This window comes from Sarcophilus harrisii, chromosome 1 (assembly GCF_902635505.1).
Source record: "Sarcophilus harrisii chromosome 1, mSarHar1.11, whole genome shotgun sequence".
NCBI classification, from domain to species: Eukaryota; Metazoa; Chordata; class Mammalia; order Dasyuromorphia; family Dasyuridae; genus Sarcophilus; species Sarcophilus harrisii.
In genome coordinates this window covers 593,100,269-593,172,357 of record NC_045426.1, presented here as the reverse complement: position 1 = coordinate 593,172,357, position 72,089 = coordinate 593,100,269, and the positions used below count along the sequence as shown (strand labels likewise).

Sequence of the window (72,089 nt, the reverse complement as noted above, 5' to 3'; positions counted from 1 at the left end):
AATAGAGGTAAAAGAGTTCCTGCCCTTAAGGAGCTAACAGTCTATGGAGAGAAAAAGCATGCAAACAAATAATTGATAAGACACTAGAGTTAAGAATGCTTGGAAAAGACTTAATAAGATAGCATTTTAGTTGGGATTTAAAGGATTGGAGTAACACTGGAGGGAGGGAGGAAAGGAGGGAGGAAAGAAGAGAGAGAGAGAGAGAGAGGGTGAGGGAAGAAGAAAGAGAAGAGGGAGTTAATTTTGGAATAGCTTACTTTTGTTTTCCATCAATACTTATTTCTGAGTTGGTATTGGGCTGACATTTAGGAGAAATATTGATAATTTCATAAAGGTAGTATAATGACTTTCTCTTGAGGAAGCATTTATGCAATATACATACCACAAATAATGTTATTATGAAGAAAAAAGAAAACTAGATATAGACCAAAATTCCAATTATAAAAAAAAAATGTTGTATTGCTTTGTTTTTCTCAGTTACATGATAAACAAATGGTTTATATGAAGGTTCCAAAGGCAAGAAGAGTCTTGTAAGTTATTTATCACAAAAGAGAAGAAAAAAGCTATTGTTTTATTCCAAAAAGATACTGTATTATGTATGTCAGTTTTTAGATCATATTATAATAGATTGAGAAATTCAAAGGAACTTTGAGTCTATCCATCTAATAGAAACCTCATTTTACAGTTGAGAAAACTGAGGCTCAGAGCTCATGAGCGATTTACCTTGTTACACAGGTAATGCATGTCAGAAGTAAAATTTGTACCCATATCTTTTGATTCCAAATTCAATAAGTCCCATTGCAACATCTTGTCTGTACTGAATTTTGATTTTCAAAAGATTTAAACTTTAAAAGTAAGCAATTTATTCTTGATGCAAGAAAAAATTTCATAAGAAATCATAAGAAATAGTGCTATCCAAAATTAGATTAAGTTGTCTTCAGAAATACTGGGTTCTTTTCAATAGAATTTTTAAGAAAGTGATTACTTTTGGAAAATGTTATAGATGAGATTCTTTTTTAGGTATGCGATTTTTCTAGGTGGCACTAGGTAACATAAAGGGTGAGGTCCCTTTCAACTCTGAAATTCTGTGATTTAATAATTTGTTTCATGTTATCATTACCTCTTAAGTTATCCAAAAAAAACAAAAATAATTATGATAAAGTATTCTTCCATAAATACACTCTTCAGTTCATTGAAATGTATTGCCAGGTCAACAAGACATGGCATTGCCTATTTTATACCACTTTTTAAAGCCTTAACACAGCTGCTTTTAAAAATGTAAACCTAATAACATCCTTTCTGAATGAGAAGAGGTTTTCTGTATTTGGTTGTAATTTGAAAAGAAACAACTGAAATTACACATTGCAGAATAATGCAGGAAATAAGCACCCATTCATTATTTGTTGCAAAATTCTATTTTTATACTATATATTAATGCTTTCTTTTCTCTCCAAAATTTCTAGGATTGACAATTCCTTTATGTCTTTAGAAAAATGGTGCCTTTGTGATCTTGGGATGATAGGTATTATACAAATTTTAAATGTTATATAATTATCTTTGTATGTAGAGCTCAACTCATTGACAAGTTGAAGCATGAACTATTTTTAAATTGCCTTATAACAATAAATAACACCAAAAAACATTTGAATGCATATTTTAGCCCCTGAATTTCTCTTAGAATTCAATAATCAAGACTAAGACTTAAAAGAGGAAGGGATATATTTAAAATTAAGGCTTTCTTTATAGAAACTAGTTTGTTGGTTTACCATTGGACAGAAATAGATCTAGTAGTTACATCATATGAACTAGAGTCAGGAAGGCCTGAATTTAACTTCTGACTCAGTAACTCTGTTACTCTGGATAAATGGTAACCTTCATCAATTTAATGCCTCAATTTCCTTATCTGCAAAATGAGGACAATAACATACCTTCCTTACAGTAAGTTTTGAGGTTCAGATAAGTTAGCATGTGTAAAGAATTTTGCAAACTTTATAGTGCTGTGTGTTAGACAATATTCTTTTATGAAGTCAATATTTTGCAAAGGCAAATTACAAGAAGTAATTGTATTTATCAGTGCATAAATACTTGATCTTTCTTCTAGCTAAATATAATTTTCTATCCTCTGTTCATATTCATCCTACCATGGAATCTAACAAACTCAACTTGATGAATAGTATTTTATTAGAATAATCTGTTCTCTGAGCCATGAAATCCAGTTTTTGATTGCAAGGACTTGCTAATTTTTTTATTTGTTATTTAATATTTTTCACCTTGGGTTAAGATGTAAGTGGTGGGAAACCTATCATTGAAAAATACTTAAGTATCTCCATCATATTCTATTTCAAAATCCAATAGCCATGTAATTAGCCAAGACATTAGCCTTGACATGCAAGGTCAAATTTCCCACCTTTTACTTGAATTAATATGCCAATATATCAAGGATGTCTGATTGATTTTTTCAATGTGAGAATTCCCTCTACTTATATTTGAGTACAACTTATTTGTAATGCAATAGATAAGTCTCAGGAAATTTGTAAGACTAAGAAATTAGCTTTCCGATAATTGCATAGCCAGTAAGTGTCAGAGCCATAATCTGAACTGTTATTTCTGATTCCAATTTCAGCCTTCTATTCATACCATTCAGTCTCTATTCTTGATAATAATGGAGGAAAAGGGCATAGAAAGAAAGGGGCTGGAGAGTAGTAGAATTGGGAATTGGCTGGATTGAGAGAAGAATATGGAAAGAGGTAGGAAAGAAGCTTTTTTTGTAGCTTCTGCTATAAAAGAAAGTAAGTATTTATTATTGGCCCAAGAGGAGTAGGGAATTATAAGTTGCTAACCAGTAGTACTAGTTGGTTAGAGTTTTCAGTTCCATCAATATCATACCCCACAAACCCCACCTCCACCTCTTGGATGATGATAATAAAGAACACCAGGATCACAAAGGTTAATTTCACAGCACAGCTTCCCTTTATTCTTGCAGTAAAATAGAGGAGGCTTCATAAAAGTAGCAAAGAGAAAAAAAACTGTCTTTGACTTGTACTCATGCTTCTTCTTCCCTGTATGTCCTAAATAAAGTCTACCTACAGCTGGGTCGAAATCAATGCATCAAGATAAACTCAAAATGAGTCAGGTTTGATCTTTCTCATGACAGTCCCAGCTAGAGTTGTAGTAGAATAGGAATTAATTCAAATTTCTCTAGTTCTATTGGCATACAAAATCAAGGATGTATGAGTAGTGAGTTCCTAAGGCCATATTTGAAATCTCTTTTTCCTGACTTCAACTCCAGTCTTCTTATTCTAAGTATCATGCAGGGGACCATAGGGTAGAAGTTATAAGAAGGCAGATTTTAATTCTATAAGCAAGAACTTCTTGAAATTCAGAGCTGTCCCATGTTGGGACAGAATGGAATTAAGCTGCTTTGTGAGGTTCTGAGTTCCTCTTTACAAAAAGAACCCAGAAATAGGCACTTGTCAGAAAATATGGGATGGGGTAGAAGTAGTTCATACTTACCTCAGGCAAAAAAAAAAAAAAAAGAATTAGGCACCTAAAATTAAATTCTAAAAGCCCTGGCAGTGTGTGGTATAGTGAATAGTGTTGAATTTAGAAGCAGGAAGACAAGGATACAAATGGTGCCTTAGACTCTGGATAGCAACATGACTCTAAGCAAGTTACTTAACCTCTTGGCTTCTATTTTCTTCCCTGCAAAATTGAAATAATAATAAAATGCCTAACTCGGTGTTATTGGGAGGATCAAATGAGATGATTTATGTAATGTGCTATATAAATGCCAGCTGATATTATTATTATGTTTCTATAACTAGACCAAATAAGTATAATCTTTGTAAATCTGTTGCTAGAAGGAAACTAGGAAGATTTTTTTTTCTTTTTTGTGTTTATAGAGCATTATTAACACAAAGCATGTGTTTATTTGCAAAGGTTAAATTATATTTAATGTATTCAAGTAAAACTCAAAAGAATATTAGTCACAAATATTATTCACTGAAAATAGCTATCTGAAATGCAGATAAAAATTTCTCCACAGACAACCAGAAATCATCATAATAAATCCAACTATATTATCTTAATTTACTAAAGTTTTGAGATACATTCATTCATATAACATTACTTTGAGCTTATTCCAATAAGATAAAATACCATTTTAAAAAACATTTTAAAATTGTGAATTCCTTGAGGGCAGAGGCTTTTTTTTTTTTTGCCTTTCTTTGAATCCCCTTAGGCTTAATATCATTCTTGGAACATAGTAGATACTTGATAATGCCTATTGACTTGATTTGACCATTAATTGGGAAATCTTTCTTTGTATCAAACCTAAATCGACCTCACCACAATATCCAGATACTGTTCCTACTTCTTCCCTCTAGTAAGTACAGAACAACCTCAGTCCCTCTCATTGTTTCCACTAAGCCTTCTCATTTCCAGGCTAAACAGACTCAATGTCTTCAACTAATTCTCCTAAGGTGGTTTTCCAGACTTTTTGCCAGACTACCTGCCTAATCTGGATGTGATCCAGATTGTCTAAATCTGTCCTACAGTGTGGTGCTCCGACCTAATTATGGTACTACAGTTATAAAATTGACATCCACAGCATATTTATCACCTCTCACATCCTGGGCACTATGCCCAATTTAATGCACTCTAACAGCATTAAAGCATTAGCTTCTATTGGTTGCTATGACAGAAGTAACAACGGAACACCTGAAATAATGTAATAAATGAAAATATATATTAAACCATTCTGAGTAGCCATTTTTTAATTTTTAATTTTTCTTATTGAAGATAAGGAGAAATCTATATGAATGGCCAAAATGGCCATCTATAGGTTATTATACATTGAGACTCTAAAAATTAGGTGATGGGGGGAATGGCAGAAGGAGTAATAGGGCGAGACCCCTACCACCACTTTTTCCAATAAGTCTTATTGGCAAAAAGAAATCTCACAAATTCCTTCTACCAATTGAGATCAGCAATTCCTCTGTAATTTATATTATTGAAGGGTAATCTGGGGACAACAAGGGATTGTAATCAACCAAAAATCAGATAGCTAGTATGCAAAAGAGGCATGGCTTTGACACAGGTCTTCCTGATTCTATGATTATATATACTACTATTTGAAAATAGAATCTTAAATGATAATATTTATGTTGATGAGCTGGAAAGGTGTGAATACTCACACACACACACACACACACACACACATATACAGATCTTATCCTTTGTCAAAAAAAAAAAATTTAAGCAATTATCTAGATCGTTCTGTGAGGCTAGGATTTACTTATCTTATTGTCTTAAACAAGTGCATGAGTTGACAAAATTTAGACGTCTTTAATTATATGTAGGCATTTAAATCAATGTCATTTTATTTAACAGGATTTAAGCTGTATTTAATTTTTCCTAAGCAATGAAATTGTTCTTTATCTAAGACCATATAAGAAATCCTATGGTCAGTTTTATACATTTTGAGAAGCCAATTTGAAAAGCATGGAATACTCTTGAAAATAATTGCTGTCTTTGCTTTCAGAAATACTGATAGGAAATAAGTTTAGCTAAATGGAGCCAAGAAAGTACAATATTGCTTTTTAAAAATTTAGGAGAAGAAGAAAAAAAACAGTTTTTCATCTACTAAAATCTGCTGAACATGCTGGACAACATTTAAAATATCTTTGTCTCCTTGTATCATCCAAATAAATGTGGCACTCAATATGTGAAAAAGAATAAAAAGAAGAAAGAATAAGAAATAAGGAAAATAAATTGAAGAAGAATGACAAGCTCATTAAAATGTACAGAAGGACTCCCCATCTCCCTGGAGGAAGCTGTTATCATGAAATAATCACAGTGATGAACATGGAAAACAGCAGACTGTGGAAGGCGCCTCATGTGGCCCCCAAGTAGTGGGCGATTATATCCTGGAAACCTGACCCTGTTAATGCATTGCTGCTTTGTTGCTTAATGGAGTTCACAGAAAATTCACATCTCTCAAATGAGTTTCCTCCCCTATTAAATGTTCAGACTGGCAGTCTTTGACAGGGTATGCACAGGGCCATTTCTCCTAATCAAGGAGGGCTGCTGAACCCCTGGGGGGAGAAGCTGTAAGCAATCAAGCAAATCCACAACCAAGGAGATCTATTTATTCTCTTCCTCATTTTTGTCGTTTAGTCAGGGAGGCAGGATGGTGGAAATAAGGAGAATTTGGTAGTAATAAGAGATAAGAAGCAAGACAGGCTCATTTTTCTCAATAATTATTCCATTTGGATCACTGAGGCCAAGAGGAAAACTGGATTATTACCTAGGGAGTCCACCAATTAAAAATCTAGGTAATGTGGGATCTTTTAAATAGCATATCTTCTCTGGGCTCAATTCTGACATTTTGGTTCAACTGGTTTTAATATGTATCATTCATTCTGAGGAAATATATACATAAGATAAGATTCTGGGATGATCAGAAAAGTGATTTAGAGTTAAGATCTCAGAGGCCCACTAGTTCGACTACCTCATTTTACAAATGAGGAAACTGAAATCTAGAGGATTTAAATGATTAACCCAAAGTAATACAGGTAGCAAGTGGCATTACTGTATTTCAAGTCTTCCTCATCCTGACTCCAAAGGGAATCTTTCTACAGGACATAGCTATTTCAGTCTGCTCAAACTAGGACCCCACGAGCCCATTTTAAAGATAAGAAAACTATAAGTAATTTAAGTGTAAACCTATAAACCCTAACTACAAATACATTGCTTTCTCCATTGTGCTACATCATGTGTTAATATTCCCAAAACATGTCTTTGTTGTATATTTCTACTTTATACAACAAGTAGGAAATTAATGGGCAGGAGACAGAGAATGATTTGGAATAAAGTAAGAGAAGTAGACATAATATCATCTCTGAGAGTGACTTCTGGAAATCACCCAGAGCAGAATTCCATGAGAATGTCACAATCTCAGCACTTTTTAGAGCTAGAGATTGCTGGAGTCAAATTGATGCAAAACAAGTTATTAAACACCTAATGTATACAGAGCATACTTAATTAGATACTGAGATAGGTAAAAACATTTAAATAACATGTAGTCTGCCCCTTAATTAAATTAATTAATTAACATATAGTTCAATGGAAGTTAGATGCTATTATCATTTTCAATTTGCAAATAAAGAAACTGAGGAAAGCAGAGATTATGTGATTTGTTCAGGATCAAATAGTTGGTAGGTGTCTGAGTCCAGAATTGAACCCAGACTTTCCTGACTAATATTCTATTCACTGATCCTCTTAGCTGCACTTGTAAGGTATTGTTTTATGTATTATTTATCACTAGACCATCAACCATTGCAAAGTACAATCTTCATAAAAAGGGCAAAATCCAAATGGAAAAATATGTTGGATTTAGAATCAAGAAACCTGACTTCCAATCCTAACTCTCACTCTTATCAACCCTGTGACAATGTAATCACTATCTCAGACTTTAGTTCCTTTGATCTTTAAAATTTAGTAATAGTTCTACCTGATAGAATTTTTTGGGAGGAAAGAATTTATTTGATTGTAAGATCATAGATTTAAAAGTGAAAGGGACTTCATAGACATCCTAGTTCAATAGCACCGTTTAAAAATTCAAATTATTGAGACTGGATAAGATTAAATAACTTGTACATGGTCACACAAGTAATGAGTGTCAACATCAGGTTTTGAATCCAATTCCTCTGATAAGAGCCTAGGTTGACCTGGGTTCTTAACTTTATGTCCATGCTTTTTTTAAAAAGTTGATAACTACACTTCAATATAATTTGTTTCTTCTGTAATCCTTTGTAATTTATTCATTTAAAAACATTTTTCTGACATGTCCATAAGCTTCATTTAGTTGACAAAGGGGTTCATGAACTTCTATTCTAGTAAAGGGATACATAAGGGTAAATTATTAATCCCACTGTGAAATGAAGGAGATAATTTGGATCTTAAAATGTCATACTCACACTGTTTATTTCCAACCAAAATGTGGTGCTTGCTCCCTTTTGTGTAAATCTGTCTTGGGAATTAAATGCTTGACAAATAAATTCAGAAAAAATGACTCATATTTATATAAAAGTGTATTAGATCTTTATAAATAGAACCACAATTTATTTCCAGGCATTTCCTGGAAACTTAAGGAAAGCTCACCTTTTATTCTTTGGGTTAGCCACCCAACCAAATCTCTCATGACACTTTCAAACCTGTATGTTCTAACATACTTAAGAGTCAGGAAATATTTTTGACTGTACTTTTCCCAAGCAGTCTGGAGAAAAGAATCCTCTTCTTCAGCAAGCACAAAAATATGTGATTTATCACACATTTCTATTTGTTAAAAATAGGTCTGCTTCCTTCTTCCTTTGCTGCAGAGAGAGTGTATGTACACAGATGAGTTTGGCAGAATAAGGTCAGTGATGCTGGAGAGAGTAGCAAACGTCAGAAGATCTTTACATCAAAGTCCCATGCCTCTAGATCATTTCTTTTAGTTTTTTGACCAGTTTAGGCCAGACAGGCTCATTCCAACCTACCTGAAGAATCTTGGCATGAATTGCAAATGCACCACAGTGTCTAAAATGCTTTCATCTACCATTATACTAATCCAATATCTGACAATTATAAACTATCGTCCCATTTTGCATGCTTGGATCTTCACACTTAAAGACAGTAATTACTCAAAAGAACACATTGTAGAAACCTGTTTCTCAACCCATTTGGATGACAGGACACCCCATTGGCTCTGAGGCAGTCATCAGACAAAGCTTTTTATACTTCATGTTGAACAAATTATCTTTCTTAAGTGGCAGATTGAGAACTCTCCCTGTCAATCGTTACCACTCCAAAGCTCTATTTCCATTTCATTTCATAGAACATCTTGAATGCCACAAGAGAGGTTGTATGTCCTACAAATCAGAAAAAAAGATAAATCCAAAAGGAAATAAGTGACTACTAAGTGAATTTCATACAGTTCAGTATTATTATTTTTTCCCAAATTTCCTAAACTAATGTGTCCCCTGAAGCAATGAACAGTATTTTGGTCTTCATACCTGGAAAGCATGGGTGAAAGAGGAGCTTTCTTTTTTGTGTATGAGATAACCAGGATCAATATTTCAAGAGACACTCACTCATACCCACCTCAAAGTAACCATTGAGTTTATTAATAGCATGCAAACTACTGATTAGACTATCTTACAAAATGGATAACAGATGTTCATGCCCTATCCTCTCACCCTGTCACCACTACTATTCCCACCTCATTTCCATTCCAAGTCTCTACTTTAAGAAAATCCACTCTGGGTTTGGGAAAGTGAAATTGTATGTATGAAACATGTAGCTAAAGAGCAGGTAACCACCCAGCCCAAGGCAACTAAATAGTTCTTAGTTGCATTCAGCTAGAGAAGAATCACACTAAAGTAAAGAGAATTAGATAATCTGATCCAAAGTGAGCAAATTCTTAGTTATCTCTGAATGTTCTAACTCTTGCATAAGTAAGATAAAGTTTTTGCTTAGATGATAGAATTATTTGAAGTCAATGGCATTCATGAGTCATTTTAACTGTCTCTGTCTACAAGTTCCACCCCCTCTGGGTGAACCCACTTAGTCAAACTGGCTTGAATTGATGTAGGATGGAGAAATTACACTGTTTTGCTAATACAAGTCCAGATAATAAGGGTTCCCAGAAATTAGAATTCAAAGTAATTTTATAATTTGTCTAATCTTCATTTTACAAATCAAAAAACTGAGTTGCAGAGAGAGTTACTTGCCTAAGGTCATCTGTATTTTGCCCCTCACATTTCCTATATTCAAGAAGAATCTATATGTAATATAGAAGACTTTATAGGGACAATTCAGCATGACCTTACTCACATCACAGGAATCTCTTCTATAACATCTATTACCAAATTCTCCTTTCAGCTTGAATAATTTTAGTGACTAAGAATTCATACTTATTTGAAAATTTTCCCTAATATTGACTCAAAAATCTCCTTTTTGTAATTTCTATGCATTAAGCTTTATTTTATCTTCTGAAATAACACAGAGCTGGGCACTTCTACATGAAAGCCTTCAAAATATTTAAAGACAGTTATCATGTTCCTTTTAAACTTTTCTTTTGTGAAAAACTTGAAAATATCTTTGTTTATTCAATCTAAGAAAGTTTGCTAATTCCTGAAATAATACATTTTGTTAACGCTCATCCTGGAGAATAGTCACAGATTCTAGTAGTCAAGTCTAAGTATCTTTGACTGTGCCTCAAATTCTTATGTTTGGGCTATATCTATAAATTGGGTGATGACTATAAAAGACTAGAAGAACTCAAAAATTATATGCATAGCCCACAAAGTAATTTTTAATGTGTTTCTGATTTGATTTTTTACTGATCCTCTGACAGATTTTTTTAAAAATTGGATATTGTGTGTGTGTGTGTGTGTGTGTGTGTGTGTGTGTACTTATTTGGTTGCTTGCATAGCACATACCATTTTAATATGTTCTGATGATTATAGTTTTCATTTATACTAAAACTAGAGAATAATAGCATGGTTTATTTTTAAATAAGTTTTTATTGATGTCTTCTATTTTTTCATCCTCATAGTTTTCCCTAGTATCCCTCCCAGAGAGTCATCTCAGACAACAAATATACTTTTCAAAGACAAGAAAAGAAAAGAAAATCAGTATAACCAATCAATCTATAGAAAGGATCCGACATGATTCAATGAAAAGACCATTGGCCTAGTCAGAATACTCAGTTAGAATGCCATCATCAATAATGCTAACAGATGATTATGGGAAAGTCACTCAACCCAACCTGAGAATTTACAGTTGGACTTAACAGTTTCCCTGACTTCCACTTCAGATAGTAATGAAGATAATTTACAAATGTTTAATCTGGGAATAAGGCAATGTGGGCTATAATAGCTGTCTTCAAATACTTGAAGGATTCTTGAGAGGAGAAGATTTGAGACTTTTTCTATTTGGCACTTGTGGGCAGAGCTAGTATCAAAGGGTAGAAGTTGAAAAGAGATTTTCTATAAAAACAAAATTTCCTTAAAATGGTGCAATTGAAAAGTGTAGTATGATGTTTTGGTAGATAGTTGTTTTCTCTTTATTGGAATTTTCAAGAAAATCTGGATGATCAGTTTTATGGAATGTCTGAAGGAAGGAAATAAGTATTTATTTAGTGACCACTATATAAGAAATGTTTTACAAATATAATCTCATTTGATTCTCACAATGACCTTTGGGGATAGGTATTATTATTGTATCCATTTTACAGTTGATGAAACTTAGGCAAAAAGGTAAAATGACTTACCTAGAGTCACACAACTAATAGTTCCAGAACTCTCTACACTATACCACCTGTTTGTTATGAAGGGCATTCCTATTAAAAGAAATAAAATTAAATAATCTCTGGGATCTCTTTTAACTCTTAAATTCTGTGGAATATGGCAGATTTTTGGTGGTATATGAGTTCCATTCTAATAGGGCACATCTACACTAACTATCCACAATCGCTGAGATTAACAATATAAATACTGCCATCCAGAGACGTGGAGATCAAAAGTAAAAGTTCTCATCACTCAAGTCTACCTACCATTTGCTACAGGAGAATTTTTCAAATGTTCAGATCCAATTCTTTCTCTCTCTCTCTCTCTCTCTCTCTCTCAACTCCCCATCCTCTCCAAATTCAAATATAAAATCTTCTATGTGGCATTCAAAACCCTTCATAATTCATCCATTTCTGCCTTTCCAGTCTTCTTATATCTTGCATCCCCTATATGACATTGTCCTGTGATTCTGACCTCCTTGCTTTTCCTTGAACCAGATACTCAATTTCCCAATTCTGGATAATTTCACTAACTCTCCCTGATATTTGAATGCTCTCCCTTCTCATCTCTGCCTCTTGAATTCCCTGGCTTCTTTCAAGTCTCTTGCTAGTCTCATCTTCTATAGAAAGCTTTTGCTGAATTCTCTTCATTCAAGGATCTTCTCTTTTTTGTTTATTTCCTACTTAATCTATAAATGGCTTCTTTGTGTGCAGTTGTTTGCACATTGATTCTCCCCATTAAACTGTGAGGTCCTTTAAGCTAGGTGCTATTTTTTTTTTTGGTACCCTCAGCATTTACACAGAGACTAGTGCATAGCAGGGATATAATAAATGACTAAACAAATTTGGGTGACCTCATCTAAACTCCTTTATCCTTTCACTCACTACTGAAAAATTCAAAATCACACTGAAAATCTAGGGATGAGTTATATTTGGCTTTCTTAATTTTCGTTTACCAATGAACTGCATTTCTTTGTTGTTCTCCATCATACACTGAGCATCTCCCACACACACCACTCACACTTTTCACTTTCATTTTGTATGTTATCTTCTCCTATTAGATTGTAAATTCTTTCCTGGAATGCTGAGACTATCTTTTTTTTGTATTGGTATACTCTGTGTTCAGCACACTGTCTAGCACATAAATGATGCTTAATATATGTTTGTTGAATTGATGGTTATCTGCAAATCTATTGATTTTTCAAAGTTCCATGAGTAGGCATGTTAATGTTACATTTCTCTCTGAAGATAATGGGACAGAATAGAAAATCAGGGAATAAATGTATTGGGAATGATGAGCTTCTCAAAGAAATACAGAATATAAGACTGTAAAGAAATGTATCTAGTTTGTTTTCCTCTTCATAGCTTGCTAACTATTTCCCTTATAGAAGAATGGGAGTTGTATAAGTTCCCTTATAGAAGAAGGGAAAGTTGCTTAAGGGAGGACATCTAAAGAAGGAAAGGTAATTTTGAACAATGGTACAGGCTAGGAAAATGAGACAAGTATTAATAGGTACCTCATATAGTGAGAGACCAAAAGCTATGAGGGGAAAAGAGACTTGATGGAGAAATTTTATGATTTTATACAGTAGGGCAAAAAGAAAACAATTGAAAATCATTCTTCTGAGAATTTACTAGCTATAGTGTGCTTTCTAGAACCCACACACTGGGTTGCCAAAATACACAGTCCGGACTAGCTCTCTGAAGGATCTCAGGACCAGCCCAAGTCCTTGGTCTTAGTGGAGGAGTGAAGAAAGCAGGAGACCCACAAGGATGGTCAAAGATGGAGTCCATTTATTTCAGGTCCTTTCAGCCCTTAAATACCTTAGTATGATTACATCACTACAGTACACTGAGCATGCACCAACTATAGAACCATTACATCACCACATCACCACAGCACATTGCACAAGTGTTAACTATAAGAACCCTGCTATTGATATGTAAATTCCTCTCACTGTAAATATCCCTTGCTTCAAGTAGAACACAGGTGGTCACGCCCTCCCTGACTTGTCAGGAAGGGTGAGAGGCACCAAAGGGAGATGAGGAGCCAAACCAGACATTGTCAGCAGGTTCCTTCTAGGCTGAAGGGTCTTAATACCTTACCCAGAGTTCCCCCACTATCTGTGTCCTCTACAACTAGCCACTTAATATGGGACAAAAATTGGCCTTCCAATTTTACTTTAAATAGTCAAGGTGGCAGAGTAACAATAGCAAGTGAAAGACCTAAACTAAAAGAAATAACTTTCAGCAAATGAAAGGGATAAGAGCTATTTTTTATTTGCATTTTCCATGACAAATTGTCATAATGGTTTCATTACTTGTAAGTGGGAATAGGTACAAAATAAAAACCAGATATAGTCAAATCAACATTTCAGAAAAGTTAACTGACTAGCTCAGGGTTGCATAGATAATAAGTGGTAGAATTATGATCTAAAGGTAATACCTTTGACTCCCAATCCAACACACTATCCTCTGTATGAAGCAGCCTTTCCTAGGAACTTGTTGCAATGGGAAAAAAATGATTGCTGGGCAATAGTCAGAGCCCATTTGAAGTTCTGCACAATAAATTTGTAATGGATAAAATTGGCTTGATTTAATTACTTTCAGCAGGGATGCTGGAAAGCCCAGAAGCAGATGGGAGAAAGACTAGAAAGTCAGGTGTGGCAGAAGGTTAGGAGAACTAGGGATCCTGTTATTATAGAGAGTAAATTATCAAAAAGACAGCAGATATGTGCAAAATGAAAAACATTTTATGAGATCTGACACTGCAAGTCATCACCAATAAGAAAGGCTTGTCAGGAAAGGCTTCATGGAGTGAAGGGCATCTGAATTGATTTCTAAAAAAGGGATCTTTAATTGCGTCAGTCTCAGTCTGATTTTTTTAATGAATAAAATAAAATGCATAAGACTACATGAGTAACAAATTATTTTGTAATGGAATTCTGGCAAATCCCTGAGATGAGAGTCATTCCATGTGAAAAAGTAGGAAGGTCCTTCCAGGAAAATGATAATGGCTGGAGAATATATGGTCACTCTGCTTTGACCTATCACATGATTGGGAGGAGCCTTTTTCCATTGATGGTGAAGATAGAAATCTAGTTGTCTTCAGAATGACGTAACAACACTGACCCATAGCTTTGCTTCATTCATGTCTAAGGGATGAAGGTGATTTCCTTCTGCCTAGGTCACATAGCCCCTGAGAAATAGACTTTGATCTTTGACTTTTTCATTTGATCTTTTTGGTCTTAGGTTCAAGGAATGAAGTCTGGGATATAAGATGGAACCTAAGAAATCTGTGCAAAAATCTAGTCCAGATTCTTAGCCAGACTGGAGTTTTAGCCCAGCAGAAGTCAGAAGTGACACTGGCTTTGAACTGGAACTTTATGGCACCAATACTAAATAGGATATTGAGCAAAATTGTAAATCTAATGCTTCCCCCAACTCTAAAGACTGAGGTAATAAGGGATTATGTCTGAAGGTATTGGGGAAAATATTTGTGTGTTTGTTACGTCTATGAAGTAATTATTTATTTTATAAATTATCTGACATAAAGCATTTACATAAAACTGGGTAGGGAAAAGGGGACATTGAACATAAGAAGAGAAAAGACAAAACTCCAAAATCCCTCGATGACTGTGATCACTAAGGATGAGAGACAAAGCCTTCCCGGCTTTGACTGAATGGAGTAAGATTAAACATGTTACATACGTAAATAGAGTTATCAAAATAGTTTAAAAATAAACAAGTCCACAGATACTAGATTTAGCTTCTGCAAGTGGCTAAGAGAGAACATTCCAGGCATGGACAATAACATAAGCAAACTGTTGTTAAGGGTGATAATGTATCTTACTCCATCAAAGATTTCTTATTCTAACAAATTGGGACTTCCTTAATCATCCCTTTTCAAAGATTTTAGTTTGCTGAGGAATCTGGGATATAGGTGGTATGGAAGATAGAATATAAGCACTTAAATCAGGAAAACTCATCTTCCTGAGCTCAAACCCAGCCTTCATACCTTACTACCTGTGTGAGCCTGGGCAAATCCCTTAACCCTATCTTTCCTCAGTTCCATGTCTGTAAAATAAGCTGGAGAAGGCAATGGCAAATGACTACATCATCTTTATCAAAAAAAAATTGTTATTTTTATTTTTCCAGAAAGTCATTTAATTCTCTGGTCTTCAATTTCTTCATCTGCAAAATCTGCTGGTTGGACTAAATAATCTCCAACATCCCTTTAACTTCAGATGTATGCTCCTGTGATCCAAGTGCTTTGCTGTACCTACATAGGTCTTGCTAAATCTACAAAAAATGAGATTTTTGTACATGCACATATACACGTGGATCAGTTTGCTTGGGGGATTTCCTCCAAATAGGTCAGATAGACTGATGTTTCTGAGGATAGACATGAATAGCTGAAAGAACTTTTATATCCTGTAATTGAGATTTTTAAAAAAGGAAAGTTAAATGACATGATTAAGATCTATCTCATGGCCCAAAGGCAGAGGTGCTGCTTTTTTTTTGAAGCTGTCTCTCATAGGTTCATGAGAGCTGATTATTAATTTTTCATTATGAACATTAAAATCTCAGAAATTAGCAAATGATACAAATCAGGACTCAGTTACTATTTTGTTAGCTTATAGAGTTATAAAAGTGATGGAGAATAAATTAAAATAATAATGACCTAAAATAGTCAGTAGCATCTTATTTAAAACCATCAGCAAGCATCATATGTAATGGGGATAAACTAGAAGCAAAATACAACAGCAAGAGATACAAAAAGAAATTCCATTAAAATAATTGTCCACAGGATAAAATATATGGGAATCTATCTGCTAAAGGAAAGTCAGGAACTATATAAGCAAAACTACAAAACATTTTCCACGCAAATAAAGTCAAATCTAAGCAATTGGAAAAATATTAAGTACCCTTGGATAGATGGAGCGAATATAATAAAGATGACAATAATATCTAAACTAATCTATTTAGTGCTATACCAATCAAACTACCAAGAAACTATTTTACTGACTAGAAAAATAACAAAATTTATCTGGAAGAACAAAAGGTCAAGAATTTCAAGGGAATTAATGAAAAGAAAAGCAAATGAAGGTGACCTAGCTATACCAGATCTAAAACTATATTATAAAACTGAGGTCATCAAAATGATTTGGTACTGGCTAAGAAATAAAGCAGTTGACCAGTGGAATAGCTTAAGTTCACAGGATAAAATAGTCAATGACTATAGCAATCTAGTATTTGAAAACCCAAAGAGCCCAGATTTTGGAATAAGAATTCATTATTTGACAAAAACTTCTGGGAAAATTGGAAATTAGTATGGCAGAAACTAGGCATTGACCCACACCCAATACCATATACCAAGATAAGGTTGAAATGGGTTCATGATCTAGACATAAAGAATATTATAATAAACAAACTAGAACATATGATAGTTTACATCTCTGATCTGTGGAGGAGGAAGGAATTTGTGAACCAAGAAAACTAGAGATCATTATTGATCACAAAATAGATAACTTTCATTATATTAAATTAAAAAGGTTTTGTATAAACAAAACTAATGCAGACAAGATCAGAAGGGAAGCAATAAACTGGGAAAACATTTTTTTTCAAAGGTTCTGATAAAGACCTCATTTCTAGAATATAGAGAATAGACTCAAATTCATAATAATTCAAGCCACTGTCCAATTGATAAATGATCAAAGGAAATGAACAGACATCTAATTTTCAGATGAAGAAATTGAAATTATTTCTACTCATATGAAAAAGTGCTCCAAATCACTATTGATCAGAGAAATGCAGATTAAGACAACTCTGAGATACCACTACACACTGGTTAGATTGGCTAAGATGACAGGAAAAGATAATGACAAATGTTGGAGGGAATGTGGGAAAACTGGGACACTGATGCACTGTTGGTGGAACAGTGAACCGATCCAACCATTCTGGAGAGCAATTTGGAACTATGCTTAAAAGTTGAGAAACTGTGCATACTGGGCTTATATCCTAAAGAGATATTAAACCAGGGAAAGGGACCCACATGTGCAATAATGTTTCTTGTAGCCCTTTTTGTAGTGGTTAGAAACTAGAAACTAAGGGGATGCCCATCAATTGGAGAATGACAGAATAAATTATGGTATATGAATGTTATGGAATATTATTGTTCTATAAGAAACGATCAGCAGAATGATTTCAGAGAGGCCTGGAGAGACTTAGATGAACTGGTGCTAAGTGAAATAAGCAGATCCAGGAGATCATTTTATACATGACAACAACAAGACTATACAATGATCAATTCTGATGGACATGGCTCTCTTCAACCATAAGATGATTCAAACTAGTGCCACTTGTTCAGTGATGAAGATAGCCGTCTACACCCAGAGAGAGGACCATGGGAACTGAATGAGAAATATAACATAGCATTCTTACTCTCTCTGTTATTTGCTTGAATTTTGTTTTCTTTCTCAGTTCTTTTTTCTTTCTTCTTGATTTGATTTTTCTTATGCAGCAAGATAATTATATATATATATATATATATATATACATATATTGGATTTAACATATATTTTAATATATTTAACATTTAGTGGATTACCTCCCAGCTAGGGGAGGGGGTGGGAGGATGGAGGGGAAATTTTGGACAAAAGGTTTTGCAAGGATCAATGTTGAAAAATTACCCATGCATATGTTTTATACATAAAAAGCTTTAATAAAAAAGAGCTAGGGCTGGGGAAAGTATATCAAACAATAAACTCAAATCTCAGGAAGGCACAAAGGAGAGACCTGCACAAAGTTAACTGTGAAAACAACACTAAAAAAATTCAAGTTCCAAAATAAGAAAATCTCCTAAGATAAAAAAATAAAAATTAAAAATTAAAAAAGCCCAAAGAAAAGAGTTTAGTCTTGGATTGTAAGAGAGAATATCAGAGAGAATGATTGAATTCAACATTTAAGTATCCACTATAGGAAAAATAAGTACTCTCCTACATGCTGATGTTATAAATATGAAAAATGACACTGTAATTGCCTTTGAATAACTTAGATGTATTCAAATAAGCACAGCACCAGATAGAATAAAGAAATCACTTTTAGCAAGAAAGATTAAGATATGAGTTATGGGGAAAGGGATATATAAACTGAAAGCTTGGAAGGAAGATTAGTCCAGGTATGTGGGGATAGGAGAGTGGGCAGGGTTGTAAACCTGTACAAATGAATAAAGTAAGAAGGTATGAAGGAAGATGGCAGGAGATAAAATTGTAGGTCAGTTAAGAGTCCAATGTGGGTAGAGTTGAGGAAGGGAAGAGGATGGAAGGAAACTAGTAGAAAAGGAGGCAGGAGAATTAGGCTAGAACCAAATCAAGGAGGACCTTAAATACTAAACAAAGGAGTCTAGTCTGTAAAAGCAATGGGAGCAGAAACAGTAATAGGTAAAAAGCTACACATAATTTGTGTGACCTTAGACAAGTTACCTTATTCATATCTGTTCCTAGGTAGGTCTTTAAGTCTATAAATTACAGAAATGCCAATTTGTATCAGGAGAGAAAATTTTCTAACCACCATGAGTTCTCTACATTAACAGAGTCACAGGTTCACAAGACAGAAAAAAAAAAAAAGCAGTGGGAGGCTATTGAAGCTATAGAAGCAAATGGACCAAACTGGCTTCTAACCTGTCAATGGCCAAAGGGAACAGACCAAGCTAGAGATAAAAGTCGGGAATCAAACAGAAGTATGCTTGCAAACAGAGTCAAATAGTATACTGTATCAACATTAGGGAAGCACAATAGCATAAGTGAGCCACAGCAGCAAAAATGAGGTAAGGTTGTCTAGTGATAAAAAAGCTTGTTCATTGTAGGGCTTACCTGAGTTGAGGGACCATCAGTTCTCTGATGTAATTGCAGCAGTGTAAATCTATAGGGTAGGTGCCAAGTTCAAAAGACAGCTCACTTGCTAGATCTTACCTTTGGAAAAGAAGGTATCTCCTAATAGCATCTTGACAAAGGTTTTTGGGTAGAGAAGGGACTATTAGACTTATGCACTACAATAATTGTTTTGGCACCTTTGAAAAGAAGACACAAGGAGAATGGTAGAAAAAGCACTGGCTCTAGAATAAGAGGACCTGGATTCAAATCCATGCTTACTATGTTGTATAACCTCAGGCAAATCATCTCTATTCTTACTGGCCCTTGATTGCTTCTTATATAAAATGAGAAAATTAGACTAGATAGTTTGATCCAATAAGCATTGCCTAAAAAGGAGAGTTGGGAGGCAAAAAGACAAACCAAGAGGTTATTTAAAATAGTCTAGGGAGGGAAGATAACAACATAAAATTAGTGTCAGTACAAGCAGAATGGAGGAAAATGTAAGCTATATCTTGGAGGCAAAATCAACAGGACTTAATATAAAACCCTTTCTGAAATACTTTTATAATTTTCACTTAATAGTATGGATTGGATGGTTTGAGTTCCAAAAAATTAAGAACTTTGATTCTAAGGATAGCCTGTGGATCTAAACTCTACCCTAGTGGTGTGTCTCATAAACAGTCAGGGGATGAGATAGACTCAAAGCAAAAAACATTTATTAAGATGACATAGTAAGAAGCTACAAAATATTCTTCCATAAACTTGGGATATACTCAAACTTTTTGTAGCCACATAAAAAGGTGTTCCAAATCACTATTTATCAGAGAAATGCAAATTTAGACAACTCTGACATACCAATATACACCTCTCAGAATGGCTAAGATGATGGGAAAAGATAATGATAATGATGAATGTTGTAGGGGATGTGAGAAAACTGAGACACTGATACATTGTTGGTGGAATTGTAAATGGATCCAACCATTCTGAAGAGCACTTTGGAACTATGCTCAAAAAATTATCAAACTATGCATTGTGATGACCACGTATTTTAAAATAAGCCTGAGTCAGGAATTCAGGTTAAGGGAAAATCTTCAATCTTTATTCTTTGTGGAGGTGAAGGGGGATGGCAATAGCAATGTGAGCAGCCGCGACACAAACCCGCCAACCATCTCTCTCTGCCTCTCTTCCTGCCCCTCTGCCTCCACCCATGAAAATCGTCCCCACGTCATTTCCTATACAACACATCAGGACTTGCACAAAGAGTAGGCAGGGCCATTCTTTCTCCAAACATATATATTAATAGAGTATGGTCCAATTACTATTTAGCCTCACGTGCTTGGGACCTCAGTGCATCAACTCGAGTTTCAGCCCATTACAATGCATACCCTTTGATCTAGCATTGTTTCTACTGGGCTTATATCCCAAAAAGATATTAAAGGAGGGAAAGGGCTCCACATGTGCAAAATGTTTGTGACAGCCCTTTTTGTAGTAGTTAGAAACTGGAAACCAAGGGGATGCCCATCAATTGGAGAATGACTGAATAAATTATGGCATATGAATGCTATGGAAGACAATTATTCTATAAGAAATGACCAGCAGAATGATTTCAAAGAGTCTTGGAAAGACCTACATGACCTGATGCTAAGTGAAATGAGTGGAACTGATCATTATACACAGCAACAACAAGACTTGTACAATGGTCAGCTCTGATGGATGAGGCTCTCTTCAACAATGAGATGATTCAAACCAGTTCAAATCATCTACACTTAGAGAGGGGACTGTGGAAACTGGATGTGGAACACAACATAACATTCTCACTCTTTCTGTTGATATTTGCTTGCATTATATTTTTTCCCAGTTTTTCTTTTTCTTCCTTCTGGATCTAATTTTTCTTGTGCAACAAGATAACTGTATAAATATGTATACATATATATTGGATCTAACATGTATTTCAACATATTTAACATGTATGGGACTACTTGCCAAGTAGGGGAGGGGGTGGGAGGAAGGAGGGGAAAATTTGGAACAAAAGGTTTTGCAAGGGTTAATGTTGGAAAAATTACCCATGCATATGCTTTGTAAATAAAAAGCTTTAATAAAAAAAGAAAGAAAATGTACTCACCAAATATATTTTCAAAAAAAAACAGTCCTTTGAATGTGGAAATTTTATATTCATTAGAGGAAGTGAAATGCAACTTGAAAGTAATAAGAATTAACAAGGTGGAGGCTTCAGAAGAAAACATCTTTCCAGATAGAAGTAATGATGTATAGCAGGAAAATGTAGATTTGGTTCAGGGTAAAGAAAGTCATTTGGTGTAAAGGGAGCATAGGGAACATGAAAGAGAGAAATATTGAAATTTATTCTGTAGACAAGAAGAAACTTCAAAGTTTTTAAACAGGGAGAATATATTATCAAAATTATGCATTAGGAAGATGGATCTATCAAGAGTGTTTAGTATAGTTTGGAAGACTGGAGCCAGAGAGCTTAGTTAAGAAAGGTTTTTCAGTAGCCTAAGAAAAAATGGTAATGAGAGCCCTAATTCATTGTCATGAGTAATAATAATAATATCTTATGAATATATAAATAAGCTGTCCAGCTTTCAAAAAGCTTTCATATACTTTATCTAATTCAACACTCACAATATCCACATTTAAAAAGAACAGGACATTTATTAATGTCATTTCACAGTTGAGGAAAAGGAAGCTCATGTGAGCAAATGTTATTTTTTTTTTTCCTGAGGATACATAACATACAAATAACCTGGATTTTTATCTTATTCTTCCTATTTCTAAACTTGAACAAAGCACTTAATCTCTGTCTCCTAAACAATTAAATAAGAGAACTAAAATCTAAGAATCCCTTAAGGTTCTTTCCAACTCTAAGTCTTATGATCTTATGATACAAAGTCCGGTGCTATACCCATTACACCTTAATGGATGGTATTGGAAATGCTAAGTATGGCATGGGTTCAAGAAATATTGAAGAAGTAGAATCAACAAGATCTGAAAAACAGTCTGTGAAATATGAGAAAGATGTAGTAATTAAACACATTTTGAGCTTGAATGATGGAAATCAGTTCTGGAACTTAAGAACCTCTGGAAACAGGAGTGGGTTATGTTGAGGTTGTAGTGGTAGTGGAATAACTAGGGAATTTAGTGTTCATAAAATAATTGTAAATTATGACTTGTATTTTGGAAAAGAGGTTTGAACCTGGTGACCAGAATAATGGTAAAATTGAAATCACAGGAGTGACTGGGGTACAGAAAGAGAAAGGAGTCAAGGAAAAAAAAACTGGAATATTTAAACATTTAAAAAGCAATCAGAAAAAAGAAAGCTTGCAAAGGATACAGAGTAGAATACAGAGAAGTGGGGGTGGGGATGGGGAGGGACCAAGGTAGTATTCATATTTTGAAAATCAGTACATGAGAAAATTGCAAGGAAGAGTTAATCTCCAATATAAACAGTAGAAAGGCCAAGGAGAATTCATGGTTGGTTAAATGTCCCTGAGATAGCATAATGTCCTTAGATTCTGTGGATTGTCTATCAAGATATATAAATCAAAATGAAATTTAAATTTCTATACAAAATAATTCTTACTGATTTGTGTTTAGCTTTATTAATATTTCTGGAAAGCAGTGAATAAGTGATTGGAACTTTGACTTATAGAGTTTGTTTTTTTAAAACAAAATAAAGTCAATAAATGAAGTGTATTCTTTTATTTTTTCATTAACATTGTTTACTTATAATGTATATAACTCAATTCTATCCCAGCGTGGCCCAATAATGATGATTCTTCTGCCACTGACATAATAATAGATTACTGTCTTAATATATCTGTTCCAATTCTTATTTTTTTTACTTTCTCCTCTATTACCTTTTGTCCTTTTGTGAAGAAATATTGCTCATAATCCTCAATTTTTATCATTATTCTATTATGTTTTTCAAATTAAGCTGTAGTCTAAATCAGTAGTTAAAATACTCCCATTATGTCTGAATATGCAGCATAAAGTCAATGATATTTTTACTCTTATTTCTAAAATAACATGCTAAAGATATACTTTAACTCAAGCCTTTCAGGAGAAATATGAGATGTAATGATTGAACTTGGACACCTGGATTCAAGACTTTCCTTTTGCCACAAATAAGCTGTGCAACTATAGCTAAGTCATTTAACTTTTCAGTGCCTCCAGGCAACGAAAATTGTATTCTATAAATGTGTATCCTTTCTACATGAGTGCTTGCCATTCACCTTTGTCGCAGGTCCGAAAAAAAAAGTCTTATTTCACCTCTTCACCTTAGAAATTAATTTGTCTAGGCAATATGTTTATTAAAAGGAAAAGGGAAGTAGCTGTCATGTGACAATCACAGAGAGGTTTCTTTATCTCTCTATCTTTCTCCTCTCTTTCTGTCTCTCTGTCTCCTTCCCTCTCTCTCCCTCTCCTTTTCTCTCTCTCTCTCTCTCTGTCTCTCTCTCTCTCTTTCGCTCTCTTTCTCTCTTTCTCTTTGAGTGTATCTCTGTCTCTTTCTCTCTGTCTCTGTCTCTCTGTGTGGATGTCTCTCTCTCTCTCTGTTTCTGTCTCTCTCTCTCAGTTATTGCTTGCAACATTCTAACCTGAGTCCTCCTTAATAGGCTGATCTCTCACCTGGTCATCTTCACAAAAGCTATTGTGGCCACAGAAAAGACTAAGTTATGATCAATAAGGACTTTGTCACCCTAAAACTTCAGGAAAAATGCCAGGAGCAGAACATAGGTCTATACACAATATTTGTAAATCTGACCAAATCCTTTAATACTGTTAGTCATAAGAGCTTGTGGAAGATAATGGCAAAATTGAGTTGCCCAGGGAAGTTCATGAGTTATATGTCAGTTTCTTGACAACGTGCTTGCACAGCTTCTGGACACTGGATAATGCTCTAGTGTTGTACCAGTCACCAATGGAGTAAAGCAGAGCTGTGTGCTTGCTCCCATGCTTTTTAACCGTGATATTGTCAGATGCCTTTAATGCGGACAGAAATGGCATCAAGGTCAGTTACTGCACTGATGGTAAATTGTACCAGACACTGAGATCTTTCTGAATTGTCAAGCATTCATACTTACTGTAGAGAGCACAATTCAGTCATGATGTCCACATTGTTCAAATGACCAACAGATTTGTCCGAAAGACTTTTTTATGGAGAGCTCATACAAGACTAGTACTCCTTTGGAGGTCAGAAGAAGTGATATAAAGACATCCTCATGATCTCTCTGAAGAACTTCGGCAGTGAATAGAGACATGGTAGATACTAGCGCAGGACTGCCTAGCATGGTGTGCCTGAATCAGAAAAAAGATTTTGTTCTATGAAGAAAGCAGAATTGTAGTAATTCAAAAGAAATGTGAGATGCATAAATTTAGAAACATCTCTACTCCAGATGTTCAAATGGATTATTTGTGCCCAACTTTGTATTAGCTTAATCAGTCACAGTTAGACACACTGTACCTTGTCCTCAACATAATAATTTTATTTTGTTCTCAAGATAGTAATTTTATTTTGTCTTCTTTGAGTACAAAGGGCAACAATCAATAACTATTTTATCAAGATAGCAAATAAAAATGTATTTTATTTACTATATTTGTTTATCTCAGTCACTTCGTGAAGTATTCACTCACCTTTAATGTGTGTCTAAAGAAAATAATTAGATATCTGAGTGTGCAAAAAAGAATGGGGAAAGAAAGGGAAGATAATTACACACACATACATACATACATATATACATACATACATATAAAAAAACAAAATCTTGGGTAATATTAGACAGAATATACATTTAGTAGACAAATGCATATTTCTAAATCCTCAGAAGAAAGGTTACTAGACCTGAAGCAGCAGATACTAGAACATTGACATCACTCTATTATCAATCTAGTACCCATGAATATTTTTTCCCTAAGGCATGGCTGAAGCTCTTTGTTGCATAAATGAAGAATGAGATAGAAAGAAAAATTAACCACCTTCCTTCTTCCTCAATTTATTCTGTATATAAGGAATCTCAATTTATAATTTCATCAATTTCACACCATTAAGAGCACCAATTTAACTTTAAAAGGTGTAAAGTGATAGTCTAAGTATGAATCTTTAAACTAAATGGCAGTTAAATGCCTTTATCACAGTGACAAATGTCTTTAAAGGGCCATTATGTTGTTTTTCTATAAGATAGTGTGTTTTATAATATAAACTTTGATACCATCTGGTTCGACATTCCTTGGTGCTTATTTGTCTTTATGAAGTATAAAATTTTAAAGTAGAGTTTCAAACCACAGGGAAAGTTATTAAGTTCTTAATAATTTCATACTATTTATATTATTAAATAGAAGCAGTATATTATAGTAAGAAGAGCATTGGGTATGAAATTCAAAAACCTAAGTTTGATTCCTGGATTTGATATTTATTACACATGACACCTTATACAAGTCCTTTCACCTCTGTAAGCCTCAATTTCCTCATTTGTAAAATTGGGCAATAAATTAGATCATTCTAAGGTCTCTTCTACATTGAAGCTATGATGCTAAAATGTGTGTGCTGCTTTTCACATCCATATTTATAAACAAATATTTATTGAACATCATGTGCATAAGCTTTGCAAAATAGGAAAAAAAAGAAAGAGCTCAGAATTGGAAAGGAAGCCATTTAAATTAATTCATATTCAAACAAGAGTTCTCTTTGCAATATATATAACAAATTATCACCCAGTTTTTGCTTGATGACCTCCAGTGTGTGGAAAACGGGTGGGAGAGTGAAGAAAAGCACTTCCTTAGCAAAAAATAACAAAACCTCATTCTATTCCCAGATAGTGATAAATGTTAGGCATTTTCCTCCAACAAACCAAATTTGATTCCTACCAAATGTGATGCATTGCTCATAGTTCTATCCTCCAGATTTAAGCAGAAATACTCTAATTGCTCCCCCAAATTATACTTATCTTCAAATATTTGAAGACAGGTATGCTCCTATGGTTGATTTCTTTTCTAGGCTAAATATTCTCAGTTCTTTTTACTAATCCTCCTATTAAGTAATCTCAAATATTATACCATCCTCCTTACCCTAATATGGATATTTTCCAGTTTGTCAATGTCCTTTCCAGTGTCCAGAATTTAGCATATCATTCCAGATGTTTTTTTAATCAGGGCACTGATGGCAATATGGAACCATTACCTCCCAAATACTGAACCCAATGCCTCTCTTCCTATAGCCTAATAGATTCTGAAGTGTTTTGGCTGCCCTTTCACACAGTTGAATTAATGATATAGTCTTCAAAAACCCCAAGACCCTCCTTAGACTGATATCTAGCCATACTTCCTCTATCATATACTTGTGGAATGGATATTTCTACCTGATTGTAAGCTTTTTCATCTTATCATATTCAGTTCTATAGGAGGTATAAAGAAATGCAGGGATTATCCATGACAACAAGAATCTTAAAACCTAATAGAAAAGATGAGAAATATGAAGATGAAATGTTAATAGCTTTATAATAACCAGCATTTACTCTAATACCTTAAATTTTTCAAAGTGCTTTAAAAGTATTACCTCATTTGATCTTCACAATAACCCTGGAAGGTACATATAAACATCATCCTCATTTTACAGATGAGGTAACTGAGGCAAACATACATTATGTGGCTTGCTAAGGAATCACATAGCTAATAAGTGTCTGAAGCTAATTTTGAACTTAAGTATTCCTGATTCTAAATTCAGTGCTTTATTCACCCGTCTCTACAAAGTAAAATATAAATGTTGTAGGCATTGTGAGAAGTCACAAGGATAAAAAAAAAAAAAAACAGATAAAGCTTCATGGAAGAGATAATATTAGAGTTGGTCCTATATAGGCAAATAAAATTGAGATAAGTGGAGAGGAAGAAAGAAGGATTTATGTGGGGAAGAATTGTATTTTATTTATATTTTTACTTTTCCCTGGAAGTAATACAGTATGTTGTGCTTACAGTATGTGTTATCTTTTTTGTTGAATTATGAACGATTTCCCATAGAACATTCAAAGGACAGTGAATAGACTTCCCTTCCTTCAAATCATGGGAGTATAGATTTAGAGTATAGAGAAGCCTTCTTTCTATCCATACTTATAACTTCCTGCAGATAATATTTAGATTTAAAGGTCTAAGCCAATTATATCCCAAAGAGATCTTTAAAAAGGGAAGGGGATCTGTATGTGCAAAAAGTTTGTGGCAGCCCCCTTTGTAGTGGCCAGAAACTGGAAACTGAGTAGATGCCCATCAATTGAAGAATGGCTGAATAAATTGTGGTATATGAATATTATGGAATATTATTGTTTGGTAAGAAATGACCAACAGGATGATTTCAGAAAGGCCTGGAGAAACTTACACAAACTGATGCTGAGTGAAATGAGCAGGACCAGGAGATCATTATATACTTCAACAACAGTACTATATGATGATCAATTCTGATGGACCTGGCCATCCTCAGCAATGAGATCAACCAAATCAGTTCCAATGGAGCAGTAATGAACTGAACCAGCTACACCCAGTGAAAGAACATTGGAAGATGACTAAGAACCATTACATTGAATCCCCAATCCCTATATTTTTGCCTGCCTGCATTTTTGATTTCCTTCATAGGCTAATTGTACAATATTTCAGAGTCCTATTCTTTTTGTACAGCAAAATAATGGTTTGGTCATGTATACTTATTTTGTATTTAATTTATACTTTAATATATTTAACATGTATTGGTCATCCTGCCATCTAGGGGAGGGGGTGGGGGGAAGGAGGAGAAAAATTGGAACAAAAGGTTTGGCAATTGTCAATGCTGTAAAATTACCCATGCATATAACTTTTAAATAAATAAACAAATAAGTCTAAGCCAAAACTAATTGTCATTCATATTTCCATATTAAAACTTTTAATTGACAAAGTTTAAAGATAACAAAATAGTAAATTGTGGGAATTGAAACATAATTTTTAAAACAAATTGGAGCAAAAAAAGTTTTTTTAAGTTTAAAAGTTCAAAGACAGTTTAATTTTAGCAGGAAGATGAACTAGTTTCTTGATTATGTTTTATTTAATTTATTTTTATGTTAATTGATAATATCATTTGTAGAGTTTAGAACTGATAAATATGGTTATTTGTAACCAATTCTTGAACCTGAAATTCATCAAAAAGAAATGCCATAGAATAATAAATGCTGTTAAAAATTTGGTTAGAAATAAGAGAATCTAACCCCAGAATTCGGAAAATAATTGACAGAATTTTGAAACCCTTGAACCAATTCTTTTTTCATGTGTTTATATGCCATTATATAGGGATAAGCTGAATATGTACATGATGAATACTGAGTATTATTGATTTTGTTCACTATTGAATAAGCAGAGCTATAACTAATCTTCAGAAGTTTGTTCATGAAATAAGTGTGCTCTTCCTTGAGATTTAAAAGAAGAATACTTGGCAGTTAGATAGATGGTGCAGTAGATGGAAAACCAGCCCTGGAGTCAAAAGGACCTGAGTTCAAATCCAGTTTGAGACACTTAATACTTCCTAGCTGTGTAATCCTGAGCAAGTCACTTAATCCCACTAGCCTTGCCAAAAACAAAACAAAACAAAACAAAACAAAACAAAAAACAAAAACTTGATTCCCCCATATGTTAAAAGACATGAAAACAAGCACTTATGGAGATAAATAGATTATATTTGATAATGTATCTGATGATTCATCTCTCTTTACTACATTTTTGTGCTATGTCTTATTCAATTCCATATCACTTTCTGATTTGACTCCATCATAAAGTTAATCTTTGACCTCACAGAACTTACATTTTAGGAGAGGAGATATCTCTGCTTACATTTGTATTAGAGAATCAAAGCCCATATTTATGAAAAGAATTAAAAGAAGAAATCATGTGAAAAATAAGGATGTTGCAATACTTTTTGAAAATTATCATTTAAATCAGATCTAGAACAATAACTACTTTAGCAATGGAATTCAACATTAAACACAAGATCTTTATGTACTTTCCTTTCCATACTGATTTTAATATTTTCTTTTTTTTGAAAATAAAATGTTGCATTTATTATGCATTAATAAAATAAATCATATGTAATAAACATTAATATTTTCATTTGTAATTATATTTTAATTGAAAAGTTCCACTTTTTATTGAAATGTTTTTCTTTTTTGCATTTATAAAAGAAAGATTTCAAAAAGCAAGTGAATAAAAGTCATCAGCCATGGAAAATAATATATGATTTTTTAATCCACTATTTTTTGATTTGGGGTACATTTTAATCTTGCAAATTTGCTTTTTTTTTAGGTTAAACATGTGCAATTCTTTTTTTAATAATAGCTTTTTATATTCAAAATATATGCAAAGATCATTTTCAACATTCAACATTCAACATTGCAAAACCTTGTTTCCAAATTTTTCTCCCTCCATTCTCCCTATCCTCCTCCCCTAGACAGCAAGTAATCCAAAATAGATTAAACGTGCAATTCTAAACTATTTCCACATTATTATGCTGCACAACTATAATCAGATCAAAAAGGAAAAAATAAGGGAAAAAAAGCAAGCAAACAACAACAAAGGTGAAAATACTATGTTGTGATTCACATTTAGTCCCCATAATCCTCTTTCTGGATGCAGATGGCTCTCTTCATCACAAGTCTATTGAATTGGCCTGAATCACCTCATTGTTCAAAAGAGCCAGGTCTATCAGAGTATATCCCATAATCTTGTTGTTACTGTGTGCAATGTTTTCTTGGTTCTACTTACTTCACTTAGCATCAGTTCATGTAAGTTTCTCCAGACTTTTCTGAAATTATCCTACTAATTGTTTCTTATAGAACAATAATATTCCATTACATTCATATACCATAACTTATTCAGCTATTCCCCAATTGATGGTCATCCACTCATTTTCCAAATCCTTGCCACTACAAAAAGGCTGCTACAAACATTTTTGAACATGTGGGTCCTTTTTCCCTTTTTTATGATCTCTTTGGGATAGAGATCCAGTAGAAACACTGCTGAGTTAAAAGGTATGTGTGGTTTGATAACCCGTTGGGCATAGTTCTAAATTGCTCCCCAGAATGGTTGGCTCAGTTCACAACTCCACCAACAATTCATTAGTGTCCCAGTTTTCCCACATCCCCTCCAACATTTATCATTATCTTTTCCTATTATCTTAGCCAATCTGAGAGATGTGTAGTGGTATCTCAGAGTTTCTTAATTTGTATTTCTTTAATCAATAGTGATTTGGAACATTTCTGATTTTAACATTTTTTCTTGAAAACGTAAGATTTCTTGGTTACTTTCCTTTCCATCTTGGTTTTAATATTATTTTTCTGAAGTACCATTCCTTAGAAGGCACAATCTTTATTTCTGTTTTCCTTTTCCAAAAGGAAAAGGAAACATATATTAAGTTTCTACTGTATACAAAATACTGTGAATTAATTTAGATGAGTATATGCAAAGAAGGATTTTCTTGAGAGCAAAAATTTTATTTATGTTTATATTTCTCCTAGGGGAAATGAACTAATTTGACTAGGAAATTTTGCAAAATACAGAAATAGACACAAATTAATAAAAATTCATATTAGAAGAATTCTTAATGATCATTTGGTTCAATATTTTCCACAAATGTAATTTTCTTTATAACATTTCCTATAAGCCTGAACTTCTCCAGTGACAGAGAACTCATTGCATCATAAGGCCTTTCAATTTGATTTTTAGATGGTGTTAGATGTTATAAAGTTTCTACAAGTAGCAAAATAATATAAGCATGATACTACAAAAACAAGCACTTTTGATTAATGAACTTAAACACCTATTATGTGCAAGGAACTATTACCAAAAACTCACTCTCTCTCTCTCTCCATATATATATATATATATATATATATATATATATATACACACACACATATTGCTACAAATGGATTTTGTATTTTAACTATATTGCTCTATGTATGTTAATAAATTGTGAAAGATTCTTAGAAGTAAATAAGTTGCATTTCTGTTTAAGGTTTATGAAAAGCTTTCATGTTATGCTATTTGGTCTTGACAAATATACTGTGAAGTGGACAGTTCAAGGAGTGATCCCATTTTACAGATGAAAAATCTGAGATTTACAATGCCTAAGTGGATTGCTAAAGTTAATGCTATAATAATTGGAAAAGCCAGGTCTTCTGTAGCAAAGATCTTTGATTATGTTAAAGTACTTTTTTCTCACAACACCATGGTTTATTAAACTGTAGCAGTCCCTGAAGAAATAAACCAAAGAATTCATAAATTATTTTCTTCATAAATGTATGGGGCAGGTAATGTTAATATAACCTCCGTTTTAAAGATAAGGAAGTTGAGGTTTATAAAGGTGAAAAAAATTTTAAAAAATTTATTGCCTCAAATCATATAATTGAAGTACATGGTAGTCCAAATTTAAACTCCAGTTTCTTTTGCCTCCAAGTCAGGTATTTTTCATTATACTGAGTTGATCCTTACCCCAGTTTCTTCTATTAGAAAATGGATAACAACCTTTCCAACAAGATGAAAAAAATGAAAGAAATAAAGAAATGTCATGTATAAAAATTATAATAAATAGTAGAGGTATTTACAATCCCTAATTCTGTAACCCTGTACAGAAACTTGGAAAACCCTATTAAAAAGAATCTATATGCTGTTATACTTAGGTGGCTTCTTCTACAGCTTCAAAAGTTAATCTATTGAGCTTTTTCCTGCTCGTGGACTTTGTTTTTTTTATATATATAATTTCAGTCAGTTATACTTAGATCTCCCTATCTTTCACTGACCTAAAGAGCTTCTTTTCCATCTGAATCATTAAAGGTTTTATATAGCGGCAAAATTTTCTTGCCATCAAGAAATAACAATTGAAATGGACAAATAAACACCCCTGACCTAGGAAAGGGAGGAGGGAGAATCACTTTATGTTTTCCTGGTACTCTAATGCATTTTTCAAATGAGGTCAGATAACATTAACATGACCACAGCTTTCCATCCCTCAGATTCACACATCTGGTCTGGCTCATTTTTGTGGTAGATTTATATGAGGGGCACAGATGCAATATTGTGGTTTCTCCTCCTCTTGGATAGTCAGATAGTCAGGCTACAAGCTGTGTGTCAGACTGCATCAGTGTTCACTGAGCAAGCAGGAGCAAACTACAATTTTACCATTAGCATTGTGCTTAGAACAAAGGGGCAGCTCCAGCAGCAGAGGAGTCAATGCAGATTTTGATAATCTCACATCAGAGAACAACTGCATCACTTTTACCTTGAGATCCATTTAAACTTACTGCTCAGTTCCTAAGCTCTAGGACTCAAGGAGTTTTCCTTGGATTGTCTTTTGCCTGGACCAGTATTTTCTTGTTATTTCTCCTTTATAATAGGTAAGTTTCTTTTTTGATGGTAAGAGGAGTTTGTTTTTTTGATGTGAAAGTGTGTGGGAATGGGGTTATTGAGAACAGGAAATTGACTATAGAAAGGGTGAGAAAGATGTAAGATTTCTTTTTGTAGATATTGAACTAATTTGCTGGATAATTCAAGGGTAGGAGCTGCAACTATTAAGTTCCCAGATCAATTGCTTGGTTTATGGCAAATGCAGAAAAAATAAGAAATCATCTGTTGCCAAAAAAAAAATAACTTGTAAGTTATAATATTGGGGAAGAGAAAGGAAATGAAAGGGAAAGAGAAGGGAAGAGAAAAGTAAGGGAAAAGGAAAGTAAGAAGAAGGGGAACGGAAAAGAAATGGAAAGAAAGGGAAGGGGAAGGGAAAGGAAAGGAAAAGAAAATAAGATAAAGGGAAGGGAAGAGAACAAAAAGGAAAGGAGACAGAAAGGAAGGGAAAAGGAAAGGGAAATGAAGAAGGGAAGGAAAAAGGAAGGTAAAAGGAAAGGAAGAGAAAGGGGAAAAGAAAAGGAATATAAAGGAAGGGGAACGTGCATATTCATATAGACGCATTTTGCAATAGATGATTTCATTTTAAGTTATAAAAGTTAGAAAGACTTGTAACTTGAGAGATTTTAAGTGCTATTCTAATTGGGTAAACCACACTAAGATTTAAATGTCCAATTGGAAGGAAAGAAAAATTCAAAAACATTGTTGAATCATCTAATATGTTCATTTTTCAAAACTAAATGCTATTTACATTAATTAAGATATATTGAAAACAGAATAGTAGACTTTGTCCCTTGACTTCTTTCTTGGGAGACATCCTGAGGCAGTCTTCTTTTTAGTCAAGCTATGCCAGTGCTCACACAAGTACAGGCCCCTGAGAACTTTGTTGATTGTTGTCTCAGATGTATGGCACGTAGAACTGCAATAACTGTGATGTAAATGATTCTTCCATGTTCCACTTTTACCATATTTCAAATTATATTGTAGTCGAGATCATGTACATCTTCGTTGTTAGCACAGAGAAGCTCTCTGCCTGTTTAAGAGAGAAAGTGAGGCTACAATGACAATCATCATCATTAGGTCACTAAATGTGCTGCTGAAAAACTCATTCCCTGTAATATATTTAGTGTGCAGTGTTCTACCTACTTTTAAAATTAAATTTATTTTGAATTAAACTACCATTTATTATCTCTCTCACCATATATTTTGGAAGCAAGAGGGATGCTCTATAAAAATCCATATAATCCTGATATGTTCATATATATACATATATACTATATGTTCATATACATATATATTATATGTTCATATGCATATATATATATGTATATAGTTCTGAAAGGACAGAGTCTATGGGGAGAAAGTTAGAGATTTAGCATTAGAGAAATGGAGTTCAAATTCTGGGTCTGCCATTTTTAATATGTGTGACCTTGAATAAGTCATATAATCTTAGTCTAATTTTCCAACTGTCCATCCCTCCTTTGAAAGTCCAAAGATTATTCTCTTCAAAGTTCTCTGGGAAAAGCCTATGTTTGGAGGGGTCAAACCAGACTGTGGTGTTGGGATGGGTAGACTGTGGTAGTTTGGAGGTTTTAGTTCCTGTCTCAGTTAAGGATGGTGGCAAATGCTGTGCTAATACACTTTCTTTTTTGTTTCCCTTTTTGTGTTCCTTTTGATATCTTCATTTAAGCTATGTGACTATCTTTAAATGTGTCAAATAAAAGACAGGATGCTGCATTAACTAGCTTGTTTGGTTCTTCTGAAAAGCTCCTTTCAATCCTACCATCAATGGTATATCTCTCCAATACGATATAAAGATCAGAGATTGTTTTGTATCTCAAATGCCTAGTCATTACCTTCATGTAGAAGCCACTTAAATACCAGTAGAACTGAACTGAATTGAAGGAGTTAGACTAGATTGTCTCTAAGGATCCATGCATCTCTGAGTTTATAATCCACTATCCTTAACTGAGACATCAACTAAAACCTCCAAACTAGAGCAGTCTACCCATCCCAACACCCCAGTCTGGATTGTTCCCTCCAAATATGGGCTTTTCCCCGAGAGCTTTGGATAGAATAGTCTTTGAACTTTCCAAAAAGGGAAAAAAAAGTTGAAAAATTAGATTGAGAGAAATCATATGACTTATCCAAGGTCACACAAGTTGAAAATTTATGATGACTTGTATAGGATAAGTTCTAAATAAACAGAGAGAAGGGAAAAAAGCAAAAGAAGTAATTTACTGTGCTAGTGTTAGGATCAGAGAACCCTCTTCTGCCTGTGAAATGTACTATAATCACTCATCTCCAAATCAAAGTGGCATCAAATAGGTTTCTTTGCATCTTTAAAGAGTTGTTATTTTTTTCCTCTTACTAATTTGAACATTATTAAGGTTACAAGGCTGCTCAGTAGATAAGAATGCTCTTTCTGAAATCAGAAACATCTGAGTTCAAAAACAATCTCACATACTGCTTGTGTGATCTTGTACAAGTTACTTGACAAATCTGCCTCAGTTTCCTCATCAGTAAAGTGATCATAATGATAACACATATCTCCTATAGCTGTTGTGAGGACAAAATGATATAATATTTTTAATTGTTTTGCAAAACTTTAAATGCTATATAAATAAAAATACTAGCTCATGTGATTATTGCAGTAATAGAAATAGCAGTTAAGTCTACAGTCAACTTTAAAGCAGTAGTAAAGGAAGAATTAGCATTCCCTGGATTATTTTGATTCATTTTGGGTTTCGTTTTGAGTGAATTCAATCAAGTTTTGCCTATGCCTCAGAAACATTTTTCTTTATATAAAAATTTTGTAAAACAATAAAGTTATGGAAATAGAAAGTAACTATAGAATTCTACCTACAACATAATTCATAGTGTAAGGAATTTCATCCAAAATAGTTAAAATAAGGCAAAAGTGGTTAAAATATGTCCTTTGATTAATATTGGTCAAATATGTCATTATAGAAACCATCATAAAATAAATGATCCTATGTTTTCTTACTTTCAAGACTCAAAGCAAAGAAGGCTTTGCAATTCATTTAAGGGAGTTATAAGAAAAATTGTTTTAGCAGACTATATTTTGGTACTTTAATCATTTAATTTTGGTGATTTTTATAGTGATTGCTGTCAATAGTTAAGTGATAATTGCAGATTGCCCCTTCTAGAACATTTAGGATTTTCTTGAGATGTACATTTGCTTGATCACTTTAGTCCAATAAATGTATATTTATCAGATCTCTCTTTCCCAGATATTTTAAATTTGATATCCCAATGGCTAAACCAATGACTAGCCTAAGTCTAAACATTCAAAGTATAATCCAGATACCTACTTCTGTGATCCCTGAGATCCTTACAAGGAGTCTACATGATCAAAATTATTTTCATAATAATGCTAAACTATATTTATTTCTATTCCCCTGTATATTGATGGATATAATACATATAAACTAAATTAATTTTAAAGAAGTCCTGAGACCAAAATGTTTGAGAACCAATAGCCTAAGCTATTTAAGCACTAGTAACAATCCACAATCTACTGAACTGACATATTTTACTATCTTTTGAATATGAGGATAAATTTCATTACTTAATGGGTTATGTTTCTACAGTATCATTTATTAAGTGTAGAATAAGTACTGGATCAGTAATTTCATTGTTGTAGGTAATCCCCAATTAGGAAACTCTTTTCCCAATTGATGGAAGGTTGAGACCTTCTCTACAACTTAGATCTTAAAAAGTTGTTTAGACTGAGTACTGAGAGATCTATTGACCTGTGTAGGAGCACACATAGGATGTATCAGAAGTAGGAACTGAACCCTAGCTTTCTTGACTTCAAGGCCAACTCTATGCCACTGTGCCCTGCTGTTTATTAATAAGAATATATTATAAGATAGTCATTTAATCATGATTCCCAGACATTATGACATCACAACACAGAAATTAATTATACGTCAATCTAGCTATACCTAAGTACCTAATGTGGTACAGAGGGAAAGACCACTGAATTGGGATTCAAAGCACTTGGCTTCAAGTCTGAGCTCTGTAACTTTCTACCTAGACAACTGGAGATAAATCACATAATCTCTATGGGCCTCAGTTTCAACCTCTGTAACATGAAAAGGTTGTTTCACCTGACCTCAGAAATGTCTTTCTACCCTTAATATAGAATTCTCAGTTTATGATTCTGTTTTTATTTCAATGACTTTAATTTGAGAAACTTTTGATTGATGTGTGGTGAAAATAACTTAAATCCAGTTTTAAAATATGACTGACATTTTACCATTTATTTGGAAATAATAGATCCCAGATCCATCCATCAGTGACTTCTAATTAAAGGCATTGCAAACTTTAAATTAACTTCTATTAGTATATTCATAGTGCAGATGAATATATTTCCCTTGGATATTGTGAAACTCCAATTTTGAATGTGCTCCAGGAAAATAAAAAATAGAGAGGTGATAACTTTTTGGACAACTTTAATCTGCAACAGTTTTGTTTCTTAAAAAAATTTTTTTAAGAACAAAGTGATTGAACAGATTGGATTGTTCAGAGGAATTACTGTTGGAGGTGGGTAGAGACAGGCTTTTCATTCAAAATTCTTTGTGTTCTCCACATAGGCCAGATTTTCCAGTTAATTGGTTGGTTTTTTAATTCACTTTGCCTGAATATTTATTTCTGAAGTTGAAATATAGTTAAACAGGTTATTAACTGAAATGAAAGTAAGACACATGTTGCTGTCCTATTATTTAATTTTAATCAAGTCCCAACACTAAGAAAGTTCTTTTTTACATCTACAATGAATGAATAAACATGATGTGGATTGAATTTCAGAAAACAAACCTGATTGAAAAATAATTTTCATTTTCTATTTTAGAGAAAAATATGGCTAAACTACAAAGATCAAGAATGAGTTCAGTTTTTTTTCAATAAGTATTTTTTTGTCCAAAATGCTAGGGATGAACTGATAAAACCCAGAACTGAATTTCAGTAGAATTAGGAGCCCATAGGAATATTATTGATTGTAAAAAAAATCTGGTGGAGCGCATTTGCCAACTTCATCAGCTTCCCTCTTTGCCCCTGCTGCAAAAGACCCTCTGAGGCTTAGTCTGAGTGCACTTCTCAGAGGATACATCTAAGAGAATGCTATATATTCCCTCAAACTCTAATGATATGAATAATTAATGAAAGGCTTATGAAATATGCACTTAGGAAGCTCTGGGTTGTTTTTTAAATCTATTTTTTTTCCTTTCTTTGCTTTAATACTATTCTGATAGAACCACACCGAAGATGAGGAAAAGACAAAAGAAAAATGGAATCTAAATGAAGGCAAATTTAATGTAACTGATGGTTTTCTGAAAGCTGATTGATAGTAACTTTCATTTAAGTATGAAGAGAACCCAAAATGCATAACTTTTCATTTTAATTAATTTGTCATTTCCCCCCCAAAAAAAAAATTATGGTGCTAAAATTGTGTAAATAAAATAGCTAAATCTTGTCTAATGGGCATTCAGATAACTCAGGATAAATGAGTTGATGAAAGAGGTCATCACTTTAGAGGAACTGACAAACAATCCCTTCAGAAAAACCTATACTTTTTTTTAAATTTATTTTCCAAAGTACCTGGGCATAGCAGGCTTTCTTTTTTCTTTTTAAATCTGTAAGCAGCAAAATTAACTGGTTTTAATTATTTTCATTTCATGTTTTTGGAGTGGTTTGGGAGTTTGTTTTTTGTTGTTTTATTTTTAATGTGTATATGTATATATATATATATATATATAAATATATACATATGTATATACATATATACATATACAAAGGAATTACTGTTGGCAGTGAGGGGTGATAGGCTTTTCATTCAAAATAATCTACATTGTTCAAATTTTCCAGTTAATTAGTTGGCTTTCCAAATCACTTTGAATATTTATTTTTGAAATTTAAAAATAGTCAATATATACACATATATATGCATATACATATATACATAAACATACATGTATACATAATTTCAGGAAAATAAATACAAGATAAATACAAGAGATTGTCAATCTTTCTTTATGTTATGGGCCCTTTGGTAGTCTGGTGAGTACAGAGTCAGATCTCTTTTCAGAATAATATTTTATTTTGTTTTGTTTAGACTATGATTGAAAGATATGCTAGATTACAGTTGCTTAGTGAAAGTAAAGTTGTTGCTGTTGTTTGTTGTTATTTTTATATCAAGTTCATGGATACCTTGAAATCTATTCATGGAGCTCTTGGCACTCTATCTCCAGTTAAGAAGCCCTGCTTTGTAAGGAAAAAGAAAAGATAAAATATGGGCAGTGTACCAAAACGCTAACAGTTTGTATTGCTAATAGACATAGAAAAAGTGACTTTCGTAAATTGTGTTTTTATTAAATTCCTTATTATACTCAATTAAAAGGGAAGCCACATCAGGAGTTTTATATCCTAATGAAACTCCAAATCAAGACATTAAACAATCATTGTTATAGGATGAGGAATATTCACATTCAAAGGTGAATGAGTTTCAATTTCTCTGCATTTTCTCTTAATTTACTAAAACTCTATGGAAATGTTTGGAAGCACTGGCAATTTGAAATAAGTTTTATTATAAAATCAAAACAATCTTCTTATACAGAGTTGATTTTTGTTTTGGGTTTTTTTAGATTATCTCAGGTATGGGAATGGGTGAGGCATTTGCATTTTGTCCTATTTAAAATCAATCCTATTCATATTGATAGACTGAAAAAAATTGTGTTTGGTAATGATTCAGAACAGCACTGGACTGAAAGAACAATCATGGAATGTTAGAGTTAAAGGAAACATGAAAACCCTCTAGTACAACTTTCTCAAGAGAGGCTACAAGTTACAGTTTTGTATTTTGTCAAGATGAACAGCTTTTTAAAATTCGCTTTTAGGAAAAAAAATTGTCTTTTCAATGCAGTTGTGCACACATGTGCATATATACAAGCTCATACCATCCTTTTGAAAATATAAACCAAGATTACTCGTATTGGAAATCTTTTTAAAGTACATTGAAGATCATTCTTTAAGGAAAGGGTGTTTATCTTCAACTGGCCACCAGAGGGTGATGGAAAACAAATCTGTAGTAAAATAATTACATGAACCAAATCAAGCTTTGTTAAAAATTGTTACTTTCCATTTATTGTTCCCAGTTATGGGCTGACCTGATCTGTTGTTTTCAGTGAAGCTTGAGAAAATAGGTATGCTATTGTTTTTATTAACTAGTCATTCCATTTTCAAGTGTTTCTATCTAAGAAAGAAGATGCTGGTTTTAGATGTGAATTTTAGTATTTTTTCTCCAATTCTGTTAAAAGATTTTCTGATAACAATAGAACTTGTGATGGACAATTTCTAACACATCTCAGAACTAGTTATAATACTCTTTGGGAAGTGTTATCCCCAAGGAGACTAACAGTGTCTTTAATGTAGGTACTTAGTTTCTTGGATTGAATATGGTATGTGATACATATTGATGATCTGAAAATATTTGTTGTTTGCTGTTCAATCATTCAGTTGTGTCGAACTTTTCATGATCTCATGGATCATATTTTCCATGGGGGATTTTTTAAAGCAAAAATACTGTAATAGTTTGTCAATACCTTCTCCAGTGAATTAAAGCAAAGGTTAAGTTACCGTGTCAGACTGAAATTCAGATCTTGCTGATTCTAGGCTCAACACACTATCCATTGAGTCACCTAGCTGCCTAGCTTGAAAATACTATTGCCAAGTATAATTGTGTGATGTGACTCCTTTGATCAGATTGTATGCTGAAATGTGACAGCTGAGTCTGATAGGTTGAGAAGATTTTCAGTCAGCAATAGTTGACATATGTTTTGCTTTAAGTTTTACAAAGCATTTTATATTCATCATCTCCTATGATTGCTTCAAAGACTTAAGATAGTTATCAAAGAGTTTGATATGGATTTGCATATTTATAGGGAATTGGTATGACATCCTTTATTATTAAGATGAATAACTGAAAAAATGTATACTCTTAAATGCTGGGTGAAGGGATTAAGTGACCTAGTCTTATAAACATAGTTAGTATGCAGCAGAAGCAGATCTATAATCCAGATTTTCTGATTTCAAAGCCGTCCTTCAATCTTCTATACCTTTGCCTCTCACTAATATAATGCTACAGATACCATTATACTCATTTTGCTGATGAGGAAATAGTCTCTGAGAGGATAAGTGACCATCATGGGGACATGATCACCTACTACCAAATATCAGAGACTAAATTTGAGGTCTCTTGTTCTAGCCAGTCCATCCTGTTACTTTTCATTCAGGGAGTAATTAAAGTTTTTCTTTCTTATTACAAATATAAATCATCAGCAAATATAAAGATATCAATATGTGAAGAATACAAATGAGTGTACAAGTAAATGAAATTCTGTTTAAATAGTTTTTCAAGCATATATTACATGTGACATGTGACTAAGATGCTAGAAACTAAAGCTCCCTCTTCAGAACTTATTTTTGTTTTCTGTATATTTTTAAAATATTTTCTTTAATGCTCTTTTCTTTTATGTCATTATTCATTAAATAAGACACATACCCATCCACTGAAACCTTCCTTTGTAACAAAAATCAATAAATTGGCCAATTCTGAAATGGCATATATAGTCCATTATTTGTCAGCTCATAAGTAGGTAATGTGCTTTATCTTCAGTATTCTGGACACAGTTTGTCACTATTTTGATCAAAGATCTGAAGTCTTTCAGAGATATTTTGCATTACTGTTGTCATCATATTCTCCTGATGCTACTCATTTCACTCTGGATCAGTTCATAAATAATTTTTTAACTATGAACCTTTTATAACCATCATTTTTCATGATGCAAATAATTTTCCATTGCCTTTGTTTAACCATTTTCCTAATTGATGGGCACCCCATTTTCCCTCCTAGTCTTTGTTCTTTGCTACAACAAAAGAACTGCTATAATTACTCTTGGGATAAGTTATAACCAGTTGCGAAGTGAGAGTGAGGAATTTAAGGGGAAGAATCAATACTTCTCAGTGGAGGTATGCTCCACTAAGTTAAGACATTCCACTCCAAATTTGTTATACAACTTCAAAGAAATTGAAGACATTCATCAAATATACTTTATTACTTTGGGTTCATGTTCATATTGGTCAAACAAATACCTATTCCAAAGCACAGCAGTTTCCTTGGCTCATATCATCGGTGTATCAGCCTGCAGACTTGCTTCAGTTGACATTTAATGTACCTGATTGAGTATTGAAAGTCTCAAAGAAGCACAGTGAAATTTTAGCAAAATGTGCTTGTTTACAGGCTCTCAAAGTTTATAGATATAAAAATGAGGAACAGCAGGTTTTTTGTTTTTAAAGAATCTGTCAGTAAATTCTAAAAATAGGAAACAAAAAAACTTGAATTTTATATTAGTGATTTAAGAAGTATTTATATAAAGCCTTCAGGATATGAAAGAGTTTCTGTTATATGACTGTTATGATAGAAAACTTGATGAAATGTGATGATAGAAGAATAACAGATGCAGGAATAACTTAGAATTTTTTAATCAGATTTTTGTTTCTGTGAAGACAAATATACAATTACAAATAAACTGGTATATCTACTATGCCTTCATTAAATTGTTAGAAACTCATTGAACTTCCTGAATTTATAAATAACTAGAGAAAGATGTAAGGTTCACTAATTAACTGACATAGTAAAAAATGCAATTTTTTGATATTCATCTTTAATTACATCTAATCTTTTTAGTTTAAATTCAATAATATACATTTGACAAAACACATGGGTTTTACCTTTTTAATACTGAAGAATTTTAATGATTTTCATATATAATTATTTATGAATACCTAATCAAATTATCCTTAGTATTATCTTTTTCTAATAGTATTCATATTTGTAAACTCTTTTATTTCAGTCATTTTAATGATTAAAGTAGCAGTTTGTAATCATAAAACTACTTAAATAATTCTGAAAAATACATAGTTGGTAAATATTGTAACATACACTAAATCTTAACCATGTAATTTTCCTGTTTCCAAAATCTCCAGTGGTTGCTCATTGTAATGAACAAAATCCAAACTTCTTAGTCTGATCTTCAAGGCTTTCTGTACTCTGGAATTTTTCATCTTTTCTTTTACTATTCCTTCACATTTGTGCATTAAAAGCAGATCTACTCATTATTTCCAAAATATACCTTCTATTTTTCTACTTCTATGTTTTTACTTTTACCATATCTATATATGAATTTTCAATTTGGAAAATCCTTCCATGATCTCTATAATGGAGATAAGCAACTTTTGTGTAACTTTCAGTCTTAAGAGAGTTGTATAGATGTGGAGATTTAAATGACTTCCCTCTAATCAAACAGCTAATATATGTCTGAGGCAGAATTTGACCTCACTCCAAGTTGCATCATCAATAATTTCTAGTAGAGGTATCAAACTCAGATAGGAATGGGACCTCTGTTGGCTGCTTATTTACTTAGAAAACCACAAATTCATATTACCGATGTTGTAATATATTTTATTTATTTTATTTTGTTAAGCTTTTCTCAATTGCTTTTTAATCTGGTTTGGAATGTAGTATGGAATTTACAAGATAGATAGATATATATATATAGATAGATATATATATAGATATATAGATATATCTATATATCTATATATATATATATACTCTATAGTGTGGGTGTTTGATACCTCTGCAAATCCCTATCTATTCTTGAAGACTCAGCTCAAAATTCATCACCTTACTGCCTTACCTATCAGATTGGCTAAGATGACAGGAAAAGATAATGATGAATGTTGGAGGGGATGTGGAAAAACTGGGACACTAAAACATCATTGGTGGAATTGTGGACTGATCCAATGATGGATCTGATGGGGAGCAATTGAAACCATGCCAAAAGGATTATAAAACTATGCATACCTTTTGATCTAGTAATGTCTCTACTGGATCTGTATCCTAAAGAGATCATTAAAAAGGGGAAAGAATCCACATGTGCAAATATGTTTTTGGCAGCCCTTTTTATAGTGGGAAGGTACTGGAAACTGAGTGGATGATCATCAGTTGGGGAAATGACTGAACAAGTTATGATATATGAATATAATGGAATATCATTATTCTATAAGAAATGATGAACAAACTGATTTCAGAAAAGCCTGGAAAGATTTACATGAACTGATGCTAAATAAAGTAAGTAGAACTAAGAGAACATTGTATACAACAATAACAAGATTGTGATAATCAACTGAGATAGACTTAACTCTTTTCAACAATGAGGTGATTCAAAACAACTCCAATAGACTTGTGATGGAAAAAGCCATCTGCATCCAGAGGGAGAACTATGGGGATCAAATGTAGATCATATCATAGTATTTTCACCTTTGTTGTGGGGGTGATGGTGGTTTTCTTGCTTGTTTTTTTCCTCATGTTTTTTCCCCTTTTGATCTGATTTTTTCTTGCACAAACAAATGTGGAAATATATTTAGAATTGCACACATTTAACCTATATTGAATTACTTCCTGTCTAAGGGAATGGGGAAAAGAGGGAGAAAGAAAAATTTAGATTATGGAGTTTTTTAAGGATGAATGGTAAAAAATTACCTTTGTATGTATTTTGAAAAATAAAAAGCTTTTATAAAAAAAAAAATTCATTCCCTCTAAAACTGTTCCTTGTTGCCTCAGCCTGAAATGATCTTCTCCAGTTTCCTACAGAACTCCATTTTTGATTAACACTACTATACTATATCATATTATATACCATACTATCACACTTCCCATATAACTCATTTGGCAATGAATTGCTATTACATTATGATATTTTGTAATGAAAAGAATGCTAGATTTTGAACCTGAAGATCTATACTTTAATCCTACTTTGCCACATATTTGCTACCCATACGCTCCTAGAAGTCATGTCTCTACCAGGGGTCCTCAAACTATGGCCCATGGGCCAGATGAGGCCGCTGAGGATGTTCATCCCCTCACCCAGGGCTATGAAGTTTCTTTATTTAAAGACCCACAAAAAAATTTTTTTGTTTTTACTATAGTCCGGCCCTCCAATAGTCTGAGGGACAGTGAACTGGCCCCTTATTTAAGAAGTTTGAGGACCCCTGCTAGGTTTTCAGTGTCTTCATCCACAAAATAAGAAGTAAAGATAGATTACCTTCCCTTATCCAGATCCCTTCCCAGGTCTAAATCAATGATTCCATATCTTCTCCAATATTTATACAAGCTATTTAGATTTGTGAAGTATATTACATATGTTATCACTGCAACCAAATAGATTTTAAGCTCCTAGAAAAAGGGACTATGTTTTATGCCTCTTTGGATTTTTCATATTACTTACCATAATGCTTTGTTCAAGGTAGGCTTTTAATGAATGTTTGCTGATTTGATATATGAAATGAAAACACCTGTGTTCCCCCTGTTAACGACAGTAGCAATAATCATTAGTATGCATAGCCGAACTCTTGGCCTTTCCTACACATAATACCTCCCCTTCAAACTAATTAACTGCATTGGGAGAGGGGTCAACAACCTCCTCTACATTGAAAAACAACAACCAAGAAATGTCAATTAGAATCACAGGTTGCCAATCTTGGAAGGTGAAGAAGGAACTTAGGATAAGAAAATAGACTGTGGAAAAGTACAGTGGAAAGAGAACTAGCTTTTGATTTGCAGAAGCTAGATCAAAATTCATTTCTTGAAAGTCACTCTCTGTGTGACAGGAAGCAAATCACTTTCTCTCATTTCAGTTTCCTCATCGGTAAAATGAAGTCATTTCCACTTCTAAATACATGATCTTATGAACCAAAAATTAAGCATAAGAAACAAGACAAAAAGATAAGTGTGTATAACACAAGAGAATTGAAGCTGCCATTGTTTCAGATAGCACTGAATGGCACAAATAAATAAATAGGTACTTATTAAGCTTTTAGAATGTGGAAAGCTCTGTGTAAGGTCAGGGATATAAATACAAAAGCAAAGATAGCCTTGTCTTCAAAGGGCTTACCTTTTAATGGGAAACACAACACACATAGGGGATTGATGGTCAGGAAGGGATACTTTGGTCTGGAACATTACAGGTATTATAAGATCAGAGAGAAGTATTGATAAAATCCACACCAGAAAAATGGCAGAATTTGATTATAATATATGGTTTCAGACTGAGAAGAAAATGAGAGTAAAAGTGAATGCTCATGGTAAGAAAGTTGTAGACATGTGGACTAAAAAGCTAAGTGCAAAATAAGATACAGCAAAGGCTTTTTTGAAAGGGAAGTCTAGGAGAGACTTCAATATGTTGAAAGTAATACAAACTGAAACCAAGGGAAATATTTAAATACAAAAAACCAATTAGGTATATGAGAGAGTTGGGTCACCAAAATACTTCATTGGGACATCTAGGAGACTCCAATATACCAGAGATGATGTAAACAGAAACCAAAGGAAACATTTAAATATGAAAAATAAACAGGTATGTAAGAGTACATTAGGCTACCAATCAGGCGAGTGAAACCTCAGGGCAAAAATTCCCCTAAAGTGGAGGTGTCATATTCACAATCTGTAACACTCCCAAGTGCAGCTTGAACTGCATTAAAATGTAATTGGGAAATATTTTAAAAAATAAATCAAAATATAACAAAATATAGATGATGTTGTTATATGTTTTCCTAAGTCAATATGTGGCTCTTAGGGATCCTTCTATATGGTTTTGTGGCCTTTTTCTTATATAAGCTTGATAGCACTGCTGTAAAGCATGGTCTCTAATGTGGGTAGCAATGTAAGAAAATGGCTATGGAGGACATATAATTGGGGAATTATATGCTGACAAGAAAGAATGACATTGAACAAAAATAGATTTTGACTAGTAATATTCACTCCCTTTACAACATCATTAAATAATATAATATAAATAACTCAGAGTAAGTACTTTGCCCTGTTTGCCTCAGTTTTCTCATCTATAAAACGAGTTGGAGAGAGTTTGAATCCCATTTCAGGCACTTATTAGCTATGTGACACTGGACACATGTCCTCCTTTATGTCTCAATTTCTTTATCTATAAAATAAAGAAGGTAAACTTGATGGCCTGTAAGTATATGACCCAGCTCTAAATTTTAGATTCTAGAAGAATGATCTTCAAAATTAGCAATTATTTCTAATTATCAAATCTGATGACCCTTTCATAATTTTTTTTGATCCTTCTACAGTAATTGATAGTGTTGATCCCCATCTTCATCTGTACTTTTTTTTTCCTCTGAACTTTCATGGCATTGCTCTTTCTTGTTTCTTCTGCTACCTGTGTAATCCCTCTCATTCTCTTTTTCTGGTTCTTCATTCTATGTCTCCATTTTGAAGCTCATTGGTCTAGACTAGGGGTCAGCAAATTATTGCTCAGTTGGACAGTTGCCAGTTTTCATATGGCCCTTGATATGGGAATGCTTTTTTTATATATTTTTAAATTATATTTTAAAATATTAAATCATTTTTAGCTCATACAAAAACAAGCTGTGGGTAGATTTGGCCTTCCCTTGCTTATTCAATTGTAAGAGCCCTTTAATTAGTTTTCATGCTTTATGTCTCTTCCTACTGCATTACATCATTCACAGAGCTGCTAAAGTAATTTTTTGGATTTTTTTGCTGAGGCAATTGAGTCTAAGTGACTTGCCCAGGGTCACACAGCTAGGAAGTGTTAAGTGTCTGAGGTCACATTTGAACTCTATCCACTGTGCCAACTAGCTGCCCCTAAAGTTAGTTTTTAAAAGTTCAGCCCTAACCATGGCACTCTCCTTCTAAATAAATACAATGGATTCCTTATTATTTGTAGAATAAAATACAAATTAGTCAATTAGTATTATTAAGTTCCTGCTGTGTGCCAGACACTGTGTTAAATGATAAGGATATGATAGAAGGCCAAAAAAAATTAAATAAATAACCCATAAAAACTATTCTCTTCTCTCAAGAGATTCATAATCATAAGATTATTCTATTTTTCTCTTAAAGCCCTTCCTCTAATCTATCTTTCCAGCTTTATTATACAGTAATCCCTTAATACACCCTATATTCCAGTCTAACCAGTTTTCTTATAGTTCTCCACCCACAACAATCCATCTCCCATTTCTATGACTTTGCACTGGATATCCACCATACCTATCTTACTCTACTTCCTTATTTCCACCTCTAAAATATCCCCTCATTCCTTCAAAGTTCATGAAGCAGCCCCATCTTATACATGAAGGCTTTCATGATACCTCCAACAATTGCTGCCTACTTTCTCAAAATTAATTTGTGTTTCTTTTGTCTGTATTTTGTGTATACTTCTTTCTGTATAGGTTGTCTCCTTTGAACTCCTTGAGGGTACGGACTCTTTTAATTTTCTCTTTGAATCTCCAGTATCTAGCATAGCATCTGACACATAGTAAATGTTTAATCAGTGATTATTGATTATTTGGTTGATGTGGAACAGTAGAATTCAAGCCTGTCTTAGAGAGGTTGAATTTGAAGTGCAAATATCCTGTTCAAGAGACCATATCTAATAGGGATTTAGAAATGGTAGGTTGGAGTAAAGATAAAAAGTATGACTCAAGGTTTATAGAGATAATGGTTGAAATATTGTAAGAAGATGAGGTCTCTAAGAGGGAGCATGTAGACAGAGAAGAAAAGAGTATTGAGAAACATAATCATGGGGAATATCTATCATTCGGGAACAGAAAAAGGGAAATGGAACCAGCAAAAGAAACAAAGACAAAATTAGAGAGGTTCTAGACATTTTATTTAATGTACTAGAGGACAAGGGGAAAGAGAGTATTAAAAAGTTTGTAGCCATCAGGAAAAATGAAAATTTGAACTACGTAATTCAGACAGTAAGAGGATGATTTTTAACTCTCAAGAAAGCAGTTTCAATAGAATGATGCTAGTAGAAGTGAAAATCATTGTTAAGTATTAAACAATGAATAGATAAGGAGGATGTGAAGCCAGCAAAGAAATTTGTTCAAGAAAGGTAAAAGGTTGAATTGAAACTTGATGGAATAACAAGATAAAAGAAAGGTTGTTTTGCTTTGTTCTATTTTTCTTGGAATGGTAAACTTGATATGGTAGATCACATTTCCAGGCAAAGAAAAAAAGTCAGTGAACAAATTAAGACAGAAAGGGCAAGATATGGGGGATAATCTATATTGCACAATGTGGAATGAGGCAGAAAGGGATAGAATCAAGAGACAAGTATACATAATGTTGGACTTGGAGTCAGGAGAATCTGTGTTTAAATCCTTCCTCTGGCATTTATTAGCTGTGTGAGCATGGGCAAATCAAAGTATATATGATCATAAGAGAATACTTAGTCTGCAGGGGGGGAAATGTAGTACAATTCTTTCATCCTTGATCTATTTGTAAGTCAAGTGAAGCATACAAGGAAGCATTGAGCTATGTAACATACATTCTAATGTGTTGAAATTTTCTCATTAGACTGATCAGATGAATCATTTGATATGCACTCTTTACTAAGGCCATATCTAAAGCACTTATTCTTTCAATAACCATTTATTAAATACCTTCTAGATACAATTTGAAGTATAAGGTATTCTTTTCCAACTTCATTTTAACATACGATTTTCATGGTACTGGTTAAGATTAAGATATAATGCATTTTCTGCCATTATTATTACATCATTTTATCAAGGAGAAACTATTCTCCAGACCATCCTCTTTTGGATCAATCTTCACTTCTACAGTCAGGATATGTAAAAATGAGAACTTGAAAAGAATTATGCTTTTCAAAAAAACACATTAAAATACAATGAGATTAAAAATAGCATCATATTAAAGAGTTCTTTGGTCATTCATTTTTATTGATTTCATTGATTATAATTGTGTGATAATGCAATAAAAGTATTGTTTTAAAGAACTAAATTGTTTTATTAAGCCTTAAATTAAGAGCATCTCTAATTGGGCAGGTACCATATGCAAAACTGTACACAAACTCACCCTATTACAACTGGTAAAGTAAGCATACCTGAAGCAAAATACAAAAATACAAAATTACCCTATGTGACTGAATATCTAAAAAATCAATCTGAACATCAGCCATGGCCTCCTAAAAAGATTAGTACAATCAAGAATAAAAACCCACAAGTGTGAGGTACTAAAAGGTTATTTGGCAATGTCTCCTTATGATACTTAAATAATGAAAAGCATTTTCAAGGGATCCATAAATTTTCAATATGGTGCAAGGCCATCTTATATTTATTTGTAAAATAAAAACCAAAAAACCTACAAAAAAACTATTAGTTTCTTTCCCACATTCATACCTGAAATTTACTTTTTAATTTAAAAACATAAATTGCTTTCTAATTCTGAAAATAAATTTAAAATTAGAATAAAATTTTCCTATCTATTTATGCTGCAGAAGTCAACTTGGATGAATAAAGCCAAAAGATAAGTCAAAATTAATCATTTTAAATTCATTTAATCAATGGCCTGAGGCCAGATTTCCTTATTGTAGAATGAATGTTTAGGCTGATATAGTAAGAAAAATTAATGTTTTTTATTGTTTGCTTGAAATTTCATTTTACATGGCAACAGATTTATAATATTTCCAATATTCTTTATTTTTTTTTTCTGGCCTTGATATCAGATTGGATCATAACTATTCACAAGTTTGGAGGAAGAACTATTAAATTTTGGAGGAAAAGACAATTGAGTGAAGTTTAGGGAAAAGCCATGCAAAAGGGAAAGCCAACAAAAGAGTTCTTAATGTATGGAGGATTAAAAAAATGACAGAAGTAAAAAGTGTCTATGCCTGGTTGCAGTATAAATCTGGTAGTGGGGTAATGGTAGATAGAATTTATTATTCAGTGTGTATAAAACATCAGGTTTTATACAAATTAGGTTGATGTGAAATGTTAGTGCTACCTTTATTAATAGCATTGTGGGCTCCTCCCTGAAAAAAGATAATGTGAATAAGCACTTTCTTTTTATTATTATAGCTTTTTATTGGCAAAACATATACATGGGTAATTTTTCAACATTGACCCTTGCAAAAACTTCTGTTCCAACTTTTCCCCACCTTCCCTCCACCCCCTCCCCTAGATGGCAGGTAGTCTCATACATGTTAAGCATGTTAAAGTATTTGTTAAATACAATATATGTATACATATTTATACAGTTATCTTGTTGCACAAGAAAAATCAGATTTCTTTTTTTAGAAAAGTAAAAATAACCTGGGAAGAAAAACAAAAATGCAAACAAACAACAATAGAAAAAGTGCAAATGCTATGTTATGGTCCACACTCAATTCCCACTGTTCCTTCTCTGGGTGTAGCTAGTTCTGTTCATTACTGATCAATTGGAACTGAACTGTATCCTCTCATTGTTGAAGATAGCCGCTTCCATTAGAATTGATCCTCATACAGTATTGTTGTTGAAGTGTATAATGAACTCCTGGTTCTGCTCATTTCATTTGGCATCAGTTCATGTAAGTCTCCCCAAGCCTCTCTGTATTCATCATTTCTTACAGAACAATAATAGTGAATAAGCACTTTCAAAGTGAAATGCATCTAAGAGCTATCAGTTTGTAAAACCCTGCATGTGCTTTCTTTGAACACTTACATTTGAGGTCTATGAACAGGAATTTTGCAAGTACTGAGGCAAATAAAAGGTAGTTGCCAAGTAATTTGACATTGAATACACCAAGACTAAGTTGGGATTCCCTTTTTTCACTAAGCTAGAAGCCTGCCATGGCTTTGATTTCGGTCAAACTCATATGACTTAAGTCAAATATAAGGAGTTCATTGATATCTCTGAAAAAATGTAGTACAGGACCTGATTGCTACTGTTCAGCAGGCACCATATTTTTCTCTACTTATTGATGGGTCTACACATATAAGTATTAGTAATCTGAAAATAACATATATTCTGTAGATAAAATTGTCACATGTTAGATGGCACAGTAGATAGAGAGTTAGTCCTGGAGTTAGAAAGACTCATCTTCATGAATTCAAATCTTGTTTCACATCTTATTAACAGTGTGACTTTAGGTAAATCACTTAATCCTGTTTACCTCAATTTCCTTATCTGTAAAATAAGGTGGAGAAGGAAATGGAAAACAACTCAAGTATATCTCCCAGAAAATATCAACTAAAGTTAAAAAGAGTCAGATATTTATTGAATTTTAAAAATGCCCAAGAGGGGAATGCTAAAAACAAACCATTGTCATTCCTTATTATACCTTGTTTTGGATATCAGATACAAATTTGTGGGTGTTATGGGTGATGGCACTAGTTCTAACCTCCAAATGAATTTCCTTATGCAGGAAATGCCTTTTTTTCAATGTCAGTTACACTATCTTAGTCATTATTTGGAACAAATAGCAAAGGACATATTCAAAAATATTACTTCCAGAAGTTTTTTACATATGTACTTCTCTTTATATCTTGTGTCAAAATATTCCCATTCTTCTTTGTCACTTGAAAACTTTTGTAGAGATTAAGAAGAAATGTTTGTACCATACCTGAGAGAATAAGTGGAATTGATTGGGTTCAGCACAGAAACTGAGCAAGTAAGGCCTTTTTCCAGCTGTTTCCTGTGGTAGTGTTGCAAATCAAAGGCATAGTCAGTGAGAGAATAGCAAGGCCTAGGGACAAAACAAGATTCCAGGACTACTTGAGGATTCTAATTAACTTAAAATTTGTCCTACATCTTACTTCTTGAGTTATTTGATCCCTTCTTCAAGCTGGCAGTGTCACTTCAAAATGATGTAGATTTGTTCTATGCTATACTTCCTATAGAGAATTTCTATGGTAACCTAGAGAGAATAAAGAATGGGGCCTTGTATGGTCCTCTAAATGATTTATTCATGAATTCAAATTCAAGAAATTCAAAAAGGGTATCTTTCAATGGCATCAGACTAATGGTGGTGCTTAAAAGCTTCAGAGAAAATATTCTCATTTATACAAAGTGACACAGAAAATTGTGCAGCTCCCATTTGGGGAATTATGTAAAGATGATGTATTCCAATGTTTGAAACTCTTATATATCAACATATTCCTCCAAAGTTTGCTTATTTGGAGGCTATATGAAGTCAAAGAACTTGAAATATTTATCAGTTGTTTTGAAAATCTGTTAAAATCAAATAATGTGGCCATGTCCCAGTTGGCTTAGAAATGGTACCTGTTCAAAAATTTCAGATGAAAAGTCTCACTCATCTTTCAAGACAAGAGCTCTAGAAGTATGTGCCAACAAAGGCAAATTCAACAATATTTATCATATGCTTTCTATTCTCTAGTCCTTTCCGGTTTCATCAGCAGTATTGAAAAAGGATTTCCTGTCTCTAAAAATAATGGTAACATCTCATGGGAATAAAATGATCAAAAAGGTCCTTGAACATCTAATGCAGATTTGTATTGTAGATCTAGTCAGAGGTATACACTCTCCGGCTTACTTCCAAATTTTTCTTTTCTCAATTAACTAAAACAAACATACTAAAGAAAAAATGAGAAAGAAAATAAAATGCAAGCAAACAACAGAAAAAAAGGGTGAAAATGCTATATTGTGAACCACACTCAGTTCCCACAGTCCTATCTCTGGGTGTAGATAGCTCTCTTCATCACAAGATCATTAGAACTGGCCTACATCATCTCACTGTTGAAAAGAGCCATGTTCATCAGAACTGATCATCATATTATCTTGTTGTTGCCATGTACAATGATCTCTAAGGTTCTGCTCATTTCACTTAGCATCAATTCATGTGAGTCTCTACAGGCATCTCTGAAATTATCCTGCTGATGATAAAATCTTTTTTCTGTGTTTTTATCCATAATCTAAAATTTTATTTTAAAGCAGCAAAGTATTTTTCTAGCTAGTAGGGCAATTACTTTTATTAATGTTTTATGAACCAACCAATAAAATAATTTCATTTTAGTTTATTTAAATAAAACTGACCAAAGTGAAATAGAATGATGGTATTGTCTGTCAGCTATTTCTTGCCTTGATTTACTTATTAAGCAATTTAATAAACCTTTATTGGGTACATGTTGTAAGACATTGTATTAGGCACTTAGGATAGAAAAACATAAAAACACAGTGTTGGCCCTGGAGGAAATTATGCTCAAGTAATAAAACATAAAAAAATAACTTTTAAATAAACATAAGAAAATTTGAAAAATGAGAATTCAAAGAACCTGAGAGACTTAGAATGGTAGTAGAACCCATGTTCCAAAAGTCAGGAAGGAGTAAGAAGCACACTCCAAGAATGGGAATCAACCTGTGTAAGGTACAGATGTGGAGACAGAATTTCAAATATAAGGCACAATGGAGCATGAGTGGAACAATGTAAAATAAATTAGGAGAGATAGGCTGAAGCTAGATTTTAAAGAATTTGAAATGCCAAAGTAAAATGTTTGCATTTTTATTCTAGAGGCAACAGGGAGCCATTGAAACTTCTTGAACATGCTGGGAGTGTTCTCACCAGAAATAAAGGAAAATGTAAGAAAGGAAAGTTATAAAGGAAGAAAATAAAGTATTCTAATTTAGAAATGTCTCGATGACTATGAAACATCCTGGTGGAATGGCCAAACAGCAGTTAATGATGTGTATCAAGAAAGAGAAAGACAGAAAAAAGAAAGTTTTCAAAAGCTATATTTACATATATGTGCATTTACATATATGTTATACATTTACATTTATGCTTTATATTTACATATATGTTGTGCAAACATACACATATATTTATGCATATATATGTATTTTGAAAGAGAGAAAGCACACTACTGTAAGAATCATCTACACAAAGACAATGAAATAGAGGATTTTCATCTGAGGAAAAATGAATAATTTAATTTACATGAAATTTAAAATATTTTATACAAACAAAACCAAAGCAGCCAAAAGAAAGTAAAAAACTGGGTGGGGATAAGGGCAATTTACAGCAAGTTTCTCTGACAAAGGTTCCACTTCTCAAATATATATAAAATTATGTAAAACTTATAAAAATAGAATCCAATTTCCAATTGTTAAAGTATCAAAGAATAATAAATATCAAAATTATCAACAATCATATGAAAATGCTTTAAATCACTAATAATTAATGAAAATATGCATAATGATAAATTCAAATTAAAACAAATCTGAGATATTATCTTACATCTATAATATCAGCTAACATGACAGAAAATGAAAATGGCAAATAGTAGGAAAAAATACAGAAAACCACATATAGTAATAGAGTGGAGTTACGCTCAAAAAGTCATAAAATTCTGCATACTCTTTAACCCAGCAATACTACTACTAGAGTTATGCCCCCAAAGAGATTAGAGAAAAAGGAAGAGGGTCTATGCATACAAAAATATGTATACCAGCTCTTTTTTGTGATAATAAGAAATGGAAATTGAAAGAATGTCCATTAACTGAGGAATGGTTGCACAAGTTTTATAACATTGTGATGAAATATTATTGTGCTATAAGAAAAGATGAGGAGAATGGTTTCAGAAAACCTGTAAAAGACTTATATGAATTGACGCAAAGCAAAGTATATAGAACCAAAAAACATTGTACATTTTAACAAGAATATTTTAGCAGTGATCCACTGTTATAGACTTAGTTACTCTGATTAACACTATGACGTATGGCAATTCTAAAGGACTCATGATGAAAAGTGCTATCCAAGTCCAGAGAATTAATGGATGAATGCTGAGGGCAAATTAAAAGCATATTGCTTTTCACTTCATTTTTCTTTTTTTTTTCCCAACATGTAATGTTTTTGTATGATTTCACATGTATAATGAGTATCATTCTTTGCTTTCTTAAAAGGTGAGGAAGGGACTAGAGGGAAGAGGAGAATTTTAAACAAAAAAAATTTTTTTAAATAAATCTTAAATAGAAACAGGTGATTTTTTAAAAGAAAGTGAAAAGAAGAATAGAATGATGACAATGAAATGTCAGGAGTAAATTAAAGTTGTTTAAGAATTAGTTTAAGGATATCACTGTTTTTGGAGGTACAGAAAAGGCCACTAGATGGAGAAAAACTTTCAGAGGAAATATGAAAGGCTCAAGGTCACAAGTAGAAAGACAGGGAAAAGGGTTTCCTTCTTTCTCAGAGACTGAGGTTAAGGAGGAGAGAATGAGGGATGGCATTGAAGTACTCAGATAGAGAAGATGGAACTTATTATGGATTGCCTTTCTTTTTATTATTTTTAATAAGTCTCCTTCCCTCCTTCTCAACTCTGAATTAGAGAAGGCCAACATCTGATAAAGATATATGTGTGAAATGATACACTTTATATTTCCATACATTAATTCTTTTTCTGGAGGTGAGTAGCACTTTTCTTCATAAGTCCTTTGTAGTTGATTTGAATGTTCATATTTCTCAGAATAGTTTACTCATTCACAGTTACTATTTGAATGATATTTTTGCTAGTATATAGTTTTCTTGATTCGCTTTTCACTCTGCATTATTTCATGTAATTGCTACCATGTTTTTCTAAAATCAATCCTACTCTTCATTTCTCATAGCACAACATTATTCCATCATCTTTATTTTCTCAGTAAAGGATAAGGTCTTTTGTTGAGAGGAAAGGAAAAGAGGCAGTGGAAAAGGTTTGGGAAAAGGCTTTTTCCTCCTAACATACCTATAATCAGAGATCACACATAAATTTTGATTTGGAAAGGATATTAGAGGTATTCTAGCCTAAGAAGAACTGAAGCCAAGACTGGTTAATGACTTGCCCATAATTGAATAGTTAGTAAGAGAGATTAGATTAAAAACTCAGATCATCTGGATCTAGATCTAGGTCCGTGATTTTTCCACCACACAACATTGGATCTCACAATTGTCCCATTCACCCTGGCTTGTAATGTTGAAATCATCTCTGATGATCCTCTCATATCAGGTATCAGGTCTTTTAAACTCCATTTGAATAAATAATCTCTCATCTCTAGTTCATCCTTTCCACTTCATCTCCAATCCATCCTTACCACTCCCACTACAATAACCTTTGCTCATGCCCCATCTCTTCTTGCTTAGATTAATATAATAGTTTTCTACCCTTCTTATTTTTACTTTTTCCTCTTCTATTACTAGATAGGCAATATGGTACAAACAAAAATGTACTAACTCCAGAGTCTAGAATTCAAACCCTGCTGCCAAGATATACTAATTTCATGAATTTAAGCAAAGGTCTCCTTGGACTTTCATTTCCTCATCTGCAAAATGAGGTCTAGATGGCCCATGGGGTTCCTTCCAGCTAAAAATATATGATCCTTTGTATTGCTTTCTGAGTAATTTCACTAATGTTCATATTCCCCATTTGCTTAATAAATAAAGCTTAAAGTTCTGACATTCAGTTCATTCAAGGCCTTTCACAGTCTGGTTCCAATAATCTTTTATCCTTTTTTTCAAATCATTTTCTTCACATACTTTATGTTCCATCCAAAGTGGACTATTTCTTCATCCTCCATTTTTATTCTCCCCACTCTTCTCTTTGAATTCTTAATCATACTATCCACCATTTTCGGAAGGAGTAAGGATTCTTCCCATCTCTGACTATGGAAATTTATCCTTTCCTTTAAGGCCTAATTAAAAGTTTTTCAGATAATTTCTTAACTGGACATAATTAATCTCTCCTCAAATTTTTCATAAGGCTTTACCTGAATCTTGCCTTTGCAGTCATTTACCATGCTTGAATACAGAAGTTGTCTTGTTTTTTTTTCTCTATGTATTTCCAGTACTTAACATAGATGACTATACAGTTAGCCCTTCATAAATGATCTTTCATTCATTCATCCTTTTGTTCATTCATTCATCCCTATTGTATCAGAGTTACTTACATACATGTTCTTCTGCATGTTCCTTGAGAACAGAATATGTATTGCTGCTATCTTTGTGTCTCCCCAAATCCATAATGTTCCTTGAACCTAATAGTTTATAAATGTTTGTGGACTGGAGACAAATTTATTGGCTTCAGGGATTAGACTTGCAGTCTGTATTAAGGAAGAAAGAAAAGAAAAATAGACAATAGCAGAAGTAAAAGAGTGAACATTAGAAACCTAATCAAAGTAATTATTGTTTTTTCCACCTCAGCTCTAGTAAGTAATGGGTAGTCTCAAAACATGGGAATAGCTTTAAGATTTTAACAGTTGCAACAATTAAAAGCCTTAAATAAAAGTCCTTAGACTCATGAGTGCATTCCCGCATTCTCCTCTGCTTACCACACTTTGCGTGCTTCTTTCCCGTGGAGACATGTCTTTGAAGTTAGCAGAGCTCTGTGGGAAGAGCTACTTGCATGGAGATGTGCTGAGAAAACAAATTAAGTAATTTATGTGCAGGGACTCTCGGTTATTTCCTTTGAGACAAGCACAGTGGGTTTGCAGAACGAGGTCTACTTTTGGAATAAAGTGGTTTGTCCAAACTGTTCTTACTTAAAATATTATTTAATTTATTATTTATTTGTTTCTTAAGTATGTATTTGAGACTTGGGATACATAGAAATAGGAATCAAGAGACTCAATTCTCAGTCCTAGCTGTCATGCAGTAACCCTTAAAGTCAGCATTCAGCTACAATTACTGAGTCTTTTAAAATATTTATTGTTTTCCTTAAAGAGTAATGCAAACGTGAATAAAATAAAACATATATAATATTTTTGTCAAATCATATTCTTAAGGTTTCCAAGAACGCTGACAATTCTGAAATTGTATAATTTGTGAGATTCCCTCCTGAAAAACAATGACCTGTTCCATCCCCAGAAAAAAATAATATCTGCATGGGCCAGTAGGTGGCAGCACAAAATGATGTCTTTTCTGAAGAGAATCCTCTCCAAAAATAGCTCAAGTCTCAAAGAATGGACATGCTAGGGATGTCCTGGAAGAAGCAAGGTTTAAGTGAATATAGAGTCAAAGACTAAAAATGGTTAATAAATGTGATGCAGTCAGAGATGTGATCCTGGCTAACCACCATCATTTGCCAACACCAGCACTTGACATCTGTAGGGTGCTTTTAGGATTTACAAAACCCTAACAGGGTTTTTATTTTTTTTTTTTTGTCTTTTATAACATTTGGTCATGTATACTTATTGTGTATCTAATTTATATTTTAATACATTTAATGGTTTGGTCATGTATGCTTATTGTGTATCTAATTTATATTTTAATATATTTAACATCTACTGATCATCCTGCCATCTGGGGGAGGGGGTGGGGGGAAGGAAGGGAAAAATTGGAACAAGAGGTTTGGCAATTGTCAATGCTGTAAAGTTACCCATACACATATAACCTGTAAATAAAAGGCTATTAAAATTAAAAAAAAAAAGCATTTTACATACAGTTTTTCCTTTGATCCTCCCAACAATCCAGTGAGGCTACAGAAATTATTATCCCTGTTTTTCAGCTAAGAATACTAAGGCTCAGAAAATGTTACCCATTGTCATTCAGCTACCATCAAATTAGACGCTCAAACTCACATATTTCCGAACTACAAATAGACCTGTCTTTCAACTACATCATGCTGCATCTTAAGAGTTCTGGAATTGGAAGAAAATTGATTATCTAATCCAAAGTCCTCATATTATAGATGAGAAAACTGAGGCTCAAAAAATGTTAAATGACTTACTAAAAGTTATTCAACTAGTTAATGACATTGCCAGGACTTCAACTCACTTTTCATCCTGAACACAATAGATTTGGTGATCTTCCAAAAAAAGGGGGGGCAGGGGGTGCTCCAAGAATGCCTAAACTTTTTTTATCCTGGATAGTCTAGGGAAAAATCACTATTTAACTTCCTTTTCAATAGTTTTTGAAAAATCATTAAAACAAGGAACATGATGACGTGGGAAGGGAAGAAATAATTACTTTAGTGGGAATAGATTAGAACCATTCTGTGTTCCTGGAAAAATACAGGAAATTCAATTTTCTTCCATCTAAATCTTAAATTAGAGTCATTGCAAAAGGAGGAAAGTCAGTATGATCTAGAAGAAAAAAAAGTACTGTAGAGAGTCTCAGAGGACCCAGCTCTGAAGGCCAGTCCCCAATATTATTTTTGAGACTTTAGGTAAGTTATTTCACATTTCATAGGATCAAACTAGATGATCTTCTGGTTTTAAATTCTATATGTTACTAAAATTGTTGTTAGAGACAGTGGTGCTTTAAATATTGAGAGATTACATAGATATATCCATAATTGTGAATTAAGACAATTTATTCAGCTGTCTCTTATTTAAGCCTATCCTCTATAAGCCAAAGCCTCAATTCAGAATTTTGAAACTCAGTATAAGCAGCACAATATATTCCCTAAATCAACCTTGTAATTCCTGATGAAAAATAATAGAAGTAATTAAGACAAATTCAGTTTGATGGGTGAGTATAAAAATCCTGTAGTACCAGTCTTATGGAGAGAAAATGAAGGATACTCCAAATCTACTCTTGGCCTCTGGGTTAGTGTGGAAAAGACAGAATAGGACAGGATTAGAAGGAGCTCTCCTGGAGTATGGCAAGTCACCAAAAGGATAAGCCAAACCATCTGTTAGCTTCTGATTTTAATAAGTTATTTCAACTATATACTCAGACGTAATTATTTTTAAATACTGAAAGAATGTAATGACTGTCTGTGCCCCTTCCGCTCCAGTACTTTGGGGGAGAGTGCCAGTTGACCTGTCCTAGTTACAGCTTTAGCTGTAGTTCCCTTCAGGGCCTGTGACCCAGAAAGCAACCCCTAATGCTACTGGCAAGATTTTACTGACAGCTTGTTTTCTAAATATGGTAACAGTCATAGTAATGCCAAATAATACTGATTAGTGACGGTCATTGTACGTCCTGGACAATCACAGGACATAAAAATATGAACAATTCCATTAAGAAGAAAAATATATGCCAACCACAGACATCTAGAAACAGGGATGAGAATGCTAAAAAGCATTCTATTCTATCTAGAATCTGGTTTCCCTCATATCAGTAATAGTTTTTCTAAACAATTATATAATAGAAATAATTATTATAATTTATCCTAAAGATGCCTTATGCTTAGCAGTCTCACAAAGATGCCCCCTAAGCAGTGGGCATGTTCCCACATAACAGCAGGATGTCATGAAAGAGAAAATACTTATCTATGAAGTCAAATCTGCATCACTTGCCATCATTGTTCACATCCTCTTTTAGATTTACATGATATCCTAAATCCCAACCATGGAACATGCAGGATGCTCAGAAAACACAAACTATTTCCTTCCCCAGAACTACAGATGCCAGAGCACAATTCATAACACCTAGAAAGAGGAAAATAAAAGCCTAACTTCCAAGCCATCCTGGATCAACTACTGTAAGCTTCTCTCTTGATTCTATCATTATTATTGCTTTATATATCCTATATGCCTCTTTATAGTTAGAAAATTTGAAATTACATATATTAGGTGAATAGATAGCACAGTGGACAGATCATTAGGCCTGATGTAAAGTAAACCTGAATTCAGACCCAGGCTTAGATACTTACTAACCATGTGACCAATTCATTTAACTTTTATCTGCCTCAGTTTCTTCATCCATAAAATGGGAATAGCAACTATCTCCCCAGTTGTTATGATAATGACATGAATAGCACCTATCTCCCCAGACTGCTGTGATAATGAAATGAAATAATACTTGAAGCATTTTGCAAACCTTAAAGCCTTATATAAAAACTATCCATATAAATCTATATAAAAAGTCCTATATTAAAAGCTAATAATAATAATAATGATTTCTTTCCTTTCATAGCCAAAATTCCCTGAAAAGACTATACTAATTGCCTCTATTTCTTACTTACACACTTGTCAATCCTTTGCAATCCAGCTTCCTTTGTCATTTAACTGAAATTATTCTCTCCAAGGTTATTAATGATCAATTAATTTCCAATCTGATGGTTTCTTCTAAGTCCTCTTCTTTCTTGATATTTATGCAGCATTTCATTCTTCTAACCAATTTATCCTAGTGGATACTCTCTCTCCCTCAGTTCTCTATGATATTGTACTCTTCTTTTTCTCTTCTCCTGGAATGACCACTCCTCAGTTTCCTGTGATGGCCCAAGATCCAGTATAACCTCACAGTAGACCCATAATACTCTTTCCTAGTCTTTCTTCTCTTTTTCTCTCTATGGTGATTCACTGAGTGACTTCAAATGGCTTAATTTTATTTCTATGCAGATGTCTCCCAAATTTTTGTATATCCAGCCCTAGTCATTCCTCTACTCCAGTCTTGCATTTCCACCTACCTCCAAGAAACTTCCAATGGTATGTCCTTAAAATCAATATATTCAAGAACTTGGTTTTTTTCTCCCTCTAAGTTCTTCCCTTTTCCTAATTTATGAGATGCAATAAGATACAGTTTTAAAAAAAATTGTTGACTTTGGAATCAGGTTGCATTAGTTCAAATCCTAATTTTATCACTTATTATCTCTGTGTCCATGGGCAAAGGTCCTACTTTAAATTTCTTCAATTGCAAAATGAGCACTAGATGACATGTAGAATTCCTTCCAGCTTTAGATCTATGGTCCTGTAATAATGTTTTCTTTCCTCCTGTCACTCCAATTTATTACTTAAAAAAAAAAAAAACTTGATTCCTCACTCTCTTATCCCCCATATTTAATCAGTTTCCATTTCTAATCGACCTCTCCCACTCTCCACTCCTATGACAACTTCCTTAGCTCAGGCTTCATTGCACCTGCCCTAGAATATTGCAGTAATCTTCTTGCTTATTTTCCTCCTTCCAGTTTCTTGTTTTCCCAGTCCAACCTCCATATCATTGCCAAATTGACATTCCTAAAGCACAGGTTTGACCATGTATGTCACTTTTCTACTCAGGTATTTTCAAAACCTCTATATTACTTTTAGGATAAAATGCAAACTCCTCCTTTTTTACACTTCACAATCTGGCTCTAGGATTACTCTCATTCAAACATTAAGCAGCTAAGTAATGGCACAGTAGGTAAAGAGTTGGGTTCAAAGTTGGAAAGATTTGAATTCAAATTAGTCTCAGCTATGTCTTGGTTGTATGCAAGACATTTAACTCTCTCTGCCTTGGTTTCTTCAGCTGTAGAAAGAAATTTGTGGCACATAGTAGACACTTAATAAATGTTTGTTCCTAACCTTCAATTCAACTCCAGCCTCCTTGTTATTTTCTGTATGTGACATTCCACAAATTTCACTTCTTAATTCCTGCCTCAAATCCCTAGTTTTCAATCCAGGTGTTCAAGTGCCATGTCCTATTGGAAGAAGGCCTCTTCTGCTCCCCTTAGTTGTTAGAGCATTTCCCCCAGACCTCACTTTGCATAAACTTTGTATTTACTTTTCTGTATTCATGCATCCTCTTTTTCCACTAGAATAAAAGCTCTTTAAACCAATGACATCTTTGTAGCTCTAGCACCTAGTTTAATTCCTGACATATACTGAGCATTTAATAAAAGTTTATTGAATAATTGAGTGAATTAGTGAGATACTGTCTAATTCACTACTCTGCCACCCCCTACAGAGCCATTTCTACAAAAGATAGTTTAGGTAGACTAGGAAATACTAGCCCTTAAAGGCTGGCTAAAATATCTGCTTCTCCCTTATTAGACACTGTAGCAGTTCTGCTGACATCCCCAATACTTAGTGGATAGCCTTCTCCTCATCCCAATCTAATTCCATTGTTAACCAAGTATGAATAGCATCCCTAAAACTCAACTCTGAGGTTAACCCAAACTGATCTTCTCAGCTCTCAAGCCCAGTGATAACATGATTAATTTCTTCTTGAGAATCATTTTCCCACTATAACCCTTCTTGGAGAAAGCAGCTTAATATATCTATATCTATAGCTATATCTATATCTATATCTATATATGTTAAAGAGTACCTTGGGGCTCACTGTGGTTACAAAATCTTTTCCGCTATTCCTTTAATTGAGATTCATATTTCTTTTATTTATTAGATGAACATCCCTTTACCTGGCTACCACTCCCTAATCTCTTCTCTATTCTGCCCAGTCCTAGGCCTTCCCAGTCCCGTCTTATTCTACTTTCCTTTTCTACTGAGCACTCTGAAACCCTTCTCTAATTAACTTACATCTTCACCCTAAATCTCAGCCATCTTCAATGTTCATTCATTGAAGCTTAGCATTATCCTGGCAACATTACGTCTCTGGGTATCCTCCCCAATGCTTTTTTTTTTTTTTTTCCCCACAAAAGACCAGAGGCAAATTTCTTGTTCTGTAAGGCCTCTCACTCTCTCTCATTTAGCAATCACCTCTCTCCTTTAAAGTCTCCTCTGTCCTATCCAGATCCTTATTGCTAGCATCTTTCAGACCTCCAAGTCATTGTCCCTACTCTCCAATAAGTAAAGCATTTAAATAATGTTCTTCTCCATCCTACATGCAAACTTCTTGGAAAATACACGATATAGAATTTTCCTTTCAATTTTATTTTACCTTTCATCTGATAATAATCTATATTGAAAAATGCATGTAGTTCAACTACATTCTTTAGAAAGTACAAAGTTGATTAGTAAGTAGAGTAATTTTGGACTCAGGATCAGAAGCAAATTCTTGAAACTCCCAATTTCTATGAAAATTCAGCTCAGTTTTCCCATTGATAGTTTCCCCTCTGCCTTGCAATCACATTTTTACATATTTTGTATTTATTTACCCATATAAAGATATCTTAAATTCTTCTAGAACAACATAAGCTTCTTGAAGGTTTTCATATTTGTATCTTCAGGGACTAGCAAGATACCTAGCACAGAAAGGTAAGTGATGATTGCTTGATTATTTTAATTATCATCTGCCTTTATGTAGACAGTTGCAAATGAAAGGATGTAATTATATCAGTTACAAAATCTACTCCTACTCAAAGTGCTGTGACCAGCAAAGGTTTTAGCAACAATCAGATTAAAATTCTACCTTCTGCCAGAGGTCGTTCCCAATCTTACACACAGCACTTACTGGTGCCTTCCTTCTGAGCCTTCCATATACATTGCAATTATCCTGCATGTTCTTACTTATTTGTACACTGTCTCTCCTATTAAAATCTAAGTTCCTTGAGGGGAGGAACCTTGTTTTTGTCTTTCTTTGCATACTGAGCCACAGAGTAAGCACTTAATTGATCATTGACTAATAGCAGACTCCACAGCTTTTAGTGAAGTTTCTTGGTATACTAGTGTTTATAATGGATTAATTCTTATCTAATTATTTCCCATCTATCACAGTCACTAAGGAGTACTGGCACACATTCACAGAAATATCATATCTTCAATTTGTCCTGTCCTTTTAATATAATCGCACAACTCCTCAAGATAAAAATATTCTCTGGCTTTTCTTCCTTCTCTGTATTTTTACTTTGAGATAGTATTTAACAAGGGAAGAAAACAAACATTTATTAGGTAAGCTCTATGTGCGAATGACTGTCCTAAGTGATTTGCAAATATTATCTCATTTGATCTTCATAACCATCCTGGGAAATAAGTGCTATTATTATTCCCATTTTACAATTGAAGAGACTGAGGCAAACACAGGTTAAGTGATATGCTGAGGATTACACAGCTGGGATGTATCTGAGGATAGATTAAACTTATCTTCCAATCTTCAGAGCTAACACTATTTATTCTTGATCCTTTGTACGCTAATTACATGGGGGGAAATAAAATAATATGAGACTAGATATAACTATCATGCCTGGAAACTGGACAGAGAGCATGTCTTTAAAAGTTTTTTTTTCAATTAAAGAGAAAATTTTATTTTTACAATCTGTGAGGTCCTTCACTGCATTTATTCTCTTCTAAATGATGCAGTCATATTCCCAGGGAATCTTAATTGTTAATGTAGGGAGGCCAGTGGTGTTTGAGAGTTCTGAAAACAGAGCAGAATTCAGGTGAGTTGTTAAATGTTCACAAGAAAAGTAGGAATATTCTTCCTTCCAGCTTCACTTAATTTTATTTGCAATCAAAGGCAATCTTGGGAGTGAAGCTCACAGACTTTACACAGCTACAATAGGTTTTAATTGGAGAGAGGGATTGGAGATCTTAAAATGGGTTTTAGAGAGACAGGTTCCATAATCAGGAATTAAATTGGTATAAAATGGAACTTTAAAACTTCAGATCAGATAGTTGCCTAGGCACATGGCCTTCTAAAATGAGCAATTAAAAGATTAGATAATCTTAGCTTGAGAAAGTATGCAAAATTTTTGTTAGCTTTCTCCATGTGTGATGGCTCCTGAATATGATAGACTGACCTTGTGAGGGAGAAGTTTTCAAAGCAATAATTCTCAATAGACAAGACCAGAAGATGATAGCAGACAGTGATTCATCAGTAACTAATCAGCAGAAATACCCAACAGAAACAACATGACAGAACAAAGATGGTGTGCTGTCCAATTGTCAATGGAAATCCCACTCAGATGAAAGTGAGTGAGAAGTAGAAAACCGCAAGATCACCTCACCAGAGGATACTGAAAGTTCTGCAGTTTCTTAGATAAGAACTGTTTGGGCCATGTGTTCCATGGCCTCATAGGCCATGTTCTATGGTTACACACAAATATTTGATCATGGACTTTTCTCCATTAGTAGTATAATAATGGTTAACCAATTTATTCATGGAGGAACTTTTTCTTGATGCAGTTTGATTAAATATCTTTTGATAAATATCTTTGAACCAATGTGGTCTCTGACAGGCTGACAAAATTAATCACAGCAGTGGTGACTATTGAGCTGTGTTTTTGAGCTGTTTCTAATCCATTCCCCCTTTGCTAAATATAATCAATCAAATAACAAGAATTTTTATAATAATAACTTGCATTTACATAGCTCTTCAAGGTTTGCAAAGCACTTTACATACATGATCTCATTTGTTCCTCACAATATCCCATTTTATAAATAAACTTAGGCCCAGAGAGCCTAATATACTTGTACAACATCATATAACTATTAAGCATTTAAGGTAAAATTTGAACCAGGTCTTCTTCACACCAAGTCTCTAACTCTATCCATTGAACCACCTAGCTGCCTGAAACAGAAGAGGAAGTAGGTGACTAGAAACCAGAAATATCCAGAACTTATGTAGTTCATCTTGGCCTTACCTAACTCCCTTATCCAGATATATTATTCTATAGACTGGAGAGGAAAAAAATTGACCTTGCAATTCTACTAAGGTAATATAATATGTATGTAGTCATGAAAAAAAAAAAACACTCTATTCTATATATACTCTAAATGAATATAGTCATAAAAAAACACAGGTGTTGTAAGGAGCATCATGAAGTAGATCATCATGCTCTTCCCAGTAGCAATGATAATATTGATTAGATTATTATTCCCTAAATAAAAGATAGAAAACATTGAGGATGGAGAATGTTTGTGTGGCTAGAGCAGATGGAAAGATGATTAGTTTTTGGTGTGCTCTTGGATGGCTGGATGGTATGATGCCTGGTCTGGAGTAGCTAGCTAGTACATTGAGCTGAGGTTAGGACTAATTCTAAAAAGGAGTCCCAAAGCTAAATGGGTTAAATTTCCCTGAGATGGCTTTCAGAGTGTGGAAGCCCACTACCTGTTATCCAAGTAGCAAGGCTTTTGATTATAATTAAATTCATTTTGGGGAAAGTCTCTGGAATATCTCTATCTTTAGTACCAATCTCCTGTCACCTAGATGATTGATGATTCATGCTGACCCCCAATTCCAAGGGTTCACAGGTAACTTGTCCTTTCTCTGCCTCACTGCTGATTTACTTGAAAAAATGGCAACCTCCCTTCCATTGTTTGCACTCTGTCACCAGTCTTCCCAACCAATTAGTTCTGCTAAATTCCAGGGTTTCACATGCTAATTAATCTTTGAGATCAGCATTTTTAATGCTAAATATCTTTATTATTATTATTATTATTATTTTGCTGAGGCAATTGGGGTTAAGTGACTTGCCCAGGGTCATACCGCTAGGAAGTGTTAAGATCTGAGGTCAAATTTGAACTCAGGTCCTCCTGACTTCAGGGCTGGTGTTCTATCCACTGTGACATCTAGCTGCCCCATTGCTGAACACCTTGATCAGCACTACTAGTCTGAAATAACATGAAGCCACAGAAATTCATAATGTATTCAATTAGCAGCATGCTCCCCTGTCTTAATCTACCTTTCAATGTTCTTAAGAATTACCACTAATTCAGAATCACACAATATCAAATTTGGAGAGGTCCTAAGAAGGTTTTTCCTTATATCAAGAACAAATTTGTTCTTGGCAACTTATATGAAATGCTAATACTTCTATTTTATTCAATCCACTACAAGAACAAGTCTAATACCTTTTCCAAGTGGCATCCCTTCAAAGCCTTTAAAACAGATATCATGTCCTACCCAAGTCTTTTCTTCTCCTGGTTAAATATCCCAAGTTCCTTAGCCTAATATTCACATGGTGGAGTGCATCATTCTACTTGTCCTCCTCAATACTCTCTCCAAGTTATCAAAGTGCTTTTTAGAACCTGGTGCCTAGGAGCAAATATAGCACTCAAGATGAGATTTGGCCAGAGATGTGGTACTTTCTTGGTGTAAATTCCATTAGTTTTAGCTTTTCACATCACACTAGTAATTCGTTTTAAGCTTACAATCCATTAAAATCCTTAGATTTATTTTTCTGAAGAACCACTATCTAGACATACATGTCAAACCTTGTACTATCAAAGTTGATTTTTTGGAAAACCAATTTCTCTAGGTATATATAATTAAATTTCATCTTATCAGATTAAATATTTATGAAACAATATTTCTAAAATGTAAAAAAAAATATGATAAATATATAAATGTTTAGAATTGCATGTGTTTAACCTATATTGGATTATTATTATTATTAGGAGGGAGAAAAATTTGGAACACAATGTTTTCCAATGTTGAAAACTATCTTTGCATGTATTTTGAAATTAAAAACCTATTATCAAAATTTAAAAACAAAAAAGCTTAGCATAGCGCATGGCATACAGTAATATTTAATAAGCACTTGTCTCCTTTGCTCTTCCATTTTTTTTTTCTTTATATTACTAATCCCAAAATTCTAACCTTTTGAGATCTAGGGGCAAATTATTTGAGGGATCCTTACTCTGTCATTCAATTCAATACAACATGCATATGTCTAATACTTACTATGGAAAGATGCTCTGTTATGCTGTCAATACACAAAGACAGAAAGTACCTATTCTCATGGAATTTAACATTTTATTGAAGGGAAGATGTACATAAAAAATAAGTAGATATGAAGTAATGTCACTAATGATTCCCCAACAGCAGTATAAATACTTGCTCCTATCAGTGATGGGGGATTTAGTTCCTTCTGCGCATATTTTTTTTTCTTTTTCCTACAGAAACTACAAGTTGAAGTGGAATTGACTAACAAAAATGCCTGAGAAGTTACATAGATGTTACACAGAAAAAGTAATTGGATTTATCAATTAAGTGATTATTGTTACATTATATAAAAGAATGGTAACATTGTGTAAAAGTTTCAGTCTGTGGGTAGAATAGAAAACCATATCAATATAGGTTAAGGAGTGAGAAAAAAAGAAATAAAAGCATTAAGTATGGATAGACACGCCTTTCTCAAATTCTAGTTGTGAAAGAGATGCATGATAATAGCCTAAGAAGAAGGGGTATCTTTTCCTTACAGTCTAAAGGAAAAGAGAATGGGAGAATGTATAAATGGTTTAGGGGATGTAGATTAGGGAATGAGAGAATTTATAATGAATAACTTTTTTTCTCAATAAAAAATTGTTATGGGCCAAAACTCTGAAAGAAGGATTCTTACAAGGTGTTATCAGTGGAACTGACTTAATAGTTCTCTAGTTCAGGACATGTACTTAGTACTTAATATAGTTCTACAAGATTCACACCTGTGATAAGAGAATATATAAGCCTGGACAAACTCAGCTAGATTCAGAGATAGAGATTCAGGGTCAGAGAAAACAAGCAGACTGGGAGCAAAGCACAGGCCCTTGGATTATCCATTCAATCTTCAGTCAAGTTCCTGGTAGCTCTCCTGAGGGATGGAGAGCCAGATTCATTTCCATCTTCATCAGCACTGTAGTGGCAGGTTCTCCTTCATTTCTCCACTGAAACCAAGACTCCGGAAGACCTTTAAGAAAGCTAACCGGGCCCCAGAAAAGGAGACAAGACTTTGAAAGAGACAATAAAGGATTTAGACTTTAACACCTGGCTATTCTGATGGTGATTACTGAACTGAAACAAATGCTGTTCCCAGAGACCTCCAGGAAAACCGAACCAAAGAGAACAATCCAAAAAATGACCAAGTCCTTTACTGAGAGAGAGGAGGTGAGGGTCAACACACAGGACTTGAGGAATGAAATGTTTGGAATAGCAGCCATAAAGAATGTGATATTCAAGTACTGAATAATTTTTTTTTTAATGCTATTCAAGAGTGAGAGCCCAAGTGAGATTAAATAACATATTTGCACTGGACCTGGTCTCCAAAGTTATACAACTTTTTTCTACCAACACATATAGAAGAAAGCAAATGGTAATTTTGTAGGTTGTAACAATATAAGAATGAGGAGGCAAGGTATTCAAAGATAGAAAGGGAATGTATAGTTAAGGCCCTACCTGAGAAGGACGAAATGTGAAACCAGGTAACTGAATGTGAAAACAGGTAGGAGTAGAGACACTATAAGTCACAATGAAGATGTAAAATGAAGTAAGACTCCTTCCAAGGCTATTTCTCCAATTGCCACTTAAATTGGTGACTCAGATTTCCCAAAGTATCCAACTATATCCCTTATTAGGTTTCTAGAGGTACCCCTGAGTAGATAACTTTTCTAGTACCTTTTGTTTATGAGCCCCATAATTATGTCTATCTCATAGATTAGACATAATTAGCTTTTAGAAAGCACATTTGTTAAGCAGGTATAGCAAAAACAGTTGTTACAATTCCCACCAACTGGAGATACACTCCTTTTCACACACAAGTTCCCTGGGCTCAAATTTGTAGAGAAACAGGAAGAAGCACCTCTAGGGAACCACCAAAGGGGTAACAGCTTCTGGGAGTCATTTTCACCCTTCTTAAAGTTCTCATGAAGTTCTCTGTAATAGTCACTCTCTATTCTGTTTCAAGAACTGTACTTTGTAGACTTATCAACTGTTCAGTAATGAAGAGAGCCATCTACACCAGAGAGAGGACTGTGGGAACTGAGTGTGGACCACAACATAGCATTTTCACGCTTTCTGTAGTTGTTGGCTTGCATTTTTGTTTTCCTTTTCAGGTTTTATTTTCTTTCTAGATCTAATTTTTCTTGTGCAGCAAGATAACTGGATATGGATATATATACATATATTGTATTTAACATATATTTTAACATGTATTGGACTATCTGTCATCTAGAGGAGGGGGTGGGGCAGAGGAGGGGAAAATTTGGAACAGAAGGTTTTTAAGGGTCAATGTTGAAAAATTACCCATGCATATGTTTTGTAAATAAAAAGCTATAATAAATAAATAAAATAATTCAGGGAAAATAAATTTTTCTGCTATATCACCACCAAAAAAAAATTGAAATCAAAGTACCTGAACCTTACTTTCCTATTCTGAAAAATGTAGAAGTTGGACTAGATGACCTCTAAGGTGTATTCCATTTTTGCGCTTCTGATTATATTACCTTATAAAGAAAATAGCAGTTATGAGTGACGGTCAACTCAATGTTATGACTATACATATGAACTGACTAAAGTGGAATGAAGATATAATTTTAGGAATTGGTTTTGAATTGGGAAGTAGTATAGTTCAAGAAAACACCAATATGATTATTGAACTTCAAAAGGAAAATATGAACTGGAGAATGAAAAACAACTCTGACAAAGTTATGAACCACCAAAGACTAAGAGAGGTTGCTGAATAGTGCTTGCAAAGGGATATTCTAGAAGTAATGATGAAGAACAGGGACCATGCATATTCATCATCCTAGCCCAATATATCATAGAGCAAAAAACAGTAGGAACCAGTACTAGTGAGAGTGCCTATAAATATATGCATATATATGCACATATGTGTACATATGCCCATACATAAATATCTACATGTGTGTAAGTGCATAGTAAAGTGAAAAGTCAGAATGCCATTTTCAGGGAGAGGGGGCATTAATAATAAGAGAGTTAGTGGTTCTAGAGGATACAATGGAATGAGAATAGAAGATATGGACTATAGAACTGTAGGACCATAGTTGAAAGGGATGAGAATAAGGAAGAAATAGTAAGAAACAGAAGGATTTTTGTAGGGTTAAAGAGAGTAGTATCTAAGCATTTGGCCATCACAGCATAGGGGATAATAACCAAATGATCAGAGTCACTACCCTTCAGAGTATTGTGGAGTATGAAGTCTCTGATTAAGTAGTGACTTCCTTACAAGGCTACCAACATTTCTGTCCCAACAATTAATGACTCATGATTGATGAGAATCACATCTGAAATTTAAAAATTTAAAAATTTAAAAAA

General features: G+C 33.6%; 1 long non-coding RNA gene across 2 annotated transcripts; it reads right to left on the bottom strand.

The window, feature by feature from the left end:
• Positions 1-33,110: 33,110 nt before the first annotated feature.
• On the bottom strand, positions 33,111-58,649 carry LOC116420679. Of its 2 annotated transcripts, none has more exons than XR_004231071.1 (3): positions 57,464-58,649; positions 44,994-45,071; positions 33,111-33,655 (listed from the first exon to the last, which is right to left on the bottom strand). It is a non-coding gene; the product is annotated as an uncharacterized LOC116420679 (long non-coding RNA). The 2 variants fall into 2 exon arrangements; XR_004231072.1 differs by lacking the exon at positions 57,464-58,649 and adding an exon at positions 52,152-53,094.
• Positions 58,650-72,089: the final 13,440 nt, after the last annotated feature.